This window comes from Vicia villosa, linkage group LG5 (assembly GCF_029867415.1).
Source record: "Vicia villosa cultivar HV-30 ecotype Madison, WI linkage group LG5, Vvil1.0, whole genome shotgun sequence".
NCBI classification, from domain to species: Eukaryota; Viridiplantae; Streptophyta; class Magnoliopsida; order Fabales; family Fabaceae; genus Vicia; species Vicia villosa.
Genome location: NC_081184.1, coordinates 115,327,843 through 115,399,931, shown reverse-complemented (window position 1 = coordinate 115,399,931; position 72,089 = coordinate 115,327,843). Strand labels below are relative to the sequence as shown.

At 33.2% G+C, this 72,089-nt stretch overlaps 5 protein-coding genes, 1 long non-coding RNA gene and 1 other non-coding gene across 7 annotated transcripts in view; 3 read left to right on the top strand and 4 right to left on the bottom strand.

Annotated features, from left to right (window-relative positions):
- Positions 1–12,549: 12,549 nt before the first annotated feature.
- LOC131602099 (protein DETOXIFICATION 46, chloroplastic-like) lies at positions 12,550–18,406 on the top strand. Its single transcript, XM_058874107.1, has 14 exons — positions 12,550–13,100; positions 13,228–13,322; positions 13,959–14,067; positions 14,200–14,255; positions 14,561–14,616; positions 15,035–15,173; positions 15,293–15,430; positions 15,516–15,584; positions 15,685–15,795; positions 16,042–16,170; positions 16,758–16,835; positions 17,470–17,541; positions 17,896–17,955; positions 18,074–18,406. Exons 1-14 carry the CDS (start codon positions 12,695–12,697, stop codon positions 18,173–18,175), a joined length of 1,620 nt encoding a protein of 539 aa, XP_058730090.1. The 5' UTR covers positions 12,550–12,694; the 3' UTR covers positions 18,176–18,406.
- A 6,588-nt stretch (positions 18,407–24,994) lies between these two features.
- On the bottom strand, positions 24,995–26,871 carry LOC131607090 (uncharacterized). The gene is made up of 3 exons (XM_058879130.1): positions 26,276–26,871; positions 25,480–25,689; positions 24,995–25,391 (listed from the first exon to the last, which is right to left on the bottom strand). The coding sequence occupies exons 1-3, from the start codon at positions 26,840–26,842 to the stop codon at positions 25,323–25,325; spliced, it is 846 nt and encodes a 281-aa protein (XP_058735113.1). The 5' UTR covers positions 26,843–26,871; the 3' UTR covers positions 24,995–25,322.
- A 105-nt stretch (positions 26,872–26,976) lies between these two features.
- TRNAP-CGG (transfer RNA proline (anticodon CGG)) lies at positions 26,977–27,048 on the top strand. The gene has a single exon. It is a non-coding gene; the product is annotated as a tRNA-Pro (tRNA).
- A 13,278-nt stretch (positions 27,049–40,326) lies between these two features.
- Positions 40,327–48,811, bottom strand: LOC131605208 (uncharacterized). The gene is made up of 13 exons (XM_058877593.1): positions 48,713–48,811; positions 48,450–48,607; positions 48,236–48,356; positions 47,899–48,126; positions 47,516–47,637; positions 45,393–45,496; positions 45,217–45,303; positions 44,657–45,098; positions 43,600–44,573; positions 42,267–43,487; positions 41,971–42,189; positions 41,014–41,871; positions 40,327–40,904 (listed from the first exon to the last, which is right to left on the bottom strand). Exons 1-13 carry the CDS (start codon positions 48,809–48,811, stop codon positions 40,327–40,329), a joined length of 5,211 nt encoding a protein of 1,736 aa, XP_058733576.1.
- A 147-nt stretch (positions 48,812–48,958) lies between these two features.
- LOC131607089 (uncharacterized) lies at positions 48,959–49,391 on the bottom strand. Its single transcript, XR_009285195.1, has 3 exons — positions 49,319–49,391; positions 49,111–49,238; positions 48,959–49,032 (listed from the first exon to the last, which is right to left on the bottom strand). It is a non-coding gene; the product is annotated as an uncharacterized LOC131607089 (long non-coding RNA).
- Positions 49,392–55,096: 5,705 nt separating this feature from the next.
- Positions 55,097–55,807, top strand: LOC131605207 (uncharacterized). The gene has a single exon (XM_058877592.1). It carries the CDS (start codon positions 55,196–55,198, stop codon positions 55,805–55,807), a length of 612 nt encoding a protein of 203 aa, XP_058733575.1. The 5' UTR covers positions 55,097–55,195.
- A 9,180-nt stretch (positions 55,808–64,987) lies between these two features.
- The window catches only part of LOC131602096 (D-ribulose kinase-like), a 7,636-nt gene continuing 534 nt past the window's right edge, over positions 64,988–72,089 (bottom strand). The window contains exons 3-9 of the mRNA XM_058874105.1: positions 71,846–71,985; positions 71,473–71,725; positions 71,225–71,357; positions 70,916–71,004; positions 69,598–69,875; positions 65,588–65,657; positions 64,988–65,358 (exon numbers count right to left, since the gene is read on the bottom strand). Coding sequence (XP_058730088.1) covers positions 65,155–65,358; positions 65,588–65,657; positions 69,598–69,875; positions 70,916–71,004; positions 71,225–71,357; positions 71,473–71,725; positions 71,846–71,985 — 1,167 coding nt within the window. The 3' untranslated portion in view covers positions 64,988–65,154. The remainder of the gene's footprint in view (positions 65,359–65,587; positions 65,658–69,597; positions 69,876–70,915; positions 71,005–71,224; positions 71,358–71,472; positions 71,726–71,845; positions 71,986–72,089) is intronic.

Here is a 72,089-nt window from a genome sequence, read left to right as displayed (position 1 = left end):
ATTCTTCTTGAATAAGAAATCCACCATATTCTTAACTAGCTAATTTAATGCAAGACTTTAGATGTCAAATTTATTGTTTGGAAAAGACAACAACGTTGATAGTAGCCATATGAATAGTGTAAAACAGACCAACCATAAAGAAAATACCTTTAGACTCGATTACATAAAATATTATGGAAACATAAATAAATTGGAATTCCTCAGTATTGAGATTGGCTTGAAAAGCTGAATTTCAGAACTGACAGCCTCTATTTCCTCTACCATTGAGGCAACAAATTGTATTGTGTGATTTGTCGAATAAATTGCGTGATTTTCTAAAGCAATATCGTGAGTTTCAACAACAAAAACAAAAGCTTTGCTGCTAAAGCTAGCATGAACTGCGTTTCTTTTCAAGTTTGATGCATTGACAATTGTGTTAGTAGTTGGCCTTGCAGAGGCTGACGTCACGACATCTTCCATGTTTGGATTTGTTGCCACAATTTCACCAGCATCTTGATTTTTCTTGAACAAGAAATCCACTCTCTTCACTATTAGTCGTTTGAGTGCAAGACTTTGGATGACAATTTATTCTATGACAAAAAAACTACAATTGTGGTGGACAATAACCATCTGAACAGGATAAAAAAACCAATCATAAAGTAAAGACCTTTAACATCAAGAAATCATCACTATTATTGAAGTAATTACTGCACTATTAGAGAATTTTATTGCAGTCCCATGAACAAAATGAAGGAAAGAATGATGAAAAGAAATTGTCAAAACCTTTAATATATCTCATGAAAATGCCAAAACCTTTTCTTGACTACTCGACATCAATCTTAGTATGTACTTAAATGATGCCTATTGTACCATTAAGGACAAATAGAAGATATGTTAAGTTTATTAATTTCGAAAATGATGTTTCCATTTCTTATTTGATTGAAAGCTAGAAAAGAAGGAGAGACGTGGAAGAATTCTAAAGCAATCGTTTGATTTGGATTATTTTAAATTAATTCTCTCTCTCTGTGTGTGTGTGTGTAGTAGCTTTGAGATATTGTAGAACAAGTTCTACAACTAGCAAGTTTATCTCCGTTACAACATGCATAAATTGACTCACCATACTAACTACATATGTCAAATCCGACATAGTATGTATTAAAAGTAAATCAACATTCTCATTAATATCTTAATATCAATCCTTGTCAACTTTAACGCTTTCTCCCTAAAGCAAGCTTATCCTAAAACTTTTCTCAACGGAAATATTTGCTTAGTTTACACTCAAGTTTCCATGTTTTTTTGCAAAAGACCAAACATATTTTTTAGAGAAAGAGATAAAAATGCCTTGTTTCTAATAGGCATATACCAAGGATATGGAACTCATACTCTAACTCTTGGTCATTTATGTTTCCCTTATATGCAAAAAACGGGTGAAGTATGACATATTGTCATGAAAGGTGATATTTTTAGTGGAAATATCCCAATTAGGAAGATGATAATATTTATACTTGACTCAACTTATAAAACAAACTCATAGGGTAATGGTTTTTTCAAATTATGAATGTCATATATTGATATTTTGATGTGGTACTCTTAACATTAAGATTTATGTGTATCTTAATTCTCATTCTTCTGTTGAAATATCAAGTGTTTGACAAAAAAATGTTGTTTAACAATGTGACTACTCCTTTATACACTAGTTGTGATGTCTTGTTTCTATTTTCAGATACACGTCTGCTGATATTATGCTTGGGGTAATATTCTCGTCTCTACTTCTCCTCACGAGGTAGTATAAGCTAGGTCCATCTCAGATTATGTAGATCTAAAATTTGAATTGAAGTGTGTTACCTAATCCAATTGATTCAGGTTTTGGTTGTATTATGTGCAACATTTGGTTCATTTTTGTGTGGGTTTAATAGTAGTGTCGGTCTTTCTAACCTTCTACATGATGAGATTATGATACAGATATAAATTTGTGTGTATTTCTCCAATCCCTTAAATTTTTTTTCAAAATTTTTTCGAAAATCCAAAAATATCTTTTAAATTCCAGAATTCAAAAAAAAGTGTTTGGATTGTAGAATCTAAATCAAATAAAAAAGAAAAATTTAAACATCTAAATTCTAACCAATTGGGGGAATTTAGATTTAGAATCCAAGTTAACGATGATACCTAACAACATCTCCAACTTTGATATCACCATGAACACAACTTCGTTCAACTATTTTAGGAAGGTATATACACTTTATTTGGAAAATGGCAGAAAACATCGGTTAAGGGGACTTTTGATGGAACAGATCCAGTAGGAGGAGTATATCCAAGTCGTTGGTGAATTGAAATATAAGCTTGCAATTGTCCAAGGAAGCGTCACCGAGCGCCGGGAGAAAGGGATGACCTAAATGGAAGAGAAAGAAGATTTAAAAAACCTACTCAAAACGGTGGCACTGGAGGTCGGGACTCACACTACAAAGGAAATAGCATGTTAAGGTTTTTATTAAGTCTGTATTTGAATAAATCAGTTTGTTAGGCTTTTACTAAGTCTTTAGTTGAATAATTCAGTCCTATATTATAGGAGAGCTGAGTAGTAGGTGGTTCCTAAAAGTTAGGATTTTTCAGTTGTACTTAGGCTATTTAAGATAAGCCAAACATCAATAAAATCACAACGTTTTTCTATTCCAATTTAACGTTACAAATCTATTCCAACAAATTGGTATCAGAGCCCCAATTGGGGCCTGATCAGTGAGAAAGAAAATAGAGAAAAGAGAAGATTCAGCAATGGCAGGAGAAAGGCACATCATGCTAACCATTCCCAAATTCGATGGGGACTATGAGCACTGGAGCATGCTGATGGAGAATTTGCTGAGATCGAAAGAATGGTGGAATCTGATTGAAACTGGCTATGTTGAGCCGGCTCGAGGAGAAGTTCTGAATGGAGTACAGAGACAAGCTTTGGCGGATCTCAAGCTTAAAGATCTTAAAGTAAAAAATTATCTATTCCAAGCTATAGATTAATCAATTCTGAAAACAATAATTCAGAAGGATACTTCCAAGCAATTGTAGGAGTCACTCAAAACCAAATATCAGGGAAATAAGCGCGTTCAAAGAGCACAACTTCAACTCCTCAGAAGGGAGTTCGAAATACTGGAGATGAAGAATGAGGAAACCATCACAGATTACTTCTCTAGGGTTTTGCTAGTGGCAACTGAGATGAGGAACCTTGGAGAGGACATGCAGGACAACCAAATTGTGGAGAAGATTTTGCGCACACTCTCAGAGAAGTTCACATACATAGTATGTTCAATTGAAGAGTCAAAAGATATTGACAGTCTCTCGGTGGATGCACTTCAGAGTTCGTTATTATGTCATGAGCAAAAGATCATGAGACATCACCCAAAGACAACAGCAAAGGAAGAACAAGTCTTGCAGATCACATCCTCGAGAGAAGGAAGCTTTGCCGGAGTACGTGGAAGGGGCAGAGGAGCATTCAGAGGCCGAGGACGTGGACGTGGAAGGTTAGGGCTTGACAAAACTCAAATAGAATTTTATAGATGTCATAAGTTTGGGCATTTTCAATTTGAATGCCCTAGTGGGGAAAAGCAAGTCAACTATGTTGAGTTCAATGAAGAGGAGGAACTCTTACTGATGGCACATGTGGAGATACAAGGCGCAAAGATGGAGGATTTGTGGTTTCTTGACAGCGCGTGCAGCAACCATATATCGGGAATCAAGAAATGGTTCTCAGATATGGATGAAACGTTTAAGCACTCGGTGAAGCTAGGAAACAATGCAAGGATGATGGTTCATGGGAAAGGGAGTATCAAGCTTAAGATAAATGGCCTGGTTCAAGTAATCAAGGATGTGTATTATGTTCCAGATCTTAGCAACAATCTTTTGAGCATCGGACAATTGCAAGAAAGAAAGCTGAAAATTGTAATCGAAGATAAAATGTGCAGAATTTATCACCCAATTAAGGGGGTCATCATGGACACAAAAATGAGTGCAAATAGAATGTTTGCAATCCTGGGCAGAACAGCTGATGCAGAATCATGTTTCCAATCCATCACCTCTAAGAATGCATATCGATGGCATTGCCGGTATGCACATTTAAGCTTTAAAGGTCTGAAAACTTTGTATTCAAAGAATATGGTTATTGGACTACCACATATAGGAGAGCCAACAAAGCTATGTGAAGACTGTCTCATGGGGAAGCAGAAAAGAGACCCATTCCCAAGGAAAAGCAATTGGAGGGCATCAAGAAATCTGGAACTTGTCCATGCCGATATATGTGGTCCAATTACTCCAATGTCAAACAGTCAAAAGAGGTATCTCCTAAATTTTGTTGATGATCATAATAGAAAAATGTGGACTTATCCCATTTCAGAAAAATCAGAAGCACTGACTATCTTTAAGAGTTTCAAAGCAATTGTTGAGAAAGAAGCAATGTCTCCAATATGCTGCCTCAGAATAGACCGAGGCGGAGAATTCACTTTGCAAGAATTTAATGAGTTCTGTAGGATTCAAGGCATCAAAAGGAAATTAACGACGGCGTATACTCCTCAACAAAACGGAGTAGTGGAGAGGAGGAACCAAACAATCATGAATATGGTGCGCAGCACTTTAGCAAACCAAAAGATGCCAAAAGAATTCTGGGCCGAGGGAGCGAAATGGATAACTTATGTATTGAATCGAAGTCCAACGTCAGCACTACAAGAACAAACGCCAGAAGAAGCATGGAGTGGCCTCAAACCAAATGTAAGCCATTTTAAAACATTTGGGTGCATTGGATATGTTCATATTCCAGCAGCAAGAAGAACCAAGCTTGATAACAAAAGCTGCAAGGCAATTTTTCTTGGTGTCAGTGAGGAGTCCAAGGCATACAGAATGTACAATCCCAACTCTAAAAAGATCACTATCAGCCGAGATGTTGTGTTTGAAGAAAATAGAGCTTGGGATTGGGGAAGGAACAATGATCATGTGACTACAACTTCTAATGTACTCACATGGGAGAATGATGGGGAGGATACTGAAGGTCATGAGGAGAATTCTTTCCCTGAAGCCGTAGACACCACACCTGAGCAAGGTCATGAAGAACAAGAGAGCTCCTCATTTGACAGCTCAGCTGCAGGAGGGCGTAGAGCGAAAAGAGAAGTCGGACAACCTGTATATCTCCAAGACTATGTCTCTGGAGATGGGCTTTCGGAGGAAGAAGAAGCAATGTTCATTGAGACCCAAGCCTTTCAAGTCCTTACCTCTAAAAGAGACCCATTAACCTATGAAGAAGCAGCAAAACATGCAGAATGGAGAAAGGCTATGCAATTAGAAATTGAAGCTATTGAATGCAATCATACATGGGAGTCGAGCTCACTGCCAAAAGGTATGAAATCTATTGGTGTTAAATGGGTTTTTAAAACTAAACTTAATGAGAATGGAGATGTAGATAAATGCAAAGCCAGGCTAGTAGCGAAGGGATATGCTCAAAGGTTCGGAGTAGACTATTCTGAATTTTTCGCACCAGTTGCAAGGTGGGGTACAATCAGACTCATTACAGCAACTGCGGCACAAAGGAACTGGTACATCTACCAACTTGACGTAAAGAGTGCATTCCTACATGGCGAGCTTAGTGAGCTGGTGTATGTCGAGCAGCCGCAAGGGTTTGTTAAGCAAGGAGAAGAAGGGAAGGTATATAGGCTGAAAAAGGCATTGTATGGGCTAAAGCAAGCTCCAAGAGCATGGTTCAGCAAGATTGAAAAGTACTTTGCTGAAGAGGGATTCGAAAAGTGCGACTTCGAACACACTTTGTTCATCAAAACTGAAAACAGAGGTAATATTTTGATTGTCAGTGTTTATGTAGATGACTTAATCTTCACTGGAAACTGTGAAAGAATGTTTCTTTCATTCAAAGAGTCAATGAAAAGAAACTTTGATATGACTGATCTTGGGAAGATGAGGTATTTTCTTGGAGTAGAAGTGCTGCAGAAAGAAGAGGGAATTTACATGTGTCAGCGAAAGTTCACACGAGATATTCTGAGCAGATTTGGTATGAAGAACAGCAATGGAGTAAACAATCCCATAGTACCGGGTGTGAAACTCTCAAAGAAAGGAGGAGGAGCCGAGGTAGACATCACGCTCTACAAGCAAATGATAGGCAGCCTAATGTACCTTACGGTTACACGACCCGACTTGATGTTTGCTGTATGTCTTGCTAGTCGATACATGTCTGCACCTACTGAAGAACATTTTCAGGTAGTGAAGAGGATACTCCGATACATTAAAGGTACAATGGAGTTTGGAATATTATACAGGCGAGGAGGAGATGAGAAAGTGCTATCATACACAGATAGCGACTATGCCGGTGATCTAGATGATCGCAAAAGTACACCAGGTTTTGTTTTTTTAATGTGCGGAGGAGCCATTGCCTGGAGTTTGAAAAAACCCATTGTTGCTCTGTCAACCACAGAGGCAAAATACATAGCAGCAGTATCATGTGCAACTCAAGGAATTTGGATGAAAAGAATACTTGACAAGATTGGAAATAATCATGATGATTGTATTGTGATTAGGTGTGATAACAGTTCTACAATTCAACTGTCAAAGAATCCGGTATTTCATGGACGAAGCAAGCACATTGAGGTACGATTTCATTATCTGAGGGATCAAACTAGAGAAGGAAGAGTGAAGCTTATACACTGTGGAACACAAGAGCAAATAGCCGATATTATGACCAAGCCACTTAAGCTCGAGACATTCACAAGATTAAGGAAGATGCTAGGAGTGCCGGAGGTTCCTAATTAAACTGCCCTACTTTCAGCATGCAGTTTAGGGAAGGATTTGTTAAGGTTTTTATTAAGTCTGTATTTGAATAAATCAGTTTGTTAGGCTTTTACTAAGTCTTTAGTTGAATAATTCAGTCCTATATTATAGGAGAGCTAAGTAGTAGGTGGTTCCTAAAAGTTAGGATTTTTCAGTTGTACTTAGGCTATTTAAGATAAGCCAAACATCAATAAAATCACAACGTTTTTCTATTCCAATTTAACGTTACAAATCTGTTCCAACATAGCCTTAGACGATCTCTTGAAGGATCCCTAAACTCTCTGAAGAAACTCAAGGAGGAGTTGTCCACACTCAAGGATGACCAAGTGGAAAATTTTGACCAATACTTCGAGTGGGCGAAGGAGCATATAGCGTTCCTCTATCCAGGGGTAAACTTGAGTCAAATATACTTATTTAAAATGGTCTATGGTGGCTATTTAGTAGATGACGAAGAGGTCGTGTTCGATGATATGGTCTCCTTTACTGATTACCAAGCGACATAATGTGTCGTTTTCCCGAGGAATAATTTAGAGGATCAATGAACTTAAGGTTTACTTATTCACGCCTTTAGCCGCCATTTGGTAATGGTGCCCAAAAGGATTTTGTAATCATTTTCCTTTCAAGTCCTTAGAGCATCCACATCCATGCCACTCAATTTAGTGGTGTAAATGGACCCCATCCAATATAATATATTTCATGTTTCCCAATTACTTAAACCACCCAACTATATTTTTCAAATATCCATACCACTCATTTAAATTTTAAAATGGGTTCCACTTTACCGTTGAAGAATAAAATTGTAATATTTAATGTTGCAACTATCACATTTATTGTTGTTATAGATTAATTTTTTATTATATATTTTGTTTCAATATTGCTGATGTGGTCATATTACCACGGTGCTCTGCAAGGCCACTTTCAAAAAATAAAACCACTCATAAACTGTCCAAAAGCAGAAGTTACTGACACAATTTTCTTGAATTTGGTGAAGTACCCACCGATGTGGGTGGTCTTAGAGGTTCTTTAGAACTCTTTTTTGCCCTCTTTGGGTTTTAACTAAATGACATGTTTGCATACCCTTGTCTTATTTACGTGGATTACTTATGACTTATTATTTCTAACATCCCCTTCTTCTTAAGAGTTTTCTTCTTGTTGTTTGGTGTGGTTGACTTTTGGGTAGGGTTTCTCTTGGGCTTTAATACTGATTTTTGTTTCTCGATTATTTTCTTGGATATTTTTACATATTTGGTTGTGGTTTCATTGTTATTAACCGTGGGAAAAAATCATCAATATTGCAAATACCCTTGTTATTGACATCATTATGGACTTCATCAACTTCATAATTTTCAGAGACATCTACCTCAACATCAGTATGGGTTGGAGGCCCAGTCTCCAACATGCCTTCTAGATTGTCTTTTATATCTGTAGGGACATCTTTAATATTAATCTCAACTTCTTGGTTAACCTTTGCATCATCATTGTCTTCCTACATTTCATCTTCACAAGGGTCTTCTTTGCTATCATCTGGTTCATTCATTTGGGCATCTCCTTCAATCTCTTTTATACCTTTTTCACCTTCTTCTAAACATGCATCATCATTGACTTCTTCGTCATCATCTTCTTCTGACTTATCCTCTATGTCTGAGGAATCTCATATATATTGCTGGTTACATCCTTATTGCCAACATCCATACTGGCCCCACGATCCTCTTCACTAGATTCATCATCTTCAGACACGTTATCGTTCAGGATGTTTTCAATATCAATACTAAGAATAGGAATATCTATAGGTTACATAACAACAGGTTTCTCTTGATCAGGTTTTTCATTCATAATCTTATCATTATTGTTCTCACTTGGAAGGTTATCACATGGATCCATGGTTTTTAGGATTTGATTGATGTTGTCTAAATCATTACCCCAAACATCTTTTGCATTAGTACTAGGTTTAGATGCTACACAATCAGCCTTATAAACCAACACAATTGCAGCAATACTAACTTTAGAATGATAAATATATTTGGATGACTTACTGTTTCCCGTTTCAGGAAACCCAACTTGAAGAGAAGCAACTTCCAGAACCTCATTTGATGGTTGAGATGATACATTCGCTCGAGGATTGACGAAATCCTTGGTGTCTTTCGGAGCTGTTGTAACATTTTCTCCTCCCTTTCATGTTAGTTCATACATGGTTAATGGATCACAGTCATTAATCTTCTTTAGTACCTCCTTTGGTTTTCCAATGGGGGACAAACCTCAAGCATGACCATCCGCCTTTCCCTCAAATAACAACACCTTTACTTTTCAAAAAAAAAACAACACCTTTCATTTTCATGCCATGCATATTGACTACCGATTTATCTTCCTGGGATGATTTCTTAACTTTCTTAATACACTTCTTTTCTTTGCCTGAGGTGTTGGTACCTTGGCGTGTTACTACCATTTTTTCGTAAAAAAGTCTAGGATGAAGATGAACAGTTGGTGTAAGGGTTGGAGAGAGAAGATACGAATTCAGAGACGGTGAGGAATGATAGATGTAAGTGGAATACAAAAACATAACGTAAGTGGTAAAAGAATTATTTTGAATATAAAGCAGTTTAGCATTCTCATTGGTCCATACAAGTTTTATCGCATGCTTCTTGGAAGTTGTGGACTAAAGGGACAAGATTTTGGTCCATTTACTCTTCAACCACCTCAGCATTAATTGCTACAAATATTCCATCATACATAATCCTAGGGAACTTCTTAATTTTTCATATTGTGTAATATCCTATGTGTAATACATCCTTAACTTCACGGCAAATATATTGCATAATCAGAGTAAAAAACATGCATATCAAATAGGGCTTCACATGTATTTCAAAATACAAGAAAAGAAAACAAAATAAATGCATCTGGTCGTGTTTATCACAAGCATTTGAAGATCATGTTCATCACAAGCATCACAGCGAAATAATAAAATGATACCATTAATAGAATCTCATAATAGTAAATCATGCATATAAGCATTAGGAACTAAGGGCAACCACGACATAATCTCAACATATCCAAAATATAAAGAGAGTATAAGAACAATCTCTCAAAACATTAACAATAAACATGAGTCAAATGATCCCCATGTTACACAACCAGAGCATGAACTCTCTACCTAGAAATGTGATGAATGAAGGAATAGCTCCTCGACTAAATCCTTGTAAGCGAGCACCTCTACTCCTTGGTACCTAGGTAATAAACATCATTCCAACATAAGGGTGATAATTCATATCATTGTGGAAAATATATCATCATAAGAAATGTATAACAAGATACAACAAAGAATTCCACACATTTCACATATACATGTATTCAACACTTTATAAATACATATAACATGTTTGCATATACAACATGGCTCAATAGATTCAAGATAATTAAGTAAACCATTCACAATTATAACCAAAGTACCAATCACACAATTATCACATAATCACACAAAAGCACAATTCACATCAACACATGTGACTCCAATGCAAATGCATGTGGTACTAATGTTATCCTTAGCGGATTCCCCGCGTCCATCTCCAAGACAGATAAGTCACCAAAAATAAGTTCGTCCTCTAGGATTCAAACTCATCTCCAAGATTTGAGATAAGTCACTAGTTTCCACGAAACTAACGAGCATCGCGTCTTTCCCACCTGATAAATGAATGCAAGTGCAAATACCGATAACTATATGCAATTAAGACCATCTCCAAATCTTAATCATACACACATATATCTCACCATTCATCACATATGAATTCATCTCACATTTGCACAAACATACACATATTCATGTTATCAATCACACATGAAAACATCTTCATAACACCCACTAAATCAACACACCACAAATAACATATAGCAAATAATGTCCAACAATGTTATTCTTAACCAATTGCAATTCATACCACACATAATCACTAAATTCAAGTATTATGTTTTCACAAAGAATTGCCTCAAAAGCCATCCAAACATTTTTCATAAAATTTCAGAAATTCACTACAATTCATTATAAATCACAAGCATACAAAATCCAGTTCAATTTTCAAAAATAATTTTTTTTGAAAAACAGACTGCACTAAGCCCGCGTGCGAAAAACCAGAAAAATTATGTTACTGACAGATTCTGTCCCACACGATTTTTCACCATAAAATCCATCCAAACAGCCAAAATTCATGAAATAGAAGTATTCTAACATGTATCACCATATAACAAGTATTACAACCAAAACATGCTTTAATCATCAATTTCATGGATTCTTAACAAAACCTAACAAGTCAAAACCTAGAATTAAAAATCTCAAATCCTAACATGTTACTACCCATTACTCATGCATGATATATCCCATAACAAGATGAAGACCCATTCTTACCTTAGTTGATTTCTTCCCCTAGGTTTCCCTCCTTCTTCTCTTCTCTTCTCTCCTTTTCCTCTTTCCTCTTTTCTTTCTAATTTTCTAATTCTCTCTTTTCTCTTGTTTTGTTAAACTCTTACTAACTTATTATCTCAATTGGGATTACTAATTCTTAAACCCCACTTTTCTCATTGTAACACACTGTTAGGCCCAATTAATTATTTTATCATTCTCACACCAAATCACACACGCACACGCACACACACACGCACGCGCACACACACACAAACACATCGCGGGAACCAACATTAATCGTCTGTCCTTTAGGTAAAACAACCAGATCATCACTAATCTCAATGGCCTTTTTGCTTACAACGCGGTATATCTGGGTCAACACTTCTGTGAAGGCACTTTCAACGTTCAAGGACTCAAGGGCAGATGTCTCCATAAAAAATGTATGCTCCCGTTTAGCAAAAGTTGTAGAATCTTCTGTCGAAACTGCTCTTAAATGACGCAGGTATGCTTTGTTGCCTACAAGCATCACGACAATGTTGGCATCAATGTGATCTCTCAGCTCTTTTAGCCATCTCTCCACATTTTCAAATGTTACGTGGCGGGTAACATCATAGACTAATAAAGCGCCAACAGCTCCACGATAATAAGCACTTGTAATTGCTCGGTACCTTTAGTAATGAAATGCAAAATGAGATAAATTATATCATGAAAAATTGATAAAAATACAGTATGAGCAATAGTAATGCGTGATCTAGAAACATTCTTATTAAATTGTATTCACATTATTCTTTTCTTTCCATAGGAATTGGTTCGGTTTGTATTGTTTACAGGTTTGAATTTGTGAAGGCTTTAATGGAATTTGTTAATGATTTTGCAATTTTAAATGGTGCATCTAAGGTGTCTGATGAAATGTTTGTGAGAACTTTGTTTCTAAAATTTTTTGGGTTTATTTAGAGGAAGTTTAAAACCCCCTCAATCTAATGCGTTTTAAAATTTTTGCCAAGCTGTCTTCCACGTGGCATGTCACGTCAGCTTCCGTTAATTAAAATTGACGGTAGGGACCAAAATTGAAGACGGAAAACTTTATGAGGATCATTCTTTGAACGAAAATGTTATAGGGACTAAAACAAGATTTTGGGTTATTTATAGGGACTAAAAACATATTTAACCAAAAATATTATTTATATATTGTCAACCGTTAGTAGGCATTCCTATGTTTGAGATTAAAAGTGACTTAGGCACCAATAAAGATTTGGCTCCTTGATACTTGATAGTTAGTTTTGAAATTCATGTTACGGTTCGTTTGATCCTATATCAACAATTTAGATGAGTCCGCACACATTTTTAACTAGTCAACAATAGTCAGCCATAAAAATCAAGAGTAAGAATGAACGTGAACTCGGTGGAAAATATTATCCCATGCGTTTCGGCATCGCATTTGTAAGCCATTTGTCAGGAGCTATTTTTTTGTTAGAACTTGAGTCGCTTTCTTTTCCCTCCACCAAACCATAGACCCAAAAAATGGCACTCAAAATCCCCTCAACACTTCTCCCTCGCTCTCTTCACCTTCCTCCCCGCCAAAACCCTAATCTCTCACATTTCTCAACCGTTTCTAACCGTCACCTTCCTCTTCATTTCTTCACACCTTCCATCCTCCCAATCTCCGCATTTCACGAAGCTCGCCTCCGAACAGCTCGCGCGATTCAAGGTCAAGAACTCACCGGCGATGATCTTGAAAAAGAACAAGAAGAAACCGTGGCTAAGAATACGGAAAAGAAATTAGCGGAACAAGGTATATGGATTCAGATGCAGGAAATTATCAAGTTTACAGGACCGGCAACTGGACTTTGGCTCTGTGGACCGTTAATGAGTTTAATCGATACCGCGGTTATTGGTCAGGGAAGCTCCATTGAGCTTGCCGCTTTAGGTATTCATGATATTTTTAGTACATTTATGTAAATTTTCGCCATGAATCTTGGAGATTTTGTATTGATGATGATAGCATTTAGTAATGAGTAATTACAGTTATTGTGCTTTTTATTTCCCCTGTGTAGGTCCTGCTACAGTTGTTTGTGATTACATGAGCTATGTGTTCATGTTTCTATCAGTTGCTACTTCAAATATGGTTGCAACTGCTCTTGCTAAACAGGTTTATTTCATTTGTTTACAAAAGTATTGACGAATATTCTTGTTTGATTTATTGATTCATGTGTATTTCCGAACTTTACATTAGGTTTGGTTAGTGTTGAGTACACGGCGTCTTACGAAAAAATCATGCACGAGACATGAACGACTGACATGTGGTTGATTGATATGGTCTGTGTCCTCAAGTATGAGTGAAGTAAATTTACTATGACTTAATGGAACCTGGATCCTTTCCAGCTGTAGCTCGATACTGTAGCTGTAGAGGATCCGATGCCAGTGAAATAATGCGCCACAAACTAGGCTGATGATAAATGGTTATTCAAATTTTAGTTACTAATCGATTAAGATGTTTGATCTCATGTGTAACTTGCTTGTGATTGTGAAAACACTGCAATATTATGACATGTGTTGGCTGTAATGAATTGGACATATCAATTGATTCCATTTGAACATTAATATGTTTTATTGCTTTTTGATGGATTTCAATATGCGGTAGTGTGATTATCACTGCTTTATCTATTAATATAATTATCTGGTTTGACTAAATCTATATGTTCGTGTTAACTTCAATCTTCATATTGATCACTTTGTGCACTTTTAGGATTTATACTGGTTCTCATTGGTATAAATGTTTGTATAGGATAGAGAAGAAGTGCAGCATCACATATCTGTCTTGCTTTTTATTGGGTTGGTTTGTGGCTTCATGATGCTTTTGTTCACATGGCTATTTGGTGCTACCACACTCACTGGTATTGAAAATAGAGCAGGAGTGGTTTAGTCTTTTATGCTTTCAACTCATTTTGGATAAGAAGAACTTGATTTTGCTCAAAGATAAGAGTCAATCCCATAACGGATGGTTTTGCTGTTTATGCCCTTTTCAGCTTTCACTGGGTCAAAGAGTGCACATGTAGTACCTGCAGCCAACACTTATGTACAGGTTTGTTTTTATGTTATTATGTACCCTTGATTTAAATTACGGCTTCAATTCATGTTTTATAAATTGAAGAAGTCACATTGAATTTTATGGAGGAAAGTAATACTAGCCTTCTTCATTTCCATTTTTTTGTAAATGTAGATGAAAGTATTATCAGAACTTTCATCACGGCAGGATAAGAGCTTGTAAAAAGATTCCTCTTTGTGTTTGTTAATTATTTTATTTTAAAAATGACCAAGTTAATGCTGTTCTTCTGTGTTTGATTTACTGCAGCATATTTCAATTACATTGAGTTTTTTTGTTGTTAGATTCGAGGCCTGGCATGGCCTGCTTTACTTGTTGGATGGGTTGCACAGAGTGCAAGGTGCAAATTTACTATGTATTACTAATATGTGATTCTCTGATGTGAGAGGTTGAAAGTTTTTATATCAAAATTGATACTGAGATACTGCTAGAGTTATGGCTTTCTATTTCATGTATCAGAGTTGATTTTATGTTGAAATACTGTTCAATATAATGGTAGAGTTTATCTTCTTAGTTACTTAAATCTCTTGGCAAACGATATATTGTCCGTTTTTTATTTTCTGAACAAGTATATGCCTTTTCTCTTTCTGGTTTTACTTAATATTTTAAAATCTGTATGAGCAACCTTTTTTAAATTCCTCTTACCATTAATCAAGCTTAATATAATACCTAGTCTCAAGTCTCAACACATGCTTTTTATGATTTGACTAATATGGTAACTATTAGCTTATTAATTTTCATCGTTTAATCTGATATAGTCTTGGTATGAAAGATTCCTGGGGACCCTTGAAAGCTTTGGCTGCTGCTAGTGTTATAAATGGCATTGGTGATATAGTTTTGTGCACCTTTTTAGGCTATGGAATTGCAGGGGCCGCATGGGCTACAATGGCATCACAAGTATGCTGAACTAGCTCTTCTGCATCATCAAATATTAAATTGTATTTATATATGGTTCCTCCTATTTTCAAACCACTCAAATGTTATATACTGTTTCTCTGTTCCGTTACTGCTCCTAGGTTGTTGCTGCATATATGATGATGCAATCTCTAAACATGAAGGGATACAATGCCTTTACCTTATCCATCCCTTCGGGGAGGGAACTTCTGACGATTCTTGGGCTTGCTGCTCCTGTGTTTTTGACAATGACGTCAAAGGTTGTGTTAAGTATTAGACCAAATTCTTTGCCTTAAATGAAATATGCTATAGCCTTTTATTATAACAAAAAGTTCCAATGTTTAGGTGGCTTTCTACTCCCTTCTAATATACTTTGCAACATCATTGGGGACACATACAATGGCTGCTCATCAAGTTAGTTTTACTTCACCCTGTTTCATGACTGATCCTTCCACTGCTTGCTATCTGCACATCTGGAAAACTAATTTCAAGGCCGGTACAACTCTTACTTCAGGTCATGCTCCAAACCTTTAGCATGTGCACAGTATGGGGCGAACCTCTCTCCCAAACTGCTCAATCGTTTATGCCCGAATTGTTATATGGAGCTAATAGGAATTTGTCAAAGGTTAGTGTTTCTCATTTGCATTGTTACCCAATGAACTCCTGCATATTCTCATATTTATAGCTTCTGATCTCTCTAGTGTCTAGTTGACCTTCATATTATATAATGGGATGGCTGTTTTCTTTAATTGGGATATGAAGTTTTATACAGTGATACTACATTATCTTTTCTTTATAATGTTGTTATATAAAATAACATTCAGTTCTCATTTGTCTATCCACCTTTGTTTAATTTTTGTACTATCAACAGGCCCGAATGCTTTTAAGGTCTCTCGTGGTAATTGGAGCTACACTTGGATTGTTATTAGGAGTTGTTGGAACGTCAGTACCTGTCTTATTTCCCTACATTTTTACGCATGATCAGATGGTCATTCGGGAGGTCAGTTCTTTTTTTGAAATTCAGATTAGATGAGTTTTGTCTTTATATAATCCTTTGTGATTATGTTCAAAACATGTGGCTGTATTATCAATCTAGTAATAGTAAATCAGCATGCTACTTTCCGCGAGAGCTTATGATTTTAAATCATAATCTGCATGTGATATAAGTTCCAAATAATCAACAGAGAAAACAAAGAGAAATGTGATAGGAAAAAAAATCCTTTCTAACAAAGTGAGACTGTATCATTGAAAAACATAAGAAATACAGAAATTGTTGGAGCTAATGCCCGTTCAAGGATGACACCTTTAGCCCCAAGCTACAAACCTAAATTTTTTTATGGGATTCACACAATTCCTTCTCCCTCCAAATAGATCTAACATATGTTTGCTCTCTCTCTTCTCTGACTAACTTTCCCTATAACTTGTTATGTACTGTACATGTTATTACTCCCCTAAAGTGGGCATTGGGTTCTTGTTGAGCCCCTTCCTGTTACTAATCAAGTCGATGAATCTACAAAATGCGTAATTTTTTATGAATTGTAACAGCTGTGGATTCTTACAATAGTTAACTACTTTGTAACCATGCAGATGCACAAGGTGCTGATTCCATACTTTATAGCACTGGCTGTGACACCCCCTACTCACAGTCTTGAGGGAACGTTGCTGGTATGATTATTTCATCTTCTCTATTAATAGGAAAGTAAGCATATAGTACTAATATTACTTCTCACCAACTATTTGAGGATGTTCAAATGATTTTTAACTGTAGCTCATAGCTTGCAACTTCTAATTTTTGTATTGTGTAATACTAACATAATCCTGCTATTTAAACATAAATGAAACTGAACCAGTACTACTACTATGATATTATTTGGTCAGAATGATGTCTACTGCAAGTAGATTTGATTTCACAACGAAAAATGTTATAATTGATTGTCTCTGTTGGACATGATTTTAGTACAATTTTAGCTATTATCATGCAAGCTTGATTTTGCCTCCCAACTTTGGGTTGGCTAGAAGTTATATAAAGTAGTTTTTGGTTTAACTTGAAAATTTACACCAAATTTTAGACAAACTTGCTTTTAGCGTAAAACCATCTAAACAAATCAGCTTACTTCAAGCTCATTTTTACCTAATCTACTTTTCAAAATCAAGTTCAATTAAAATTATGTATGATAATTACATTTTGTCTTCAACAGTCCTAATTGTTTTATGGTGCTCCTCACATTAAAGATAGGGCACGTGCATGTGTTAGTTGACAACTACAATTGTAATTTTGATATATCGGTCACATGTGCAGGCTGGAAGGGATCTAAGATTCATAAGTCTGTCAATGAGTGGATGCTTATGTGGGGGTGCACTAGTATTATTGGTAATGACCTTTCTTGATCTCTTGGGTTACGTATGATATTGCTTGACCAATTTTGCCCGGACTGTAAACACCTGCTAGCCACTGGCCAGTGCAAAATAGTGATGATAAAATGTGGAGAATATATTGTTATATGAATAAACAAACAGCAGGGTATTTGTGAGTTAGTTATGCTAGTTAGCAAGGAGTTTGGATACTAAAATGAGGGAAATTTGTCAATTTTGTGGAATAAAAGCACTACTGATTTACTATTGTTTATGTTTTTCCCCTCATTGTGTTCCCTTCCCTCATTGTGTTCCTTTCCCGCTCATCAATTATGCGCGAGAAAACCTAACTACCAATATTTCGTGATGCCAGGTCTTGTGTAGCAGATATGGTTTGCAAGGCTGTTGGTTTTCCCTCGCATTATTTCAATGGGTAAGAATAAGATCTCAGCTTGCATCCAATTAAAATATTATTACTAGTTCATTAAATATTAACATATCATTAGTAACTAGTTCTTGAAATAATATAACTTGCATCTTATTTTTTATAGGCTCGGTTTTCAATAGCCCTCCTGCGACTTCTTTCTCCCAAAGGCATTTTATACTCGGAAGATATAGACCATAACAGACTGCAAAAGCATAGAACTGCTTAGTCTAGGTACTGATTAATAGACAAATGTTGTATGTTAGTCTGAATTAGTGTTACAAATTAGCCATACACGATGATTCACATTGCATTTACACTGTCAAGCGATGCAGTGCTAGCAACAGGCTCAATCTTACTGATGTATTATAATTAGTAATAGACCTGCCCAATGCATAGGGCGACATTAAAATTTTATTGAGTTCTATTAAAGATAATAACAAAACAATGTTACATAATATAGTAGAGTTGTTTAGTCTTTTCTGGCTTTAGTACATATCTTTTGATTTGTATTGTTAAAACTTTTGTTATTCATTTTATTAGAACCTTAGTCTCTTTTTTCCTTTTCATTTCTCTTTTTTATGAATCTATATCTATATTGTTTACAAATGTATGATCAGATATAATTAATACAATGAAAATGAAAAGTACACAGCACTTATTTCCAATCCAATGGTTGATCATTGCACTAACAAAAAATGATAGTACTAAGGGGACAGAAAATAATAGATCTAATGGTTGAGAACGGAGCATGATAGAAACATGAGAGAAAATAATAGATCTAATGGTTGAGAACGGAGCATGATGGAAACATGAGAGAAATGGCATGAGAGAGGATCCAAATCCTTTTGAAATAGCATTGTCATCCCAATCAAATCAAATAAAATAAAGAGCAAAGATGTACTTGTAGGGTATAAATGTGATTAGAAAATGCATATGATATAGTATGGAGCTAAATCTGCCGGACAAGTTTTTTATTTGCAGGATAAAACAACGTACAAGAATGAAATCCAACAAGTGCTACTTACTACCCAAGAAATACAAAGGGAGTTGATAACCTCTCCTATATGTTGGGAAAACACCTTCTACAAAATTAAAAATATCTTTTAGATTTTGGAGATGCATCTCCGAATGCACTATATGTATTTACCAAATACAATCAAATTGAGTAACATCCCAATGTTCAAAATTTGTTAGGGAGATATATCTCAATAACAACTCAATTTACACCATATATATTCTCCAGTAAAAGCTTTATGTTGACAAGAATTGACCCGGAGATACATCTCCATGATCGTCCCAGACAAATTCCGGAGATACTTCTCCGTATCCACACCAGATAGCAATTTTTACATTTGATTTAGATATACTCAAGAATTTGACGATATGTGACTTTTTTTTTTATAATTTAAACCACACTTTTAGAATATATATATATATATATATATATATATATATATATATATATATATATATATATAAATATATATATATATATATATATATATATATATATATATATATATATATATATATATATATTATATATAAAGTTAATTAATCCAAAGTACACAATAAAGTTAAAATTCATGGTACAAATTAAAATACAACAAAAATATAAATTACTGCAAAGCCATTCAAAAATATAAATTAAAATACCCCTGTAATGTAGTGCTTCTGGTGCCTCCCCATCATGGCATCTATAACGTCCCTCACTGTAGAGTCATTCGGAAATAGTCTGTTGTTTATACACGTCTGTCCAATCTCCACGATACGGTGACATCTAGGCAACACTTCAACATCATGATCAACTATAGTTTTCCCATCCTCTAGTATCTCTAGATGAGCTAGCCTAGTAGGATCTCCTAGGACATTTGGTACAATATAAGGATGTGATACCCTAAAGTATCATTGGATGTAGCTGTGTACAAGACTCCAATCACTAGGAGTTGGGATACTTTGTGCCTCATATTGTACCATATGAAAAAGATAGTCATGAAACATAATATCCATATATTGACATCTTATAGTCGGAGGAATAAACTATGAAGGGTCTCTGGGAACAAGTTGCATGTAGCTGAACTGCCTCGTGGCGTGCTCAGGAAGAAAAGGATACATTAAACGTGAACCGCAAGCCAACCAGCCAGAGTAGAAGGAAATGTCGTCCATGGGACGCTTCTCATGGTGAAAGACATACACCTTGAATTGTATTTCCTCTGCTACCATGATGTCAAGATACACCATGTATGGATGTGTCGCCTAATTCCCACCGAGTGAGGCATATGCCATACCACGCGACATATGCTCAGTGTAGGTTGGCATATATGACCATCCATATATGTGTGGAAAGTGTTGGAGAATTCAAGCCTGGAAATGGTAAGTTTAAATAATTAGTAAAAGATACAAAAATGGATGTATATTTTAAGTATTAGGAAAATGTTACTAAATGATGCAGAAATATTACCGTCAAAAGTGTGATGCTGCCTGTAACATGTTTTGTCTTCTACATACAACCTTCGCCTAACTTGGAGTATAGGTATACCAAACAAGAGACTCCTCAATTGTACTATGGACCCGCTCCAAGTCATATAAGTATTGCAGGTATACCGCATCGACATATGTGGCACTCTTGTCCACGAAAATGGTTGTGTCATCCATATATAACATGTATGATCTAATACCGCATACTCTATGGTGCACAATCTGCTCAACATCATTAGCATTCTGCTATGCATTAAGTAACTATTGTATATACACATTCTCCTGGCATTGAACGTAGCAAGAGCCCGTCGGTTGGCTTCTAACTCCAGCATGGCTTTTCTGGGTCAGCTCCCAGATAGTCTACCAACATCACTAGTGCCTCCTCTTTGTTACTTTTGTTGTGATCTAAGAATTTCCCCCTAATCAGAATATGTAGCAGGCACGAGACATAGTCCAATGTGATAGACATCTCACCGTGTGGGAGAAGAAATGATGACGTCTCCAAGTGTCATCTCTTTACAAATGCATACATCATACCATGGTTAACCGTAACATAATTGATCCTGCTCAAATCTCTTAGTCTGAATTGCTGCAACATATCCATAAACCACCATTAATTAGGAATATGTAGACTCATAATCTTTCGGTCATGGTTGATGAAATTTAAAGAATCATTGTCCTGCAATAAAAATAAAGAATCGTGTGACATGTCTTTTCAAAGTAAGATGAAAGAGAGATATTTTTTATTTTATTTGCATAATTTACCTCCCCGTCCCATACATGTCTGCAGTATCATTCGGGTATATTGACAACAATGATAGGTTGAACAATCCTCCTCCAAAACCCTGTGGGGCCTTGGGTACTTCCTACGGGGCCTTGGGTGCCTTTTGTGGGGCCTCAATATGGTCATATGCATCAGTAGGTGACACCAGGCTCATTCGCGATGACCTAGCCGGAGATGCACGAGCCCTAGATGTCGACCCCCTAGAAGTTGATGCCTCTGCAACGGCCGAGCTAGAAGCAACGACTGAGATAGAAACAATAGGTGCTTAGGAGGCTTGGGATCTTTCCCTCTAAACCGATGCATGATGTGTAATTATGTCGTGCCTTAATCTATCTTGCATATCAGCCAAAATGCCTACAAGAAAAACACACAATTATTAGACAGATGAAACATATCAGATCAAGTAAAAAAATTGAAGATATACAATTTTGGAGATGCATCTCCGATTTCTGGGAAATATTTTGTAAGTTTACGGAGATTCATCCTCGTAAGGTTCTGCAACTTAGAGCTCGTCCATGACGGACATGTAGTTCGACCCAACAACCAAAATAATGCATTTTTCAATAAAACAACCTATCAAACACATTGTTAATGTAAATGACATATCTAAACTACCTATTACGTAACCTAATGCTCAATTTCTACATATGTTCATGAAAAAAAAACTTAAGAAAATTTGTTGATGTTGAATGAGCTCTTTGATCTTTTTGATGTTGATGGAAGAAGATTTGGAAGTGTCTTGGATGATTTTGAGTGAATGTGACTTGAGATATTTTGAGAGATGAGAATTAGAGAGCTGAAGAGTATTATGAGAAGTGAAGAAGGAGAAAGGGTTTTGGCACCCTTTTAATTAAATATCGTTAAAAGATGCGTCTTCGAAAGTAGGTAGTGTATAATCTTGACGTTGAAATTTTACGGAGATGCATCTCTGTAATTTTTTTAACGTTACTTTAATGGCCTGAATCTGAAATATTTGTGTTTTGGATACGTCTGGAGATGTATCTTTGAAATCTTGAAGCATTTTTTATTTTTCTATAAAGTGTGATAACAATTCATATGGTGTCTTTAGCAATTTCTAATACAAATAGAAAAAGAAATGATAACAAAATATTTGAAAGTAATTGGCTGGAAAATCAAAGAAAAGTTCCCCAAGGCCAATAAAATGATAGCAAGACATTTGAAAGTAATGTGTTGGAAGATGAACCAAGGATTCCTAATGGTTACATTATTTTCTCATTGTGATTTCACACCTTTGTGAAAAAACAAAATTACTCATGTAATATATAAATGTATTTTGGGACGTATTTCACTTCACACATAATTCATTCGTGAGTTAAACCCTAATTTTTTCAAAAATTAATACAAAAATGTATCTCATATCATTTACGAAAATGCACCTCTGGGCAGAATTTAATCAAAAAAGCGCGTGACTCTCCCTCTTCCTCATTTCTAACTCTCTTCTCAAACTCTCTCAACTCACTTACAAATTTCTGCTCTCAACATCCAATCAATCGAAGTGCTCAACATTTAAGTCATATTTAGTAAGTTTTTTATTCCAAATTTCTATTAAACAAAATGGTAAATAGCTCTCTTCTCAAACTCTCTCAACTCACTTATAAATTTCTACTCTCAACATCCAATCAATCGAAGTGCTCAACATTTAACTCATATTTAGTACGTTTTTTATTCTAAATTTCTATTTAACAAAATTGTAAATAGCTATCTTCTCAAACTCTCTCAACTCACTTAAGAGCATCTTTATTGCAGGTTTCTTATTGCAAAATTTGTTATTTATTGCAGGTTTCTTATTGCAAAATTTGTTATAGTTTACGTAAGCAATAGACAACTTGCATTGGAGTAATAATCACATGGCATATAATAAGTTAAAATTTAGTAATCGTTATCTACAGAACCAACGTTAACTATTGATTTTAAAACATATAATATTATATTATTATTATATTGCATAAAAGTGGTTATAATAAAAAAGTGGTCATGTTATTTACAACTTTAAGCCCACAAGTAAAAAAAATAAAAAATGTGGAATAAAGTTTTGGTTCTTTATAAAAAATCACCATTAAAATAAAAACTACTCAAATTAACTATAAATATTTTAGAGAATTTTTTTATGGACCCCCTAACTTTATTGAACACTCGCGGCGAAAATACTAAAATGCCCCTATATTTTAGAAATGCATCTTCGAAATCACATTTTTTTTAAAAAGTTAATTTCCGAAGTGCACTTCCGAAAACTATTTTCAGAGATGCATTTCTGAAATCACTTTTTTTTTAGGAGCGTGTGTCTTCGGAGATGCATATCCGAAATATTCCAATTTTTTGTCTTGGAATATTTTGGATATGCATATCCGAAAAAATTCAATAATTAATAAAAACTTAAAATTAAGGTGAATCAATACAATTAATAGTATAATTAATTATATTAATTAAAATATATTATTAAATATATATCATTATAATCAATACAATTAATAAAAACTTAAATATATTATATTAATTAATTATGTTAATTGATATAATAATAATATTATTCTAATAAATATTTAAATTAATACCTTATTTACTTCTTTTTTTATGATACATAAAAAAAATTATTTGAAAAATTAATGTAATTTAAAATTTATATTAAAATAAAAATAAAGTAGTAAATAATTTTATTCTTACTTTGTCTTTTATTTTAAATTTTTGTTTAATAAATATTAATATATTTATTTTTTATATAATTATAATTATATTGTATTAGCTATAATTTTAGTAATTATCAATATGAAATTTATTAAAAATAATTAAATTTTATGAGTTTTTTTAATTTATAATTGAAATTAGAAAAGAAATATCAACTGTATAATTATCATTATTACTATTCATAACTTATAAATTATATCAATTTTATGATATCTGAATTAATCAATATCCCAAAAATTTTAATTTTTTGGATTTTGATTAATTCGGATATGCATATCCGAAAAAACCTCTGACCATATTTTTGAGGTTTTTTCAGATATGCATATCCGAAAAAATACCTGACAGTTAAAATCCATCGTTTATTTTAAATTTTCAGTGCTTTCGGAGATGTATCTCCGAAAACACCACAAAATGAGTGTTTTCGGAGATGCATCTCCGAATTTTGGAAAAATCTAAAAAAAATGTTTCGGAGATGCATCTCCGAAGCAGAGATATTTTTGAGTTTTCACCAGGGGTTCTCCCCATAGGGGGTCAACAAAGAAATTTCCATTTATTAAATCCTACAAATCACTTTGGGCCCACATAAAATAGTTTAGTTTACCCATTTTAGTTGCTCCCACTAAAGATGCTCCTACAAATTTCTACTCTCAATATTCAATCAATCCAAGTACTTAACATTTAACTCATATGTAGTAAGTTTTTTATTCCAAGTTTCTATTAGACAAAATTGTAAATAACTCTCTTCTTAGACTCTCTCAACTCACTTACAAATTTCTACTCTCAACATCTAATCAATTGAAGTGCTCAACATTAAACTCATATTTAGTAAGTTTTTTATTCCAAATTTTTAATAAACTCAATATTAAATTGTAAATAACAAAATTATAATATTCGTTTAAAGCTCATTAAAAATAATAAATAGATTAATTTTTCCCTTTATTTATGTAAGATAATTTCGGCATTGCAAATATATATAAAATACCGATCTGCCAACACTTTTTACTTAGAAGAAAAAACATACACGTAAATTTTAAAAAAAAAAAAAACAGTACAAATAGTAATGTATAAAGCTAGTAAAAATATGCAAATTGCAAGAGAGCGGGCATCACTTCAAATGTATGGGTCACTGATTTTTTTTCTTTTGTGTGAGCTTAATTGTAGCATGCGAGTCAATAATTGTTTATCATTTTTGTGAGCAAATGCAGTTTACCAACCAAGATTTATCGACTGGAAGCAACATTCTCTTAAGCAACATTCAGTCACAAGTAGTTGGGGTGCGGGAAAATGTTTGGCGCCACATATCCAAACAAGCACTATGTAAAATCTACTAACAAACTGCAATCCATTCATGGCTATAAAATCTACTGATTTAATCTCAATCTCAAAGCTAGAAAAAATCATAACTTGTTTATGAGCTCCTGCTTCTCGCTTTCCATGATGAACCTCGCTTTGATGATCTGGGTGCTTGTGTCTTACTCTGCAGTTTCACAAGAAGATTAGTGAAGCGTAAGAAGGGATCAAAATAATTTGAGCTTTCAAACGATACAAATAAAACCACAACCTACCCTGTCTATTGTTACTCTTCGGTTACGTTGTTTTTTGAGAAAAAGTTTCTGAACTTCTTTCCTCTTTTCTTCTACCTTCAATTTGGAGAGACTAGGCCTGTATAAAATAAGGGTTCGACCAATCCGATCGACGATCACTGAGCCAGTTGCTTCTTCCAACTGCTTCATAACATCATCTAACTCACCTGGACAACTCCCATGTATTTTAATCTGTAAATGTCATCCAAATTGCAAGTACAACTTAATAAGATACAATATTTGAAAAAGGTCTCACTTGTGCATTTTGATGATAAAGACGCAAAAGGGAAACACAGGATAACAGCACAATAGCGGATGGGTTTAAAGGATAAACACTATTGGTGTAAACCAGTTTTACACTAACATCCAATTTGAGTCCATTGTTTTGTTAAAATTGATTGTTTGAATTAGCAAAGTAATGAGTTCATATTAATTGTCCTTTCAAATCATAGAAGATTAAAAAAGCTAGAAAAATTACTCTCTGATTCATGCTAGAGTCTCCCTCAGAGATTAGAGAACCCCGCATTTTGTTCAACAATTTCAAATGTCATATTAATTATCCACTTGAATGACAATACACATTACTACATCCAGCTATGCAAAACAACAGTCACAGATATATATACTAAACATGAGAAGAATAAAACAGTTACCAGAATAACGAAGCAATAACCTAAAGAACACATGAATTATCAAAACACATGAAATACAAACCAAACAGAAGATATAGACATTTTTGAGAACACAGATTCTCAAACAACATAGTAATAACCGTTACCTTGAGAAGTTCATTAGCTTCAAGGTTATCAGTGAAAGCAGTAACAAGATTGGGAGTAACACCAAATTTACCCACCAACTGTGTATTAAGCTTTTTCCCCAAACTATGTGCATAAGACGCAAGTTCTTTCCTTTCCTTCACACTCAAACTCGGCACTTTCAATTTCAATCTATCTTCCCTCTTTCCCACCAACGGCGACGAAGTCGAATCCACCACTTCTGTATCTTCAACATTGTCTCTTTCAGTTAAACCAGATTCTTCATCATATTCTTCTTCTTCTTCTTCCGATGCATCGTCTGTGGAGTTCGGAGATGAAGCTCCAATTACGGCGGAGAGGGGAGGGGTGTAGGAAAAAGAGCGGGAAGAAAAGGAGGGTGTGGATAAGAAATAGTGGGGAAGGGTTTTGGGAAGAGGTGCGTGAAATCGTCGAAGGGTAATATTGGAAGAAGGGGAAAAGAAAGGTTTGAGAAATGAAATGAAAGAGGAAGAAGAAGACGGTGACAGTAACGGCGGTTGTGAACGGAGAACGGGGAGGAGGTGACAGGATGCGGTTGCTACTGCCGTCATGTCTGTTTGGATTAACTTGTCTTGGGATTGTTGTGACACTGGAATTGAAAAATTATGATAAAAATAATAATACAATTTAAATGGAAACATGTTGATTAATTATATAATTAATTATTAATTCAAGTGGCATGCACGGGTGTTTGGTCTAGTGGTATGATTCTCGCTTCGGGTGCGAGAGGTCGTGAGTTCGATTCTCGCAACACCCCATTTTCTTTTTCAGTGTTTTTATAGTTTCATGTTTAACGATACTGGCACTTTATTGATAACTATTCAGATTAAATTACAATTTTTTTTTTTTTTTGAGTTTTAATTCTAAACTCAGTAAAATCATTAAAAAAAATATTGGAATAATAAAGTCTTAATTTCTATAATGTTATTCTATATGTATATATAAAAGTGTTTTGCTACATAATTAATGAATATTACGACTTATTTATATATTTTCAAACACAGTAGTGTCAATATATTATTGAATACGCGTGGAAAATAATTATACATTGACAATAATATTTAAAATTAAAAATAAATGAAAAATATTAATCATGACGGTAAACATTTAAATTTAACTTAGTCAAAGTTTTAGTCTCATAAATTGTAAATGCCACGAGTAGTATCACATGTGTGAGGCATCACATACTTTAAATAACAAGTAGTATCAGACATTATTTGCATGAATATTTGAACAAGACTGTATTTTATAGAACACGATGTTTTGGCCTTTAAGATTAGGATTTGGCTATAGATATCACACTTGAAAGTTTTTACACACACAATTAATACGTTAAGCTATTTGTGCATTTTATTTATTTATCTATCTGATTTACTTTACAATTATGCATTTCTTAATTTAATGGCTAATAAAACACACAACTTCGTACTTTTTACTCTTTGGAAGAGTTATGTAATCCATAGTTAAAGATAAAATTTCTTCTTTGACGTAATTGTTTAGAAATTAATGCAGTACATTAAGAGTTTTTATGAGAATTTATGCAATGCAATGTCGTGTATGTATGAAGGTTATGAAGGTACGAAAGGCGGGGACTGAAACGATCTTTACATGATTTAAAATTATGATGGGGAGGTTTTAAATGTCTTATAATTAGTGGAGTATATAAAGGATGGCTTTAGAGTTTCACCAAGGTACTTAGAGTCAGGGATCCTACTTTAAAATATCGCCATATAACAGGCTATCCATTAGATGACAATCCTCTTAAAATGATCTACTCTAGATGAGATTTTTTTGTCAACCAAGCGAAATGTACATCTCTAAGGCCAATAATACACAACTCTACAATTAATAACCACTATATGGTTCTAAATAATGCTTCTATAGACACATATCCATTTTAGAAATATTGTCATAAATCATAATAACAGGATAGTCATTAGTGGCAATACTCTTAAAAAGTTTTACTCTAGGTGATGACTTCATGTTAACCAAGCAAGATATACATCTCGAAGGCCAACACTACTTAACCTCTAACTAAACTTAAGTTTTTAAACTCGGGTATAGAGCCTCACTAAAGAGTGTGTGTAGACGAAGACGAATAGAAACCCAAATCCATAAGACATTCAATCATATAACAAATAAATACACAAATAAACATTTAATCAACAAAGAAAATGATAAAATAAGAAAGTAAAAACAAAATCACATTAGAAAAAAAGATAAACAAGATTAACACTCTTCGTAAAACTAACTATATTAGCCTTGACTCCTTAAATGGTCCCTAGTTAAGTCGTCAACTATCGCGACATAGAAAATATTCGAGCAAGAAAACGCTCGAATGCAATGAAGTCACCACCAAAGATTATTTTTAAAAGGGAAAACGTTGATAAAATCCTTAAAGATCAAAAATATTATCATTGCAACCAAATTTAGGTTCAGGAGCCGATAATGCGTTTGAGAGGTGTTAGCACCCTATGACATCCGTTCAAATAACGATTACCTCTAATTAATTTTGCAAAAATATAGTGTTAACCTTAATATATTTAACTTATCCTAACTTTAAACATAAGAATACAACATATTTACAAACAAATGGGAAAAACCTTTTTTTATTAGGGTGCTTGAGAAAAATGGACTCTTGCTCCTATGTATCTCCCGGTGCGATGGAGAATTAAAAGCTACATATTTATCGGGAAGAAAGGTATTGTTTGCTGGTTGATTTTAAAGAAATTTTTTTGATTGTGTTCAAGCGAAAATATGTTGCTTATTGGTCGCGCTAAAGCAGAATGAAAGTTTTGTTTGTAGATCACATTAGAGCGGATAAAACATTGTTTGTTGGTTGGTTGTAATTGTTTTTAGGAGGAAGATAAGTGTTCAAACAAGCAAGTTGTATAGCTTTTGTCGAAACAATTGAGAATAAAAGGGATGTATAGGAGTAATCTTGTCGTTGAAGGCTTGCATGTCTAAGTTCGTATAAGGCGGCAACCTCTCTCTTTTCAAGAGAATCTTCAAGAAATGTTTTGCGTACATGATGTCGCTCGAGCATCCCCCTTTAATAAGGATTATTGACACATCTAAGTTGGCCATAGTCTCCATTATCACTAGAGGAAAAATTCCTTTCTGAATACCATCTAGTTTCTCATTATCCTTAAATCCAAGAATAGGCCTTTCTGGTTTCTCCTCGGGGACCTTTCCTACCTCTTTACAATCTTCCATCACTCGGCAATCGCTCTTTTGATTGTCCCTTTAGATAAGTTCTTTAGTCGGGAGAGGCCTCTCATGATGAATGTTATATATTTATGTTTTCCCCTTTAGCCTTCTTCTCCTTCATCATTATTGTCCCTCCTTCCTTTGGCCTTATTCATATCTTCGATTGTCTTATTAAGGGATGCATTCTCTTAGCGAGGGGATCACTTATTTCTTGATGATTCATTTCGCCTCTTGTATTTTTTCTTTCTTCCAAAATAATTTTTCAACTGCCATATCTGGTAGCCTTCCCTTTTTAATTATCTCTTTAATCATGTCTTTCAAATACACACATTCATCCACGTCGTGTCCATGACTCTTTTGGAAAACGACAAAACCTTATCTTATCATTCCTAGTTGATTCCTTTACTGGGTAAAAGTTTCTTATCCCGTCTTCCATAAATTCGATGTTTGCACACTCCTGCAAAATCTTTCCCTTCGATGTGTTCAAGACGGTGTAAGATAAGAATATGGATCGTGTCCATGTGTCTCCTTCATCTCGATGTCAGCTATGGTCCTCTATAAATTGCTTATCTGTCGTGTTCCCTGACCCTCGACCATTTTTTACTTCTATCGCAAGGAGTTCCTTTTCATAGTTTATGTAGATTTGGACTCTGGTCAGGAGGTCGTTTAAACTCTCATCCTTTATAGTCCTAAATTTTTTGCGAAACATACAGTCTACCCTCACTCCTTTCTTAAATATCCAACATACCAACCCACTATTTATTCCTTCTACCTCTAAGATGACCTTGGTGAATCAGTTTATGAATTCTAGTAAAGTTCTTTTTTCTTTTCTTGAAGTTTGTTGAGAATGACTATTGTCGTGAGCTGTTGTTTCTGAGTTGTGAATTGGGAGGTAAAAGGGTCGTAGATCTCTTTCCATAATTTTGTGACCATCTAGAAAGGTTTTGAACCATGTTATGGTGACTTTCTGAGCATTATAATGAATAGTTAACACTTCACCATGCTTCGAGCACGATGATAAACAAGCATGGTAACCATGTGTTCGATGTGCTAGTCTAGATATCAAATCCCATTGTAGTTATTTAACTTTGGGGAATTTTTTGAGGGATTCGTGGATCCAATTGTCGAGGATACACATGGATAGAAAACTCCTTCTTTGGTCATGAATTTGTCTTCCCTCCGGGAATGGTGCGAAAGTGGTTGGTGAGGATGACATGCTCCTAAGGGAGTATATGGCTAATGCGTTTTCCTATGAAATCAAGTACAGGAGGTTGACATTCTTGATACCACAAACGATATGGAGATATACGGGCTACTCGAGGAGTGGTCTATAGGAGGAGTTGTATATAGGATCAATTGTATTATGACTCTCAAATGTCGTGTGATATCGCTTCGCTCAAGGAGTGGTCTATAGGAGGAGTGTATTATCGGTTATCTTCAACCTAGAGGAGCCTTTCAACCAGGATATACGAGCTCTCTTGGTGTACCAAGTTGTAGATGTTATTGAACAACTCATTCTTCCTTGTTTGACCTTGTAGAAATTGTTAAGAAGATTGAAAAGTCGAAAGGACCTAGAATGTGCTCTGACCAATAGCCGGAAGAACTGAATTCATAGTAGTTGGAACGTAAGTAAAAGTCACTATGACTGAATAAATATATCATGTTGGAAGAGGTGGAACTTCTCTTGCGGGACAAAAAGTATTAATCGTCGCACCAATGACAACGATGATACGTTGGGTTGCTAGTCGAGTGGCCTTAGATGTTGTCATGATTTACGTAAGATTGACCGAATGTTGGAGTAGAAAGAAAATTAGTTGAAGGAGATGAGTGATGAAAACCAGGTGGATTTCACGAGAATTTGAGGGAATCAGTAGTCGTTCCCATAAACGGCGTCACTGTTTTGGTTGAAACGAGAAATACATAATGTCGGGGGAATTAGCTCTTCTATTGTAGTGGCGAGAGCTCCAGGTACGATAAAATTGAGATGACTTGCAAGGTTAGCCCTCTAACACGCTGTTCAGTGAAATAAAATAAAAAAACGTAGTTTGAGAGTAAGAGTGAGATAATTCCAATAATGGAACATTATGAGACTTATATATAGCAAACAATTAAAACTATTTATGTCCAATCCAACGTGAGATGTAGAGAGTCGTTCGATCAAATCTAACGGTGGATGATGCACTACTTATTGATACAAGTGTTTGGTTTTTGGCGAGGTCTCACTTATTCCTTTTTCCGTTTAATAAATATTAAAAATGATTTGACTACTTTACATGACAAACTTTAAGAGCGTGTAAAACAAACTATACAAGATCAAAAACTTATCACAGTTAAACTTTTAATGCATAAATATTTGTGACAATTAAAACATAGTCTCAATTTTTTTTCAACAGTTAAATCATCTAATTTGATTTTCAAAAACTTACTATGACTTAATATAAAAGACATACCTAATATCACATTCAACTCACAACCAAAACAATCACAATCCTTTGATCACGTCAAAAAAATTATTTCATTTTTTATATATAGCTCAAAATGATTCATTATTTGGGTTTCTTCAAGTGATAACGAGTTTCTTAACGGAATATGGAGTGCAAATTGAGGTACCACTAAATCATTCAACTTATTTAACATGTACAGTAACATTTTTTAAGGTGGAAGAAGTTCTTCCTGAGCATCCTCCTCTAACTTTCGTATTCCTTCATATTCAAGACCAAAACAATAAACATCTACAAGAATCAGCTTATCCAACGTGATTAATTTGTTTTTTATTAATACTAGTAAAGGACCCGTGCGTTCGCACGGGTCACGCAAATTCGATATAGATAATAATAAAATATATAATAATATAAAATGCATATAAAAATTAGTTTCATTTAGTATGAAATTTATATAATTGGGTAGTCAGCTACCATTGTGTCCGCACGCGTTCATTATTGTTTAAAATATACCATAAGTATCCATTATCCCTGTGTTCGCATGGGTCACGTAATAATATATCTAACTAATAATAATATTATTTTGTAAATTGTTTTAAAATGTACCACATATAAATTCATTAATTATTATATTGTGTATGAAAATCCATTCCGATATTTAAATAATGATGTATAAAAAAAAATATATTTGTTTAGAAATCAATTTATTTTAGCATAATAAATTTTAGCTTGTCAAAAATATATAACAAAAAATATATCAAAAAATAGAATATATTATATTTTTTTGGCGAAAAATATAGAAGACAAAAAAAGCAATGTTTATAATTTAATCTTATAGATAATGTTAATTAATAATATAAATTAAAGCATATTATATAGTTTTCTTATGGCCAAATATGAATGAAGATAATTAATATTAAATTAAGTAGTAAAGGAATTGTAAAAAATAAATTCAGTTAATGTAATTAAAAATATATCGAATTGAATTTTGAAAAAATCAAGTGAAGAAACAATTTAAATAATTCAATGTATTAAATTTTATCAAAATTAACAGAATGATGTGTATATTGATAAAACGATATTAATTATTCATTTGAAGAGTTTAATATATTTATTATGTAGTCAACTAAAAAGCCAGTTTAACAGTTTCCCACATTTTTTGCACGTTTCCCTACTAAGTAATGATAATGTATGTGAAGTTGTACTTTGGAAAAAGAAGTCTAAGAGGTTGGAACGTTTCAGTATATAAGTGGATGAGAGGAACTTGAAATTAGGTTTTAGTCTCAAAAACGAAATCTACTCCATCGGTTGAACGAAAATGGGTACCTTCTCACAGGTTAAGAAAGCATGCAGGTGGTGGATTCTTTTCTTCTAAATCCAATATTTTTCTTTCATTTTTTTTAAGAGTTTGATTTTGATTTAACCTTGTTCTTTATCATGTAGAAATTTGAAATTTATTCTGGTTGAAGATCGTTTACAGCGATTCGCCATTAAAAGGAAGATTAAACAAAGATCTAAACTACTGCGCATGAGAGCGAAGATGAAGAAAGAACGGATTACGAAGATGTGCACTGATTTGGCTGTTTATGTACGGGACAATGTTGCATGCATGTGGGAGAGTGATAGCAAGGTGAAGAACATCGCACGGGTGTGGCAGAATGAGATGGTTGCAATCAATTGGATGCGGAGTCATGAAGGAATCAGAGCTGGATCGAGGTTTGCTGTTGTTGAAGATGTTCAGTTTGTAGCTGATGTTATGGGCAGTGTGGGATTGGATATGAAACCCAGAATGGTAGAGATATCCGATGGAGTGTGTGTTGGGTGGATACGCTTTGAAAATGAAAGGTATGACTTTATTGTTCAAAGATTTACGAAAAGTTTGAAATTATGTTAGATGATATTATTTGGGTTTCAGAATCATAAAATATTTGTATTATGGATGACAGTGAATGGAAGATCTGGACAGAGTTGGTGAAGAAACTGAAAACAATGGTTAGGATTGTATTTGTTGACATATAATGTTGTATAACATTGATATTGAATGCTTTGCATGTTAATCTGTATGTTTCTGGAATTTTTTTAACATTGTTATGTATGTAAAATGCAGGTTTAGGTGATGGTGATTTGTTGATGTTTTAATGGTTAGGCTGGATGCATTGATGACGACTATTTGAAGAACAATATTTTTTGGATTAATCATTTTGCTTGGTTTAGTAATTTTGCATTCTTAATTTGAATGTAATTTTAAAAACTTGTTTTATTTAATCTTCAGGATTTCTGTTTGCTTAGTAATTGCCTATGGATTGATAAGAACTTATGCAAATTTAATGTTATGATATTTTGTTATGCAATTGCTCTTATTTGCTGGTTTTGTAGCAGTCATTGTTTGACAGATACAATTTGTTATTGATTGGGTATGCTTTATATTTTACTTATTTATGGAAGATATGTGAACTTAATAGGGGAATATATATGGCTAATGTCCTGGGGATGTACAATATTTAAATTATTAAAGAAATTAGTTTATGTTGGGATTTGATTTTGTTAAGTCTATGTACTTTTTTTTCAAAATATTATTAGTTCAATATAATTGTTAAGAGTAGATTTGCAATAAAATATACATATGACAATCATTGTCTATATGAAAAACTTTAAACAGTTGAATTTTGATGCCCAACAAAAATGTTTTGACATTGTGTGGATTTCATATATTAAATTAAATATACATGATATGAAATGAGAATATATTTTACTGCATTGATTAAAAAATATATTGGACACATTTTGTCTGTTAAAATTATTTTAATGTGTATTTAATAGTGGTAAATAAGATGTAAATAATAATAACAAATTAATATATGGGTAATTTAGTTATATAAAAAAAACCATTAGTTTTAATATGATGAGTGGGTTATTTTAAAAAAGAATCTGTTAATTATTAATTGCGTTTGTTAAAGAAACATATTAGTCAATCGCTTCTACATTTCTTGGGCTATTGGAAATTTTCTTGGTCAGGGCAACCCAACAATTTTCTTGGCCCATTGGAAATTAATAGCTGTAAATTGCCCAACATTATGCGGAAGCAGAGAGACAGCTTATAAATTCATTTTTGATTGAAAACAAAAGCACCCTCGGCAAACCAAACGCGCGAGCTTTCTGAACAGTACGGTCAATCCAGATTTCCTGCATGCTAGAGAAGATGACCGGAGGAAGGAAAACTGTCCACGGATGTATATCAGACGAAGACGGGGTAGAAATCAGGTACTGCTTTTCATCGTTACTTTAAGAATATAAATCTGATTGTTATTATTTCAAGTTTCAGTGTTGAAGCATTATTGTTTCTAAATGGGTTGAGATGCATGTGTTTGGTAAAGGCGAAAATTTATCTGCAATTGAAAAATTTTCTGAAATCAACTTTTTAAAGATTAACTGTGATATATGCCCTCTTATGGCTATTATAGATGTATGGGTGATGAAACATTGTCGGTTGTGTCGTGTTTTTTCTGTGAAGGTTTTTTGAAGATTCTCTAAGTATGTAGGTGTATGTTAAAAAAATACGGACCAAGAGTCGTTAGGGTTTATGTGTATTTGAAACTGAATTGGCAAAAACAGAGTACATCAGGTTCGATTAGTGATTCTTGGGTTTTTACTACTGTTGGGTAATCTTTTGTTCGTATTAAGTCTGTGTTTCTATTAAGGATCGTTTTACATATTTGTTTGTTCATATTCTGAATATTTGTTGATTGTTCATATTCATTTCCTGTGAAGCATCAGTAATCTTGAATTTGTTTGTATCAAGATAATTTTTATTGAGTAATTCAAATGGCTTAATAATTTCGTTAAATTTATAAGACAAATATTTAACTATTGTTATGATTGTTTTTGGTTGTTAGCGACGAAGGAGCATGGAGGGTGATAGATGGATTGGTTGCTGAAACGGGGTACAATGCAGATAAGGCAAAAAAAGCTTCGAAGAAAGCGCAAAGAGTAAAAGAACATGGGAGAATACATCGGGTTGATCAAATGGCTACGACATCCGCCACTGCAGTTCCTCAACCTTCAAGTCATGAAAATGTTGTGATTCTGGATGTAAAGGAGGGGCCAATGGAAGAAACGATTGGGGATAAGACGATTGACAGTGTTAATGGGGATCCAGGGATGGTTTCAAAGAAAAATATGTGTAGTGAACGAAGTGTAGGAATTAAAGAAAAGAAAAAAAGACCGTTCGGGCAGTTTCATCACGGGGAAAAGTCAATCCGCATATATTGAGAAAGGGAAATCAATCAAAGAAAGGGAAAGGGAAGGCGTCTACTGATATTACAGAGGAGTTGTCGAATGGGGCAAAGAAATTCACTTGAAAAACTCGTATTACAAACGGCAAAAAAAGTGCAAAAAATGTGATGGTAAGATAACACAATCTAATGTGATTCGTATTCATTTAATATAGGAACAATATGAAATGTAAGCTAAAATATCTGTGTATTTATGCAGCATTTTCCAAAGGAAATAGCTAAGAAATGCCTCTGAGTATATCAGGATGAAATTAAAGTTGTAGACGCGGCGACTCGAAATGTGTTCAACTGCAGTCTTCATAAGGCGAGGAGGAAAGGAGTCCCAAGCACTTATGAAAGGTACATGGCTCAGGGCTGGTATGAATTAGCTAAGAGTATCAAACTTTGCAATGGCGATACTTTAGTCTGGAGCATGTTGCGGTTTTCGCCTTATGTGCATTTAATTGTGGAAAGGCGTTAGGATGGTGACTTTGTAAAGAGCTGTTTTTTATAATTGCGAATGATACAATCAAATGTTTTTATAATTGTAAAAACCTGTATAACATGAGTTTAATCTTTATGTAGTAATGTTGGATTTTATATCAACCATTCTACCATTACAAACAGAAACTTGATATGTGTTGTTTAACACTGTCAAATAGAAAAAAGATATAATCTATAATTTAATCATTTGGAGGCAGTTTTATTTGTCTAATAAATTGATAAAACATCCAATGAATTTAATAAAATATTTTAAAAACGGTGTACTAAATTTATGAAGCAAACTTCTTTCAATAATGTACATTGTTTTCGAGTATGGTTGTAGATAAATATCCTGATTATATTAAATTATGGGACTGATAAAAGGGAACTGTAAAAGAAAACGGTAATAATTTTCCTTTTAAAAAAGTTTAATAGTTGAAGAAATTAAAAAATTTGTAGGCCTTAATTGTTGAAAATCAAGACATAATAATTTCCTTCCATAAATATGTAAGTCATATTAAGTAATCTTAAACGTTAAAAAATGTATCAAAAGAAATTGAAATTTAAAAATTTTATGACGCGGCCCAATTAAAATTTCCAACATGTTAAGGGCCAACAATATGTGTTTTGATATAATATTATTGAGAAATATAAATTTCATATTTTCTTGATAGAATATTATTTTGAAATATAATTTTCATAATATAAGAATATAGTTTTTGTTTGTCTGCACATTATAAGTTTTTTTTGTATGTTATGGATAAATATAGTGACATCTAACTTTAATGTGGTTTTTTTAATGGAAATATGAAAACTATAATTTTGTTACAATGCTGTCCTTTATAAATAGTTAGTGCATCTATTATATATAGATTACAATATGTGTGGACATGTTCCACGGCCCAACATTTAAGTGTGTGCCTATTATCATATATAGGAAGTTGTTGAAAAATGGAAATCGCTTGGTCTATTATAACCAAAAAAACTGTTGAGTATCCAAAAATAAGCATTTAGATTTTATTGGAATTGTGCGCTCGGACCTCCTATATTAACCAATTGTATTACATTTCTATTCAACTAACCTTTCAGATACATTTGTTTCCTTTACTATAGTATTAAATTATCGTCGTTTGGTTCAAGAAGTATAGATAAAGAAGTTGGGATCCTAAGTGAAGAAACATTACTTCTCAAAAGAACGTTAGGGTTTCGTACTGGTGAGGAGCAGTTGGTCGACGTAGCAAAGAAACTTTCGCTGGGTAATGACGTACTCTCCGTCATATGACATTCCCGATCGGTGAGTTGCATGTATATTGAATGTATAGATCGTCTAATAAATATGTAGATGTTATTAAATCTGAAGAGATGTGAATAGCATTTAGCTTGAATGCTTAGATTGTCTATTAAATATGTAGATGTTGTTAAATCTGAAGAAATGTGAGTTGCATGTTCATTGTTGTTGTTTTTTTCCCCTATAATTTTTGTTGTTGCAATTTTTAGGACGATCGAGCAACTTGGAATGGAGAACAATTGGGAAAGACTGAGGAGGGAGGCTGAGATTCGCAGGGTGTTGGAACTGATTCATGTTGTAGTGGAATGGAGGAAAGTTTGGGAGAGGAATAACCGAAAAAAATGGAAGGGATGCCTTTGGAGACGCGAAAATGATTTTAAGGCAATAATGGCTGGTCTTGCAAAACGTCGCACTTCAATAGAATGGAAGGCAGCATGGCAATCAAGCAAATCTGGGGTGTACAGAAAGCGTTCTGCAAACACTGAAGCAAGAACTGAAGAACATGTAGTTGTTGGTGCCGGGAAAAGGAAAAGAATGTCGAGAAGAGAAGCCCAACGAAATGTGATTGTATTGTCTTCAGATTCTGAAAGGTAAAACGTATACACTATATATGTTACTTAGATATTAATTGCTTGGCCTGTCTATTGTTTTAAAAATTATGTCCGTTAATGTTTGGATGCGTTTCTGGATGAATGTTGGATGTCTCTAAGATAAAATGTGATAATAAGTAAGTAATAAAGAATGATAAAAGTAGTGTGATTATAGTTTAAATGTTTAGATACAATAGACTTGCTATTTCGTATTTAGATATTTATTATTTGCATGTTAGTAGTATCCTGATAGCAGGAAAAGATTTAATACATGTAATTTAAAGATGATAATAAACGCGTAATAAATAATGATAATAAGGCTGTGTTTGTAGTTAAAATGTTAGAAAGAATGGTTTATTGTGTTTCTTCTGGATGCAGTGAAGAGAGGTATGGCAAAGAATTTAATAAGCCGTCTAAGAGCAAAATCAACCAAGAAGGACCAAGTAACATTGCAAAAGAAAGGGATTCATACAGGAAGGGAAAAGAAGTTATGGAAGAGGTTGAAGATGACCACGTTTCAATATCATCAGATATGGAAGGGTAAGTATAATTAATTTATGTTATATGTTTAAAACTATATAGAAGTGTCGTATTTGTAAATGTATATTCCGTTTTAGTATTAGATTTGGTTAATTATATAATAGTTTTAAATGTTTATTTGAAATACAGGCATAATGATGATTCGGTTGTAATTCAAAATGAAAAAAGTTGGATTAAGGTGGTTACAAACCCACCATCAATGGGCACGCAAGTTCTTGTAAGTTCTTAATAAAACAATAAGTTATGTATGATTTAAATTTAAGTGACCGAAAGTATTCCATTTGCTAATGTCTGTAATTTATAATGAATTGTAGCAAATTTCTGTTGAGGTCATAACTGGGTGTGAATTGGAAGGCAAGAACACCATTGGGCTGTATGACACGGACAGACGCAGGGCCTACAATTGTGTGCTCAAGAAGAGAGAAGATAAGAATGAAATGTTTCTTTGCAGGGGGTGGTATGAGTTTGGGAAGAGCAGGACTTTCAAGAAAGGTGATGTTTTGCAATTCACCATTAGGTACCCACCTGTCGAAGAAATTCTGGTCTGTGTTGTCCGTGGGAATTACTGAAGAATGTGTTGCTGATATATTATGTGTTGTTTTATAATTCTGTGAACTATTTTGGCTTTTTAAGAAAGTTTAATTTCATTTTGTTGTAAACAATTTATGGATAACCATACAGGATAGTATCAGTACTTTTTTTTTAATTGGTAATTATAGTAGTATTTTTATATGAATGAGTGCTGGATATATATATATATATATATATATATATATATATATATATATATATATATATATATATATATATATATATATATATATATATATATATATATATATATATATATATATATATAATATAACTATAGTATTAATTTTAAAAGAATTAGAAAGTTGTTAACTTTAAGTTGTTCTGTCTGTTTTAGAATTTCAAATGGTGTGTGTGTGATATATGTAGGCTTCTGTTTTGGATTCTCAGATTATATTAATTCTTAACCCTTTTTTGAATATGGTAACTTTAAAATAGATGTGAAATTTTATTAAAATAAGAAAGAACCGCGTGTTGGGCTTTGGAATGTACCCAAAAAACTCAGATGATGCATTTATCAGGTTCAGTATTTGTAATTTAATACCAACACTACAACAATCATCCACATGACAATTTGAACAACACTGGATTACAAAATGATACTAATTAAATGGATTATAATTAGTCATTTTCAAAGACTTCTTTGAATACCACGTTGGTGGTAGTGTCTGCCGCTTCATTGTCTTTGTCGTGGATTAGTATCTTGAGACCGTTTTTGCTTTTCACTCTTGATATTGCAACGTACAACTGATCGTGGCTGAAGACATTCCTTGGCAGATACAACCCAACATAGTCTAACGACTGACCTTGCGACTTGTTAATCGTCATTGCGTAGGACACAATGATTGGAAATTGCCTTCTTGTTAATTTAAAAGGCCAGGGTGATTGTGTTGGAGATATATCCATTCTTGGAATATAAAATGAACTTCCGGTATTTTTACCGGAGATAATCCTTGCCTCTATAACATGGTCGGCCAATTTTGTAACAATGAGTCTTGTACCGTTGCACAACCCTTCAGATTGATCGATGTTTCTCAGGAGCATTATAGGGGTGCCAACTTTAAGTCTAATGCTGTGTTGTGGAAGACCGGATGCCGTCAGGGTGTTCAAAAATTCCGTTGTCAAAGCATCAAAAGAATCGCAAGCATCAGTGTCCATTTGATCAACTGAGTCGGAGCTCAAAAAAATCTTTTCATCTCCTACATAATTTCAATCAAGGCAAAAGATTGTATCAGAATGTAAAAATATAATTTATCAGTAAAAAGATTTAATTGATAAACATTTCCCAACAACGTATATTATAATTACCTGGAATCATATCTAGCGCATAACGATTTACGACATCAACTGTCTCTAAAGTTCCAGCCAATATTGCTCTACATTGAAGGTATTGGGGATCTTTGTAATTCTGCAGAAAGTTAGGATAGGTTGAATCTATAATTGCCTTTATCGGTTCATTAAAATTGGATATAAACATGTCCTTTGGTATGTCAATATCTGCATATCCATCATTCGGTTCAGCCAGTTTTCCATCTCCAACATCTAAAATCCAATTTGAAAACTCTTCTAATTCTGTTGAACTTGAAGGTGTGGTGGATTGCAACAAACGCATGTTTTTTGTTAGTCTGAGAACTTTGCAGTGATCCCATATGTATGAAGAGTTGATGCTCGCGTGAATGATGTCAGAACGGCTGCCCCTTGGAATAACAGGAAGGATCTGACGAAAATCCCCGCCAAAAACAACAACTTTACCACCAAAAATAGACTTGGAAGGCTTTGTGTCGGACATAAGGTCCTTAAGGGTTTTATCCAGTGCTTCAAAACAATACTTGTTAGCCATTGGAGCTTCGTCCCAGATAATTAATTTGGCTGACCGAAGCAACTCGGCTCGATCAGTATTCTTTGGGATGTCACATATGGATTCCTCCAATGTTGGGATTGGAATTTTGAACATTGAATGTGATGTTCTACCTCCTGGTAGCAAGAGAGAAGCTATACCAGATGAAGCAACAGTCAAGCAAATCTGTTTTCTCGAACGAATGCAAGACACCAATGTCCTCCAAATGTACGTCTTTCCCGTGCCGCCATAGCCGTACAGAAAAAAGACACCTCCTCTTTCGTTATTTACAGCGCCGATAATAGTGTTAAAAACAGTTCTTTGTTCATCTAATTATAATCGTAATAAATTATATGTTACGGTTTTCAACAAATAAGATACGTAAAATGGTAACAGATAAAACTCAAAAAAATGAAATGCACAAATACCTGTGAGATGTTGATATAATGTATTGTATTCTTGACTTTGTTCTATGATGTCGTAGTTACGTTCATCATAAATCAACCTGTTGCCTAATTGCTGAACAACATATCCATTTGGCTGTGGCATTCCCACAAAATCGGATAAACTCTTCCTGTTCTTTTGAAGTAATTTTTCAACTTCTACCAATGTCAAATTGACCAATTCTTCATTTGACAAAATCAACTCTGCAAAAAATAATTCAATAGCGTTATGGGTTGCATGCTCTATATATTCTTTTTATATAGTATTGATGAATACTAACCTCTATTGTTTGCGATTCTACGCTGTTCATATAATATGCCGTCCGATAATAATTGCCATGTTTTTTTCCAAACATGTGTTGGTCTATTCAAGCTGCTTGATAGTAGCATATGAACAAAAAGTAACCTCAAATAATGCCCAGATCCCCAATGACTTGCCTCTTCAATGGCAGTGATGTACTCCCTATCGTCGCCAATAAATCCCATAGTAAAGCAAGCATCACGGAAAGAATTACATCTCTTGTTGTTAACTATTTTTATGTCTTCGTAACTCTGTGGACCTTTTACATGCGTTAACATCATTCTGAGATAGTACAACTCACCCGAGCTTGGAGGAACCCATACCAATCTACCAATTGTATAACCCTTTTTCCGCGGTTTCCATTCCCTTGTTTTCTTTACATAAACAAACTTTCCAACAAACTTGTTGTATGTTAACTCCTTGGCTTCAGGATATTTTTTGTTTGCCTCAAACCAAGCAGTAAACATTGATTCTGTGACACTTGGCTTTTCCAACACGGTATCTAAGCGATCCATGTCTCTGTAAAACACAGAATTCTCTCCTTCACAGTGAAAAAATAACCTCTCAACCGCGGGTTTTCTTCCATGTATGGGAAAGGAGAATATTCTCCAACATGCTTCGCAAGGAGAAACATATCTGCAATCAAGATATTGTTTAATCTCGTCGATATTTTTTTGGGCATTTTGGCTCACCTCATCATTCCTAACAACGGCAGCAGTGATTCTGTCGTAACCTTTGTTGATGTATTTAAACAGATACTTTATCGAAGAACTTTGATTGCACCACTCCATATTTATGTGACCTCGAAACTTCTTTAATAATCCTGAATTATATGGTACAACGTGACGGTTATCAAACCGAATTCCATTCTTTAACACAGTGTGACCATTGTCTCTTCTTCGATAAACAGGGAAGCCATCTTGATCGACTATTGTTTGAGGACGGAATTCCTTTGGAAAATACTTGGAACATTTCCCATCCCTTGTACACGGTGCATTTAGGTTAAGTCTTCCGCATGGACCGTGTATCATATGTGACTTTACCAAGTTATAGAGCTCATGATCAGAATTCTCGTCAGGTATTTCGGCTGAAATTATTTTATCAATATCATCTGCATTTGGATACTTGCTGGTCGGATGAAGAAAAATTATTATGTGAGCATGTGGCAAACCCCTCTTTTGAAATTCAATGGTATACATATCTGTTAATGAAATGTCATATATTTCCAATTAAATTGCAGCATCTAAATATGTGAACCAATTTAAAACGAAAAATTTAAGTTTGGAAGAATGAAGGAAAGCAAATGTACTTACAGGCAAGGACCTTGCCCATGACAGATTTCTTGGTTAGATCGGACAATAACTCATCAAACTTCATTTTAAATACTCGACAAATAATGTCTGGACGATCGACCGATTTCAAGTTTGATTGTCTTACATAACGCTGTATCTCCGGCCAGTTTGGATTACATGTAAATGTAATAAATAGGTCAGGAAAACCAACATAGCTGCAAATTGCCATTCCGTCAAAATACAGTTGATCCATATATCTACGACTGCCAACATATGAAGACGGCAAAACTAATCTTTTTCCGGTGCTTGAGCCTTGTGTCACACTGTTTGAATTTAACTCATTCAAATTGTGATATTTTCCAACCCTTAATTTGGATTGATTTTTACGAAGCCATCTAAGTCTCTCTGATTCCAACATTGTATAACCATCAACTAAAAATTGTTGGAATAGCCTTCGAGCTCTTAACAGTGTCGGTGCCTCGTTCTGTCTTGATTGTATTCGGAATGCCATCCATTCTCTTATCGTTAGCCTGTTTCTCTTTGTAGCTTCTTCCCATGGAACATCGTTATATTCTAATTCATCACGACTGTTTGGTGTGGTGGAACGTACAACGTGACCGTGATCCCGATGTTTCACATTTGGCCTATATCCATCCTCACCATATGGAAAAAGCAATGGATATTGATATCCAAGATAAGAAGTATGATACTCATCAATTCTTTGAAGATCGCCCGACTGTTTGTGCATTATGATATCTCTTTTTTCAGTTGTATCGACATCACCAACTATCAAAGCGGCAACCTCGGAAACAGTTGGCTGATTATAAATACGTCCATCAGTATTTCTGTCTGAAATAAGTCTCAATTTCAAATCTGTTACACTTTGTTGAGACAAAATATCTCTTGCCATTTGGAAAGACTGAGCATGTACGTTGTGTTCGTACAACATTTGAGATAATTTTGTAACAATATCAATGTCAACGCCAGTTTTTGTTCTACATAATAAAATTAACAAAATTATGAAAAAGTCTCAACAAACAAATATGGACGTAACAAAAAATAATTGGCAAATAAATACCTCATCCCATTAATCCTGTGTTGTATTTCATGTTCAGTGTCGTAAATATAGAGCTGGGCAAATTTTGGAGTCTGTCCCGGCATGGGTAACATACTACCAATTCTATGACAGGCCTGCCCTTGAATACGGAAAGTAGGAGGACCACCTCCATTGTTAAAACGGTTATCCATCTTAATACCAGGAGATGTGAATGCAAACATCATGTTATACATTCGTATGTTTTGCTGGAAATTGCGAGACTGAACCGTATCACTGTCAAATAGGAGATGTTGCAAATATTTAGGTGGCATCTTGAGAAATGGAAGTTGAATCTTGCCATTTCGACAACACATTGAAAATTTTGGAATAGATCTATTCCGATTCTTTTCCTTTCTTTCAAGATACCACATTTGCGCACCGCACTGTTGACATACAGAATTAGCGTCTCCTACATCGTAGTATCCTATAAAAATAAAAAGTATTTGAGTATAATATTTTTATTGTAGTATTACATTCAACTACATAGTATAATCCTTGCATTATGTAATAATGAGTTTAACATGCACAGGGGAATGCATTACCATTTGAAGAAGTCGTTGCAGAATGCATGTCTGTAGAGATGTTATAACCTTCATCCAGGTATTCAATATCGGAGTCCGTTTCAAAACCTGAAGCATAAAAAAAAAATTGCATGTTATTTGGTAATTACAATCTGATAAGGGGTTATGAATGATAGAAGTACTTAATATTCATATACTTTCTGTACTATTGTCATCTGAATCCGAAAATAAATTGCTATTGTCCGTGGCCGGGACAGGAGATGCAGAAACCTCAGGATGATCATTTGAACCACTAACGGTGCTGTTAAATTTTTTTTGTCAAATTCAAACCCAATCCGTTCGTACGATATGTGATGGGTCTCCGAGATTTTAAAATCCCAACAGTTGATGGTTGAGTTCTTGAAGAAGATGGTTGACATGTGTTAGGTGAAGATGACTCAGAAACGTTGATGGTATTCATTGTTATGGTTGATAACGGTGTTCGGAAGGAGGAAGATTGTTTGACGGAAATTGGAGAGAAGAAAAAGTCATTATCTTTGTTTGTTAGATTCAGACCCAATCTGTTTGAAGGTTGGGGACTTGAAGAAGATGGTTGAAAGTGGTTAGGTGAATATGATGAGGAAATGTTGATGGTATTCATAGTTATTGTTGATAAAGGTGTTCGGAACGACGAAGATTGTTGGACGGAAGATGGAGAGAAGAAACACTCGTTCTCTTTGTTTGCTCTCTTCAACCGCTTTGCCTTCTTCTGCCTGAGGACATTCATTCTATTAAACCTTGCCTTAGCAGCTTTCATTTTGTTGATCTGACGTAAAAATATTAAATTCTCATCATCCATATTAAAATCCACTGATGGATTACCAAACTCTATTTAATATGTTTATGAGCATCTGCAGTATTCTAAGTGTAATATATAGATGACATGTTGTTAATCAAGATTCATTTTATGTTAACGAAATCATTAAGGGGAATAGCATGCTTTAACAAAATATGCACGCCATCAATGAATAGCTAGCATGGAAAAACGAAATGTCATTATTAATACGTAACACAATTATTTTAGCTTGCAATTATTAAAATTAACCCTATATGACATCACTGACAGCTATTTAATTTATTTTGCTACATTATAAAACAAAGGAATACCAATAGTTATGAAGTAGGTGAACACATTATTGTATTAAGATGTATAATACCTTATTCTCTTAAGTATATATATTATTTGACATTTTAGTTACATGGGTCTATCAAAAGTTGTGTATAGCACAAAACATATACTACATATTCGCGCTTTTAGGGCAAATTTACATATAAATTAATACTAAAAGTTACGTATAAAGGTAGCTCCTCAAAAAAATATTTGTTGCAAAAAAGTGTTTGATAGTGTGTTTTTATATATGCGACATGTTACTGTATATTTATAAAAGCGACTTGTTAGTGTATTTTTATATATGGTAATTTTTATTCTAAACCCAAAAACATTAATGCAAAAATTATTATTTGAGATTATAAAATAAATTCATGAGTATATTCTTGTAACATAATTAAAATATATTAAGAAGACACTCAAAATCTCCTATTATTTTTCTTACATGCATGTGTTAATAAAGCATATTGTCCAAGACACTCCAAAGTTGCGTATAGCACAAAACATAAACTACATATTAATAATTATCCTTTGATCGTGCTTTTAGGGCAAATTTACATATAAATTAATACGAAAAGTCACGTATAAAGGTAGCTCCTTATATTATATTTATTTGCTGCAAAAAAGTGTTTGATATTGTGTTTTTATATATGCGACATGTTACTGTATATTTATAAAAGGGACTTGATAGTGTATTTTTATATATGGGAATTTTTATTCTAAACCCAAAAACATTAATGCAAAAAATATTATTTGAGCTTATAAAATAAATTCATGACAATAATCTTGTAACAGAATTAAACTATATTAAGAAAACACTCAAAATCTCCTATTATTTTTCATACATGCATGTGTTAATAAAGCATATTGTCCAACGTGATTTGAATAATTTTTCAGGCGGTATATATAAGACAACATTTGAAAATAATCACGGTGTTGTAAATAATAGAAGCAATATAATAAAACCTTGATAAGCATATATTATCCAAAATGGGATGGTCTTAGGGAATACCAAGTTTGAAAGGAACATACTTTTACAACCAAATATGATTATCCAAATATTAAACAAAAATTTAAAACATAAAATTGAAAATGAACATTCTGCTTAAAGTAAGAACATATCAGTTGGTTCCTTCTATCTTCACTTTTTTTAGGGGTTTGATACCCGAGTACTGTGTAGCTCCGACAAACTCACATTCATTTTCACCGTCTGGTGCACTTGATGACTTCGCCTTTGTTGGGGTGACTATACTGTTAATTTCGGGTTCATTTTCTCCACATGCCGAAAGTGAATGCTACAGGATAATAAAAATGTATTATATTTAATTAACAACGTGTTTAATAATTAATGTATTAAACTCTAAAAATGCAATGTTTAGCTAAATGATTGAGGAGTTTGATATGTACTTACAGCTGAGAAATCAATGGTATCTTCCTTTCTTGGATCCTTACCAGAATTGTTGAAATTTTGGAAAAAAAATGGAGAAATTATGAATTAATTTCGATAATAGCCGAACAGTTGTGGAAAAACTTAGATAAAATATAGCAGTGACTACCAAGGTATCTGTTGGTGTTTTTGGTTCATTGACTACAATGTCTTTAGTTTGCTCATCTTGCTGTTTGATGTAGTTTTCTAAAATCTGATCAACAGAAGATGCATCTGTTAAAAGTTTCTGAACGGATCCTTGATTGAAGTTTGGCTGCACTTTAACTCTAAAAGCAATTCTCTTTTTCAAAAGTACTTCAAGTTCGTCTGGATAGACCATAGGATCATCTTCACCATTCTGTAAAGGAAGCATAGAAAATAGATTATGCCAGATTTAGATTCGAAATTAAAATATGAAAACATCTATTATAATCACATAAGGTAAATTTCTATTCATAATTAAAAACCTCTATCATGGATTTGCACATATCGTCGGCTGTTTTTCCAATGATATTAAAGCAATCAGTATCCCAAAATACAAAGCGGAACTTGGATTCTCCATCAATTACATGAATCTCAACCTTGTACCTAACATTTGATGTAAAAAAATATATTTAATAAGTAGTTAGGATATAAAAATGAAAATAAGGAAGAAAAACCTAAACATCGTCTTTAGAGCACCTTGGTACAGGTTTCACAACATTTTCACCACATCCACATTTAAACGGATTATCTGGATTGGGAGCCTTCAAAGTGCAGCCGGTGCATCCATAGTAGAACCATCCATATTTGGAAACAACAAATTTCAAAGTAGTAGCCACAGTTACACAGACAGATTCCTGCAAACAAAAATTTTATTCATTAAGACATATGTGGAATTTATGGATTCGGAAAAATAAAAATCCATGTACCAGTACGATGTAAAAAAGGTCTCAGACTTATACCTGTTTTAACTTTGCCACTTCAGCTAGCGACACACATTTGGCATTATAAACAAACTTATCAATAGTTGTGTATTGGGTTGACCCAGACCAAGAAGACATCGTCTGAGTGGATTGCAATGGTTTTTCATTCCTCTGAGATTCAGACAGCCTACAAAATAACACAATTACCATGAAGCAAACGTTGTAGAATTCTTATTTAACACCACAATTAATATAAAAAACACAAAATACAATATTTGTGATATACTTTGACATGAATTCATTGATAACAGCAATATCGTCATTGATAAACAGTTTTGAGCCACTCCAGCCATTAGAGACTGCAAAAAAGTAAAAGTTAATAAGTTTATTAAAAATCCATTCATGATTTCTGATTATAAAAAGATCACTCTATTTACCCTGAGAATCCTTAATGATTGCATGAGTTAGAACAATGACTATTGCTCCACATTTTGAATCGTCATTATAGTAATTTAAAAACCTGGTTCCGTAAGTGTCCCACAGCGTGCAAGTTACAATGTTCCCACTACAAATTATAAATAGCCATCAAAATGTGTAATTAACAGCAAAATAAGAATACTGTATGACAGTATTATCGAAATATACCTCAAATCTTTGAGTTTAAAAGAAATGACAATCTTTTTTCCTCCTGTCTTGGATTGGCAGTTTTCAATCTCATCAACCACGCCTATGATATCTGAATATGAAAAGAATGTAACAATAAATTATTACAGAGATTTAATATGTATTAAGCAACTCATAATATATATTCAAACATAATATCTTTGACATACCTTGAAGTCTGTCCATGTTACATCCTCCCGCGAGTATGTCGGAGAAATCTTTAAAGAAATATTTCTCAGATGGTATATTGTTAAGGTCAACTGGTTTAACAGTTGTACCGCTCAAGAAAACAAATTTTTTTGGATGATCGCACAGCTTCCACTGGAAATCATTTTCATAAACATTTCCATTATTAATGACGCAGGTCATATCCTCTTTCAGCAGCTGCTTCCACTTCGAAGTATGGTCACCACGGACCAAGGCTTGAATACGATCTCCCTAAATAAATAAACAACAAACAGAACAGTATTAGATAAGCTGATAGCGAAAAAAAATATACAGAAGATGAATAAGAAACCCTTGCTATACAAAGACCCATAAAATAAAGATTCAACCATTGAATCAATCAACACCATCTCAAGATGCTCGACACCTTTACTATTTACGACAGTCCAGAGATCGTTGATACGAACAGCAAGGCGCCATGTTTCTTTAGAATCATCAACATCACGTATGAAATCGGTTCTGCGAGACATTGAAGCTGAAAAGAAAGAAAATCGAATTTTTTAGGGTTTAAGTTGGAGAAAGAAATATGTTTGGGAGGGTCTATACGGATGACATTGATATAGAGGAAGTATAAGAAACCGAAGGGGCAATAGTTGGAAGGATTCATTGGAAGTTGTTAAAAATTGAATTCAGAAGTTGGAAAGGTTCAAAACTGGCGCATGGAAGGCATAGGATATTGGACCAAATGGTAGCAGCTTGTGTGATGATTATGTCTGCTGCATCAAATACGTAAAAACATCAAAAATAATTAATGAAAATACTTAATACATTAATGACAGAATCAATATATTTGTAATGACAGTTTTATCCTTAAAATGAAAGTAATCTATGGATTATTATGGGATTAGAATGTAATTAACAGAGACATTACTTTTCTTAGTATAGTATTGAAAGTATTGATTAATATTTCTTAATGAACCATATTATTAATTTTTTTTTAATTAATCTATAAATTATCTAAATGAAAGAGTAAAACAATACAACCCCGCCGATTAAAATGGTACTACGTCACATCATGTCGATTGAAAATAGGGTGCTTAGAGTAAGTAGATTCTACCAATCTATAACCTCATCATATATTATAATTAGCTCAGAGTAATAATTAAAAATTACAATTAAAAAAATTATTATTTTTTATACAATAAAAAATAATAATGACATTAGTTTTGAAATAATTTTTTTTTAAAAATGATATTCATTTTAAAATAAGTATCAAATAATATAAATTTAAATATAAATTTTAATTTACATTAAATAAAAATATTTTATTATTTTTTTAATCATTTAATTTAATCTAACAACCGAAATTTTTTAACCGCATGGATGAGTGATCCATGAATTATAGATTTTATTGCAAATAGCAAGTAATCAAGAATTGGAGAAGGAAACATTCGGTAAAGTATATGTCAGAGTTTTACTGTACTAGTAATTGTTTAAATCTTGAAAAAAATCCTTGCATTAAATACTATGTAATCATTATTCCATCACCAACCGTGTGTCTATTCATTTCATATCACGTTTGAAAATATAGATTTTATCTTATCTTTAACATTTTAACATTTGAGTGAAAAGTTTAAATTTTACCGTGTATTTATAAGATGAATAGTATTTTTTAAAATAAAAATATTTTTTATTTTTTATTTTTAAAATTAAGGACGATACTGTTTATGTAGGAACGTGCATTAACCAACTTCATTACTGCATTAATAAAATTTGATGACTGCTAAAAATTATTTTTAATACCTCGATGTTGCATTAACCAACTTCATTATTGCATTAACCAAATTTTTATTCTCCATTAACGATGACTACAGTAAAGTACTATTCGTTGGTGTAAGAATATCACTATTCAAATTTGGTTAATGCAGTGTAAAAACTTGGTTAATACAGTAATAAAATTGGTTAGTGCAACATCCAAGTATTAAAAATAATTTTTAGCAGTCACTAAATTTGGTTAATCCAGTAATGAAGTTGGTTAATGCAACATCCAAGCATTACAAATAATTTTTAACAATTACTAAACTCGATTAATTCAGTGTAAAAATTTGATTAATGCAGTAATAAAGTTGATTAATGTACGTCCGTACATGAACAGTATCGTCCGTAATTTTAAAAATAAAAAATATTTTTTATAAATATTATTATCTAATTTTAAAATGGGTGTGAGATACTAGTATAATATTGAGTAAATCATAAGAATTAATTTTCTTAATTATAATGTAAAATTTAACAACAATTGATATTCTTAAAGATTGTTTCTTTATAATATTATAAAATTGAGCCATGATAAATGGACATCTAAAATTGACACCACTGTATCCATACATTCATTACTTTATGTAAATTTTAATTTTTGTTTCATATGAAAAAAGTAAAGGAAAATTAAAATTAAAAAAAATTAAAAGTGCATATTTATACGGTGTAAGTGGGTCTTTAAGTATTTACATATATTTTCTCTATAAATATATATATATATATATATATATATATATATATATATATATATATATATATATATATACTTTTTTAAATTTTAAAAATAAATATTTATAAATTTTATAATAAATTAAGTATTTTTATAAGTTTATTAATAAATATTAAACCGATCAAATTTATTCAATTTACCGGCCAAACCGATTTAATTTAATCCATCAAAAACTAAAATTTTATAAACTGAAGTTGAACTTTTGAAATCTTGCGTCGAATTTAAGTTTTTAATTCAATATCGACTATCCCACTTTAATGATTTACTCTATATAATTTTTTAATACTCTCTCTGTTCTACAATGAATGACATAATAGACATACATTTATTATGTATTGGGAATGATGACAATTTTATTAATTAGAGAATAAAATTAAAATGAATCATTATTTAGGAAAGATAAATTCAGAAACATAGTTATTATTGTATGGGAAAGAGAGTGTTTAAGTTTACAATATTGTCTTTCATTAATTAATAAAAAATGAAAAATTTTAAAAATTTTAAAAATAACTAAATACTCAAAAGCAAAATATGATTCATCTAACAGGAACAAATTTTTTTAGAAAAAATGACATTAAAATAATATATTAGAAAAAATGACATGAAAATTAAATTAAAAATATAAAATAACTTAGTACTTTAGAATAATTTTTTTAATGAAAAATAACTTATAATTTTAAAAAATAAAATAAAATAATACTTTACACTACAACATATACCCAAAAGCAAAACGTGCTTCATCCAACAGGAACAAATTTTGCATCCAAAAATGAGATAGATAAGTTAAATCAGTTTTGGCTTTCGATCTTCCTTCCAGTCCCTTCTCTATATCTCTGTTCCAACAACCTTCCAGCTCTTCATCATTCTATAGACAGATTAAAGTTAAGTACTTGTAACCATAGGAAGAAAGATTTCCTTGAAAAGTCAAATATTTTGTACTTTACTCCTTCCGTTTCATTTTTAATGGTTACTTTTTTATATTTTATACTGAGAAAACTAATAATTATCGTTCTCTTTTATACTATAACTTTTCATTTATCTATAGTATTCCTATCTTTTAATCATTTTGATATTTTTTTTCTCTCTTATAATAAATAATAGGAATAATTTTGTCAAAAATCACTTTGAAATTCGAACTTTTCTTCAATCTAAAGTATACTTACACAATCTAATAAAAATTAAAAGAAATATGAACTTTTCTAACAAGAAGAGATATTAATTTTGCTAAAAAATAAAATAGAGTGACGAAAATTAAAAAAAACTAAAATAATAATTTTTAAAATAAAGAGATCAAAATAAAAAATAAAAAAAATAGAAAGACTTAAAATTGTAATTAAGTTATTTATTTATTTATATGAGTGTGCCCAAATATATTTATATTTAGATTTGCGATTTCTCATTATAAGGAAACCTTGGGATAAATTTGAGTATGACATTTACTTTTAAGGCATTGTTATTTGTACACCACTATTTACATCTAAATAATATAACGTGTATATCACAGTATTTATATGGTGACCAATGTTTTTAAATAAAATAATATTATTTTTCTAAAAAAATATTTATTTTAAAATTTATTTCACAACTATATTAACCATAAAAATGTAAGTTAACCAATTATTTTATTTATAATTTATTAGCCACTTTCACTACTTCATTAACCAATAAAATACATATATATTCCAAAACTAAATTATAAATATGTTAACTAACATTTACACTTCATTAACTAACTTTATTTTACTATTTAATATTCTTTTATGTTTGAGAACTCTTTAACCAAATTATTAACTATGTTAACTAATTTTATAAATATGATTAACCAAATTTTATATCGTGTATATTAATTTTTTATGTCAAAATATATATTAATCAAATTTTAAATTATATTAATTAAGTTTTAACATTTCATTAATTAAAACAGAATTAACAAAATAAATAAAAGTCAAAAATAAAAATGAAAACACTGTTTATTTATTTGTGAACAGTGTTTAAGATGCAGATGTAGAATTTAGTATAAGAATAACAATTTTTTTATTTTAACATTTAAATATGATCTGTTATATATACTATTTACAAGTTTATTTAATACGTATGAACCTATTATGATCTAATAAAAAATATAATTATTATTTTATAGAAAAGTAAAATGATATATTACTTTATAAAAATGTGTTTCAATAATTATATTGAAAAATAAAATTAAAATATATTAAAAAGAAAGAGTTATAAATAATAGATTATATATTGAAAAAAATTATAGTAATGCTATATTGAAATTATAAAGTGAATTATAATTTAAGACAATTTTTTTAAAAAAATGTCTTATAATTTGAGACAATTTGAGACGGAGATAGTATTTAAAAAAATAAAATTATATATAATTTAGTTTATAAAAGAGGTTAAATGAAATATTATAGTGGAAAATTGTTTTATTCGGTTAAAATAATTAATTATATTTAAATGATAGTATAAAGTGACTTTACACTGTCCTAAAATGATTTTTAATTAATTTATTTATAAAACTAAATATAATTTTGATCCTGTATTTTATCTAATTTATTAAATTAATTTTCTATATAAAATTTTAAATATTTTGATTTCTTTCCATACTTTTACATAAAAAATTAATAATGTCTTTAAATTCTTATAATGTTTACTCCTTTTGTCCTATATTTTTAATATACTTTTCATTAATGATTATTGTTTCTTCTAATTCTTTAATTTTTTTATTTATAATTTACGCAGACAATATTAATTATATTTTCTTAATTCTTGTATAATGTTTTATAGTTTAGGATAGATGAAGTAACTTCTAATTTTGTTATTATATTTTGACAAAATTTTCCATACGATTATTTGTTATATTTCACCAATATTATTTTAAAATGGACACATTATTAATTTTTAAGTGCAATAATATAAAATGAACTAAAACTATTTAAGTAGGAAAGTTAGACAATCCAGAATCCAGATCCCGTTTAAATAGAGTGTGGTTGTTTTTATATATAAGTCTCACTCACTCTCCTTCTTACAGTATCATTCTTCCTTTCTCTTTCATTTCCATCTCTCATTCACTGAAAAGTCTATAAATATAGTAGTCATCACTTTATCCATATCCTTCACTTTCTAACACAATTTCTTCTCCTATGGCTTCCTTAGCTTTAAACGCAGAAGCTCCCGAATTTCACCCCACCAACCAAGTTCAAAAACTTCAACCTCCATACCTCACTTTTTCTCCTCTCAGACATCAACCTTCTTACCCTTTTTTCTATTACTACTACCCTACTGCCACAAAGCATCACTTTCACTCATCCACCTACTTCTCCTTTCGCTTTCACACAAACCAACATATCACCACCGCAACTCCCTCTTTCCCGCCATCTAGCGGTATGATTAAGGAAATAGCGGTGGAGGCGGCATCTTCAGAGGGTAATGCTAATGGTTCCAAACAGGTTTTTAGTGATGGAGATATGGAAGACCGTCGTTCTCACAGATTCAGAATCCCGAGGCTTCAGTGGAGGAGGAAGGGAGTAGATGGTGCTGAAAAATATCCTAACCTTAAGAGTGAGAGTCAGAGAAAGAATCATCACAAAAAATATGTTAATATCTATGAACAACACTCTAGGGCTTCCACCGACAGGAAGAATAAAGGAAGTGTTTTTCCAGTTGTTCCAGTTCGTCCGGACGGAGATGAAACAACTGTTATGATAAGAAACATTCCTAGCAAATACAAGTACGCTTCTTTCTTTCTTCCTTGAACATTAGCTCATTTGATATTTTAACATTATTAAATAAATCTATTATTACTTGATAATTTATTGCTTTTTGGTTTTTGTTCACAGTCGAGACATGGTGGTGAAGTTCCTAGAGAACCATTGCATGGTTGAAAATGCTAAGGATCATGATAATGGTGAAGAAAACACTTTCGCCTTTGATTTTGTCTATTTGCCGATAGATTTCAGGTACGCTAACAAGTTCCTTCTCTAGATAGAACTTTCAGTGTTCATGCACTACTTGCTACTAGTAATAATGATGATTGATGATTGTGTGTGGTTTACTATTAATTTGCAGAACTGGTCTGAATAAAGGCTATGCTTTTGTTAATTTCACTAAGCCTAGTGCAGCTTGGAGATTTCTTGTGACAGCTTCAAATCAGAAATGGGAATTGTTCCTTTCCCATAAGATACGTGATGTGGTTGCCGCACGCCTCCAGGTATGGTTTCCCTATAATAGACCTAATCATTATAATCTAAATAGTAGCAAACAGTTTCTATATTCTTGCCCTAATTATTTTACTGTTATTTATTGAATGAACTTTATATTAATTTCAATTTGTTGATTATGTAGGGAAAAGAGAAACTGGAGAAGCATTTTGATAGTGTGAATTTTCCTTGCGAGTCCGAGGAGGTTCTGCCACTGTGTTTCAGTCCACCTCGGGATGGTGTAAAGAAAGGAAACCAAAGGACACTGGGGAGGCTTCTATATAAGCCTCAGTAGTATGTGTTGTATGTGTAGTTAGGTTTAAATATGGTATGAACTTGATGAGATAAGTATATTTTGTTGTGTGTAATTGTCCATTCCACGAAATAGTTGGGTGGAGCTTGGCCACTTTATCTCTTCAAAGGGAGGGTTGTGTGGTGGGGTCCACCCTTCTTGTGGATAACTAGCCAGCTACTAGGGTTTTGGTTCACTTCAATCTATTCTCTGCTGTTTGTGTTGGTGGTGAAATGAAGTAGGATATGATGTTTGATTGTACTTGGTAGGGTTTATGGCCTTTTTGCCCTACTAAAAAATGAATATGTACTAGTAATGCTTAACTTGAGGGAATATAAGTATATAATATTGTCTTGTGTCATCTTTGCTTGTTCTTTTTTTGGTTGTGTCGCTGTTGTTTGTCCCATCAAAACAAAATTTACACTAATTTGTGATACATAGTTTGGTCAGCGCCTGAATATATGGTATATATGTATTATATACCTGTCAAGGCAAACAAACCTGTGGTTGCTGCTGCTACTACTTGCTATGCTTTGTTTTGTTTGTTTCAAAGATTGTGAGTTTGTTTGGTCAAAAGATTTGTTTACCCTTTTGAAGTATTTCAGAATAATGGTTAGACAAATAGATGTGTTGTTCTATTGGCATAGGTCTGAAATGGTGTAATATTGTTTGGAGCGTTTGGGAAGTAGAGCTTGTTTATTTTGGTTGTATACTCCTTGAGTCATGGAAATGGACCTATGAAGACATTCACCTTTTTATCAAAAGTTTTTGGCTTTTCTTTTTCTTTAGCAAAAAAAGTAGTAGCAGAGTACTTGCAATTTGAGATAGTGATAGAATTGGGGCTCTCATCAAAATGTATCCAAAGGTCGGATTTGATAGTTTGGGAACCATAGTTTCCTTCCAAAACCTATAAAATTTAATGTTAAAAACCATTCATCCTTGCAACATGTTCGTTCTTATAGATTTATATTGCAAACTTTTTAACCTTTCAATTTGGTCTTTTCAGTCTTCTTTTGACCATTTTTTAATCAAACAATTATAAGCATTTTTTCCTATGATATTTTCAATTAAGTCTTTCATTGCATTTTTTTTATCTTAAAAAGAGAATTCTATAATTAGAGTATTTAAATGAGTATTTCATTTTTCAAATGTTTTGATTCTATTTCTATGTATACATCATCAAGTAATACTCCCTCAATCTTAAATTATAAGACGTATTGAAAGAAAAAATTCATCTTAAATTATAAATTATAAGTCTTTTTACAATTTTAATGCAACATTAATTCAATTTTTCCCAACATTAAATTATAAATTATAAGTCCCTCTATCATTTATTATTCTTTATTTTTCATATTATTTTAATTTCGTTTTTCAATATAAATATGGAGTATATAATTTATTGAAGGATATTTTTCTAAAGTTATACTCATTTTGTCTCATAATAAATGATATGCATTTTTTTTATGTCTCCAAATAAATGTCTCTTTAGAATACCAATACAATATTTATTACTTTATTAACTACTATACTCCTATATATTAACCTTCATGTTTTTTAACTACTCTACTTCCCATAATAAATAAGGGTATTTTAGTAAATGATATTAAATTTATCATCAAAATCAAAACATCTAATTATTTTTTTAAAAACCGTACAAAGTTCAAATAAGACATTTATTATTTTTTAAGAAATGTGATAATAGTTGTTTGAAAAAGAAAAATTATTAATTTTTTACACATATCAAAAAATATAATAACATTTGTTTGCAATAGAAAAATTATTGGTTTTTCACGTATTCGTGGTTCCCTTTTCTTTTTCGATAATTTCTCTATTGGCGCGGTCTGTTCTTTTCAAGAGATTACAACATCTGTTAATTCTTGGTCGTCATTTTGTGATCAGATCGACAATCCTTTTCTTCGTTGTCATTGGTGGTCTTTCGTCGTTAAAAAAAAGCCTGCGTTTCTGGATACGCTTGGAATTCCATCGTGGTTCTGGGTTGCGTTCTGCATATTATTTTGGATTCATTTCATTATGATTTCGATCTGGATGTATACTCAAATTTGGTTGTAATATGCTCGCTTAATCGTTCATCGATTCGCGCTATCTATGTTAGTTGTTCAAATTCCTAACTGAAAAGGATTGATAATTTATTCTTCATCTTTGGTTTTGATGTCTCAGCTTGTTTGACCAGAAATGATTGTGATTTATTGCTAAAGTTTGTAGTGAATTGCTAGTAAATCAACTCGTTACCATGTTGTCGGTTGAGTATTATTTGTTTTTAAAATCTGATTTCGATGTTCGCCAATTCGCGTTTCACATTCTTTTGTAATTTGATTTCGCGCCCCGCGTGAGTTTGCTGGATTGTGCACGTGATGCGTGAGTATTAGAGTTGTCAAAATGGGCTAGTCCATATAGGCCGGCCAGCCAAGCCCGGAAAATCATCGGGCTTGAGCCTTAAAATTAGAGTTCATATTTTTCAAGGCTTTTTTTAGCCCTACCCTGAAAAGTCCGCTACCCATTAGGGCTAGTCTATATGGGCCGTGAGTCCATTAGGCCCGAATAATTATAAATTTTAAGACTATATATATATATATATATATATATATATATATATATATATATATATATATATATATATATATATATATATATATATATATATATATATATATAATTTTACTAACCTATAGCTTATTTTCTTAGCGTTATTTCAAATAGCATTTCAGTTTATAGCTTATATTTTTTCTTCTATTTTTATCATTATTATTTTATCTAAAATCCATTACTACCTTTTATTTTTTATTTTATTTTCAAATAAAATAATTATATATTGAATGTCTTCTATGTTATTTTAATTTATCAATTAATTAAACCGCAATCAATTTATCAGTTATAGGTCGTTGGCTATCAGCCATCAACTTAGAACTATTAGTCATCAACTATTAGTTATAAACTATAAACTATCAACTAGCTTATCACCCAACATTTTTAACAAACAAAATCATAAAATAATGTGTTATTTCTTAAAAAATAAATAAATTATATGTTTAGTGTTTTCTCAATTCAACAATTTTCTCGACGTAACCCTTTCACTTAATTGACTAGTTCATATAAATTTAAGAAAAATAACTAATAGTGAGTTTTATGAAGAAAGTATTCCTTATTTACTTGGAATAAAATCTATTGGAATTAAAAAATGCTATATGTCAAAACAAAATGGTTTTTTTTATTTTTTATTATCAACTAGTTTAACAGGTATAATTCAACTTTAAAAATAAACAAGTGAGATCTTGCTGGTTCAAACTTACATCTCTTCATCTAATGTTCCTACGTAATTACCTACTGAACTTGTTTAACGGGACAACAAAATGATATATATTTAGACATTTTTTAAAAGAATATTACATTAATAAAAAATCATAATAAAAAAATTGTTCTTAAATACATCTGCATATAGAAAAAAAAAAAGGCAGAATCTCAACATTTATATATTGTTCACAAATTTATTAAACTGTTGAATTATATAAAATTTTAAAGAAAACAATTCCCCACATGACATGAAATTCAATACAGTAATTCAAGTAATACCAATTATATACAATTGTTAAAATTAATGTGTTGTAACCACCACTGGCTTTAGTAAGAATTATGAGAGAATTGCAACCATCAAATTCTAATTATTGTCTTTATTTAGAGTTATGTTAGAGTTGTAACATTAAGATTGAGAGAACCAAGAGTCATCATCTTAATTATCATCTTATTGTATTCTATGTCAGTTTTGATTCAAGCCTATATAAAGGCTTTGTAATGATAAGAAAGATATAGCAGTTGGTGGTGAATTCAATAAAATAGCAGTTTTAAAGAATATCTTCCACCAGTGGAAGTATAGTGAGAAAAGTGTCATGTGCAGTTTTAAAGCATATCTTCCACCAATGGAAGTATAGTGCAAAAAGTGACTAAATTCAGTTTTCCTCTGCAGAATCCTGCAACACCATAATTTATCACATACCACCTCTAGAATACCACCAACAGAGTGGTATCAGAGCAGCAGATCCTTGCAGCTGCAGCAAAAACAACAAAAGTTATGGCTTTTACAAACAACCCTTCCGAAACTTACAGCAATGTCAAAGTTCCTCTATTTGAAGGAGAGAACTATGATTTTTGGGCTGTTAAAATGGAGACTCTATTCACATCTTTGGATGTTCTAGAGTATGTCAAAACCGGATATGAAGAACCGGCACCAACATAGGCTGAAAAATCAAAAGAAAAAGCTGAAGAATCAAGCCAACAGCTTGAAGAGTTGAAGAAGAAGAAGAAGATCAGAGATGCTGGAGTTCTCGGAATGATTCAAAGAGGAGTCTCTCTATCCATCTTCCCAAGGGTTATGAAAGCTAAAACATCGAAACAAGCCTGGAGTATCCTACAACAAGAGTTCGAAGGAGACTCAAAGGTGCGAACGGTGAAGCTTCGATCTCTTATGAGAGATTATGAAAATGAAAGGGTGAAGGAGAACGAAAGCCTGAACGAATACTTCAATAGACTCTCCGAGTTGGTGAATTAGATGAAGTCGCATGGTGATACGATAGAAGATCGCATAATTGTTGACAAAATTCTGATTAGTTTGACAGCAAGATTTGACCCAATGGTGGATGTGATAGAAGAAACCAAGGATCTATCAACCTTGACTGTTCAAGGGTTGATGGGGTCTTTGAGATCCTACGAGCAAAGGATGTTACGACATTATGAAAAATCAATTGAGAGTTCCTTTCAATCTAAACTCAACATTCAGCCCAACAATGGTGAAAATAAGCCCCAAATACAAACTAGAGGTGAGTCTTCTAGAGGTGGCAGATTTGGAAGAGGCAGGGGCAGAGGTCGAAACCAACGTGGCAGATCTGGAAGAGGCACAAATGGCGGAAGATTGAATGAAGCATCAAACAAATGGCGCAAAATTTGTAACAGCGGCACTCATTATGAGAAGGACTATTGGAACAAAGGCAAACCGCAATGTCACAATTGCAAGGGATTCGGGCACCTTCAAAAGGATTGTCGTCTTGCAAATCAGCAACATGCTTTGTACGCAGAAGGAGAATCTGATGAAGGAAATTTGTTTTTTGCTTGTCAAAAAGCATTGCATGAAGAAGGTAAAAATGTTTGGTATTTGGACAGCAGTTGTAGCAACCATATGACCGGACAAAAGGAAGCATTTATAAAGATTGATTCTTCATTTGGCTCAAAAGTTAAATTGGGCAATGGAGAACATGTCGAAGTGAAAGGGAAAGGAAGCATTGGAGTCACCACGAAGCAAGGAAGCAAAGTCATACATGACACGCTTTATGTTCCAGAGTTAAACGAAAATTTGCTTAGCATTGGACAACTTCTAGAGCACGGCTATTCTCTAAACTTTGAGAATAAAGAGTGCAGAATTTTTGACTTAGAAAGAAGAAGTGTTGCCGTTGTGAAGATAACTAGCAACAGGAGTTTTCCACTATCTTTCAACTATGAGAAAAATGTAAGCATGATGGCCATAGAAGAGAATGACTCGTGTTTATGGCACAGGAGACTTGGGCATTTGAATTACGAAAGTCTCAAGTTACTCTATCAAAAGAAGATGGTGTATGGGCTGCCAAGAATCGAAGGAAAATCAGGTGTGTGTGAAGGATGTGTCCTTGGCAAACACCACAGGCAACCATTTCCAAAGGAAGGTGCATGGAGAGCCAAAAAAGTGTTGGAACTTGTACACACAGATGTGTGTGGTCCTATGAATACTTTGTCTCATGGCAAAAACAAGTACTTTATCTTGTTTATTGACGACTTTACCCGCATGACTTGGGTGTATTTCATGAGACAAAAATCTGAAGCGTTTGTAATCTTTAAGAAATTTAAAGCATTAGTTGAAAAACAAAGTGGCAGATTTATAAAGATGCTGAGAAGTGATCGAGGGAAGGAGTACACCTCAAATGAATTTCACAAATTTTGTGAAGATGAAGGTGTTGAAAGACAGCTCACTGTTGGTTATACACCTCAGCAAAATGGTGTATCCGAAAGAAAGAACCAAACTGTGATGGAGATGGCGAAATCTATGCTGCTTGAGAAAGGTTTACCTAAAACCTTTTGGCCCGAGGCCGTTAACACTGTTGTGTATTTGATGAACAGGTCTCCAACAAAGGCCGTGTGGAAAAATAGTCCATTTGAAGCCTGGAGTGGAAGAACACCGTTGGTGAACCATCTTAAAATTTTTGGATGTGTTTGCTATGCTCAAATTCCAAAACAAAAGAGGACAAAGCTAGAAGAAACAAGTGAAAGATGTGTCTTTATTGGCTATAGTTCCATGTCAAAGGGCTGTAGACTTTACAACTTGAAGACAAACAAGGTGATCATTAGTCGGGATGTTGTATTTGATGAGAATGCTTCTTGGAATTGGGAAGAAGACAAAATGAAAGAGAAAACAGTCCCTGCAATCATATTACAACCTCAAAATTCAGCAGTTGAGAATGAGCAACCAGCTCCATGTACACCAAGTTCCTCATCCTCTCCAAGTTCACCAAGTTCAAGTTCATCATCTCCCAGCTTAACTCCAATAAAATTGAAGGATTTGAGTGATATTTATGCAAGATGCAACTATTGTGTTGTGGAACCAGAAAATTTTGATGAAGCAATCAAAGAAGATGTTTGGAGGAATGCGATGCAAGAAGAGATAAATGCCATTGAGAAAAACAAAACATGACAGCTAGTTGAAAAGCCAAATGACAAAGAAGCTATTGGAGTAAAGTGGGTGTCCAAATTGAAGCATAATCCAGATGGGTCAATTCAAAGAGCCAAGGCTAGATTGGTAGTAAAAGGCTATGCACAACAGTCTGGAATTGACTATAATGAAACTTTTGCCCCAGTTGCAAGATTGGATACTGTAAGAACAATTATTGCATTAGCAGCTCAGAAAGGGTGGAACCTGTACCAAGTTGTTGTGAAGTCAGCTTTCCTGAATGGAGAATTAAAAGAAGAGGTATATGTGCAGCAACCTCAAGGCTTTGTGACTAAAGGCCAAGAAGAAAAAGTTTACAAGTTGAAGAAAGCTCTCTATGGGTTGAAATAAGCCCCTAGAGCATGGTATAGTGAAATTGACAGCTACTTCATTCAACAAGGATTTCAAAGAAGTCAGAGTGAGCACACCTTGTATGTGAAGCATCAAGGTAAAGATGATATCCTTCTTGTTGCCCTTTATGTTGATGATTTGGTGTATACGGGTAACAACAAGAAAATGGTTGAAAATTTTAAAATATAAATGATGAAAAAATATGAGATGAGTGATCTTGGCTTGCTGCATCATTTTCTTGGTATTGAGGTTTACCAAGATGAATATGGAGTTTTTATTTGTCAAAGGAGATATGCTGAAAATATTTTGAAAAAGTTTGGCATGAAAGACTGCAAACCTGTTGACATTCCTTTAGTGGTGAATGAAAAATTAAAGAAGGAAGATGGTGGAAGATTAGTAGATGCAAGCATGTATAGAAGTTTGGTTGGAAGCTTGTTTTATCTAACAGCTACACGACCCGACTTAATGTTCGCTGCTAGTTTACTCTCAAAGTTCATGAGTAAACCAAGTCATTTACATCTTGGAGCAGTAAAACGAGTTCTAAGGTATGTCATGGGAACCATGGAACATGGGATCAAGTTTGAAAAGAATTCTAAACTTAAAGCTAAAGGCTACTGTGACAGTGATTGGGCCGGAAGTGTTGATGACATGAAAAGCACTTCTGGTTATGTGTTCAGCCTGGGTTTAGGAGTAATTTCTTGGTGTTCGAAGAAACAAGACACTGTAGCGCATTCTTCAGCTGAAGCATAATATTTGGCAGCTGGTTTGGCTACACAACAATCGTTGTGGTTGAGAAGAATACTCGAAGATATCGGAGAAATGCAAGAAGAAAGTCTACTGCTTCACTGTGACAATAAATCAGCAATAGCCATGGCGAAGACTCCTGTTTTCCACAGTCGAACAAGACATATTAATATAAAGCACCACTTCATTCGAAGTGTGATCGAAGATGGCGATGTGCAGTTAGTATTCTGCAGTTCACAAGAGCAGCTTGCAGACATTTTTACGAAAGCACTGCCAAGAGGAAGATTTCAACTACTTAAAGAAGCAATGGAAGTTAAAGAGCAACACATTTAGGGGGAGTGTTAAAATTAATGTGTTGTAACCACCACTGGCTTTAGAGTTATGTTAGAGTTGTAACATTAAGATTGAGAGAACCAAGAGTCCTCATCTTAATTATCATCTTATTGTATTCTATGTCAGTTTTGATTCAAGCCTATATAAAGGCTTTGTAATGCTAAGAAAGATATAGCAGTTGGTGGTGAATTCAATAAAATAGCAGTTTTAAAGCATATCTTCCACCTGTGGAAGTATAGTGAGAAAAGTGTCCTGTGCAGTTTTAAAGCATATCTTTTACCAGTGGAAGTATAGTGCAAAAAGTGACTAAATCCAGTTTTTCTCTGTAAAATCCTGCAGTAGCATAGTTTATCACATACCACCTCTAGAATACCACCAACAACAATGCAAATACTTCCAAACAACAGAAATTAGCCATTTTCATCAAATAGCTAAGAGTTTTCACAAAATATTTTGTTGATCACCCTTTATTGCCAGCAATGCAGTTCCATAAGCTGCTTCTGTTTGATTTGCACGACTCACTGGTAAACCAAGCACCCTCTCTCTTATCTTTGTCCACTTCTCATTATTTGCTCCTCCACCGGCTGTGAAAACTTGATCTACCGCGGTTGCACCGAGCTCCTTTAGCAATCCATATCCCTTTGCCTAAAATACCAGTGCATTCTCTCAGAGTTAAAGCAAAAAATCATTAAATAGATGGTTTGTGTAGCACAAGTGGTTTTAACTAGAGGTTAGTAGAATTGAAGTTTAGGAATGGGATTCAAACTCTGATGAATAAGAAAATATTATCGTGACAAAATAACAACTATTATTCTTACATTTGTCTGTAAAAATAATTATGCAACCCAGTCTAAAATGAGTCTAAGTTTTTTACCTCAATTCGTGCAATGGATTCCAAAATCCCATGCAAGTATTCAGCATCATTTTCTGGACGTGGAAGTAGCCTGTCCAAAAAATTAAATTCCATTAGTTATTATGCAAAATAAAAAGAATCTTGGTTGGTGGTCACAGGTGAACATGAGTTTGTTTTGATCGGTATGGTTGCATAGATAGCATAACCAAATCTGGCTTTGTCACTGAACCTAAATGAACCAACATTAAATCTGATTCTATATATGGAACTTTAAACATCCTTTCTCCTACCAAAAATGGGTTCAATCATCATCCGTAATAAAGACAAGGAAGTGTCAAAGAATTTCCTTTGGGACACTTGTTAAGGATTGAAAAATAGAAAGTATTAAATGCAAAGTAATGTTTTTAAAGCTCCTAATAAATACTGTACTTTTTACTAGATATTTCAACTGTATTTCTAAATTTCTTAACAGTGGACAACCTTAAGTGAAATTAAATGCATTCTGACTACTTATGCAGTGCCCCATCAAGAACCAACTTGCATATATGGAACAATTGATTAATAAGCATTACACAATTCAACAATGTGAGGAATATTTCAACAATGTCAGAAATTACTGCTGGCCTATTTTATTCATTACAGAGATGCTTTGGAGGCCATCCTCATTAAATAGCTTTTGTTCCTTTGCAGGATGATTTTTAAATTTAATGACATGACAGAGAGAGAATACTATTTGAGATACAAAAAAATGTCAGTTCTGAGATAGAAAGTGGTATCTATTGTAATAAAAATTAGTAGAAACAACAATTTATTTATAACAATCTCTGGACTGCTATCTTAGAAAAGGGAATGAGTTGTTTTACAATACAACAAATCAGGAATTAACACATACATAAATAGATAGTGGAATATTACAAGGCAACTTCTATCCAAGAAATTCAATAGCTTGGTCTCTCCCAATCGATATCCAGTCACAAAAATAAATGCCTACATACTTTTTCTTCCATTTCCTTAAGTTGGATAGTTTAGAATAATCAACTTGTATTTTACAATTATTTTATACAAATTTATATGCAAGAAAAAAAATATATAGATAAATAAAAAAACAATTTTAATACTAATTGTTGGTGGTATTCTAGAGGTGGTATGTGATAAATTATGGTGTTGCAGGATTCTGCAGAGGAAAACTGATTTTAGTCACTTTCTGCACTATACTTCTACTGGTGGAAGATATGCTTTAAAACTGCTGATTTTATTGAATTCACCACCAACTCTGCAATATCTTTCTTAGCATTACAAAGCCTTTATATAGGCTTGAATCAAAACTGACATAGAATACAATAAGCTGATAATTAAGATGAGGACTCTTGGTTCTCTCAATCTTAATGTTACAACTCTAACATAACTCTAAATAAAGACAATAATTAGAATTTGATGGTTGCAATTCTCTCATAATTCTTACTAAAATCAGTGGTGGTTACAACACATTAATTTTAACACTAATAAATAGAGAATAATCAATACCCCTCAAGCTGAAGATGTATATCATATGCCCCCAGCATTTTATATATATAATCAATCTGAGGATTTAATGATACCAAAAAGGATAGTCTCTCTGATACCAACATGAAAATAAAGTAAGTGTAGCAGATATAAGGATGTTGCAATGGATATGTGACAAAACTAGATAGGATAAGATTAGAAATGAAAATATTAGAGAGTGTTGGGGTAGAGCCTATAATAGAGAAGATGGTGAAAAATAGACTTAAAAAGTCTGGACATGTGGAGAGAAGACCTGTAGCTTTTGTGGTAGGAATACCTCGAAAGATTATAAGAGAAGTTATTAAAAACGATCTCGAGATTAACGATTTAGATAGAAGTATAGTTCTGGATAGAACATTATGACCAAAATTGATCCATATAATCAACCTCACTTAATGGGATAAAGCTTGGTAGTTGTTAATTATCACAACTACGTCCGTAGGACCTAGTTCACAAAATTTTGACTCTTATACCAACTACTTCAACCATAAGAGTTCATAGGAAGTGTGAGCTATAACAAGATAATTTACCTCTATACTTGACTTGGTTGACTTGGTAATAACAGTTTGCTTTTTACTTTTTCATAACATTAAGTTACCTCCAATCAAAACACAATTCTCTTAAACACTCACTCTCTTATCGTGTGAAACACATGTGGGTCCTAATACTCTCTTAAATTTCTGCTTGAATTTTTTGTCCTGAAAGTGTTACTATATTTTTAGCAAAGTCTTGTTTCAATTGGTTTGTGTTCATTCTTTAACAAATAGTTAATACACTAATTGAAATAATTTTCAATTAGAGGATTGAGTATCTTGTTTCTCGTTTCTTATATTATTTGTGTTTTGCAATCAACTATTGGTTTTGGCATAAACATCAATTCAAAATCATAGTACTCCCAACAGTTTATAAAACCATGTTTTCGCACCGAAAAAGCGTCTAATCTATTCATCCTCCCTTTTTAGATTACAGAAAGCCTATCAAATAACAATTAGGGAATACTTTAATAGCAAAGACCCACTAACAACAAACTGTAGGTTTCTCAGGGGGGAAGTGTAACAAGCTTCCATGTACCACTGGACTTTAATGCAGTCGTATTATCAATCATTGTTTTCCGTAATCCTAGATGGGATAATGCTTCCTTGACAGACTTAGGAATCAAGATAGCAGATATAACACGAACAAATGCATAGTGGGATGGATGGAGAAAGATCATGAACAAAACAAGTCAAAAACTTGAAGGACAAAATATACGATTTCGAATTTTCCTGTATCAACTATATGAACAAAACTAGTGGAGCCAAATATTCTAGTTTTCCTATATTAACTAGATGAAGATCTTTCCACTCAGCGATATCATTTGAGTGGTGTGTGTGTGGTCAACTAGACTAATGTATGATACCATAAGAATCCAAGGGGCCGAACAGTGCGGAATAATATTCTTTGACATTGTCACTTCCCAAAATTCTAATTGTTTTTCCAACTTAAGTTTTTGTCTCTAGACAAAAATCATGAAATGCATCTACCAATTATGAATGATCCTTCAATAAGGTTATCCAAGTACATCGCAAGAAATCATCAGAGAAAGCGAATTAATACTGATATCCTAAAATAGAAGGCATGCGGCTAGGAGTCCAAATATAAGAATGCACAATATCAAAGGATGACCGGGATCTTTTATTGGCACTACTAGGAAAAGCCACCCAAACATGCTTGCCAAGCCAACACGACTCACAATCAAGGGTCTTTAAATGTGAAAGTTGAGAAACCAATGCCTTTAACTTATCCATACTTGGATGACCCAAACATCGAAGAATGATATTCATTGCTGCTGAAACACCACAGGTGGTGAATGGATGAGGATGAAGGTAATAGAGTTGGATGTGATTCACATCCTGTCCTAATTGTTTTTTCTGTTCTTCACTCTCGTATAAACGGAAAATAGTGAGAGCCGTGCGGTGGCAGATAAGCACAACAAATAATTAAGAGTGACCTTGGGATGCAATCTTAGTGACAAAAGACCAAAAACAGTGCAGCAATGTACCTCCTACACACGTTCACAATGGAAAAACAACAAACAAACCCCCAAAACACGTGTCAAATGTGGGACCCGGACACTGAAAGTTGAATAGTTTAGAAAAGTCAACTTGTATTTCACAACAAGATGCAAGTTTATATACAAGAAAGAATATCTCAAGGGAAAATAAGTCAATAAGGAAAGTATATTGAGGTTCATAAATAGATCAACATCCTATTTTTTCAATAATTGTCTAATAACATAACTACCACCTTAATACATAATTGTTGCCTAATAATATAATAACAATACTGATAAGAGGTCTAACATTCTGAAAGCCTACTATGGACAGGACTTCAGTTAGAAAATCCATATCAAAATAAATCTAGAATTAAGTTATATTATAAAGAAGACTCCATGCAAATTGAATTCCAAAAATTGTCTGTTCCAACAGAAAACAGAACGGATTCAGTACCTGGGAGCCAAATCTGGATCTGCAATTGGAAATCTTTCACCAGCTTTTGGAAGAGGATAGTAGTCCAGAAGAGATGATTGTGAGGGATTGATTTGTTCACTCAGTTTCTTTAATTGATCATCGGTGAATAGCTGTTTAAGAACAGCTCCGCCAGTATTTGAAGCACCACCAACAAGCCATTTATCTTCAAGGCGATGACTATACACCCCAAACCGAGAATCCTCAATTCTTGTGTTGCTTAATAGTTTAATAGCAAGTGTTGAACCCAATGAAGTGACCTATTCAAGGATTATGAGAAAAAAACTGAGTCAGAAAAGCTAATGTGGTCAGAGCATCCACAATGGTGGATCTAAAGGGGTGGTTAGTTTATAAGCTTTGGAGTTAATAAGAATCAACCATTGGAGGGAGTAGCTTATAGGAACAGAGAACCTATAGAAACTCCACAACTTATCTCATGATTGAACAAAAGTGAATTTGGAATAGTAATTTTTTAGACAAGGATGCATTTAAATATAGTACTTGGTTGATGAAATGTAAGGATGTGAGGTTATTAATGAGACACATAGTAATTTTTTTGGAGCTGCTGAGTTGGGGGATGCGGTGCTTAAGTTGAAAAAGGTTAAATGAGTGATGGTCCAGGTGTGACCTACTTAAGAATCTCAATGAGAGGTGTCGAGTTGTACGTGCTCTTAGTTGCATATAAGTAGCATGAATGCATGATCTTGTAACGATGAAAGAAATGGTTTAATAGTAAGACTTCTATGCAAAATTATAATTGAAGCACATTAAAAAATTCTTATTGATGAAGATATACATTCTTTATATCAAATTTATTTGATTAACAAACCAATATTCTAAGTGTTAGAATCAGAAAATGTTGATATTTATTAGCTGAACAAAGTCTCTGATTAGTGCTAATTAAGGATTAGAATTAGCAATCACATCCATCAGGCTTTTCATGTATTTATTGTGATCATATTATAAATACAGTGTAGTGTGATCCACTTAAGAGGTGTTAAGTAGTCGATGCTATTAGTTGCATATATAAAGTAAAATGGTCTTGTAATGATGATACAACAGGTGTAGCATAAAGACGTCTATGCAAAATTATAATGGAAGCATATACAATTTTCCATTTTTGAAGCAATACATACACTCCATTTGGATGATGAACTGAAAATGAAATCTGAATAAAAATTTATTCCATTAACAATCCAAGATTCTAAGTTATCTTTCGGAAAATCTTAATTTGACTATCACAAGACATAACAGGTCACGAATAAATAACTAAAGAAGAATAAGTTTACTAAGAAATTACAGCTTTTCCAGGTTGAGTAACACGAGCTGCAAGAAATGCAGCTATACTGTCTGTGGTTCCAGTGCATACAACACACTCCTTTTGAAAACCTGAAAGGATATGCACTGTGTATATGATTTTTCAATTTCAAAGCAACAAATATTATAACCAGTAAGTTAAGGAAAATCGGGTGTCATTACAACACAGCAACATGTAAGACCAGAAAGTTGGGTTGCTTGTGCATCACTTAGACAGAATAAATTTTCCTCTAAGTGTTGCTTTGTACAGATTCTCATACAACCACAATTCATACAGTTAAAGAAAACATACCAAATTTATTTCTAAGTTCCTCCTTTAAACAAGCAATTGGAGTTCCTGGTGCAACAACCGAAGGTAAAAGATGAGAGTAGGGTTGAGAGATTAGCCATGACGGATATGAGTCAGCTTCAGGATCATACCCAACCTGCAAAACATAAAAACAACAGATAAATTTTCCAACTCAGACATCACAACAGACATAATTAGTATTTATCCTAGCTATTAAAACAGATAATAAGTTAGAGCTTATTAAATGATGCCTTCAGCGCATTATTATAATCTGAAACTCCAAGCTTTCCATGAAGCAGCCACAAAAGCCAATCTGCTTGGTGCAACAACAGAGCAGACTTTTCATTCAAACCATCACGATTCCACCACGTGACAAGCTTACACAGAGTCGACGTAGCAGAGCATACTGTATGATTTAGAGGTGCAATAGATTTTACAGCAGGTAGTGCTTCAGGACAACTCTCATTGTAAAGAAAAGGTCTCCACAACGGCTCTCCCGTGTCACTGCAATATCAAATTAATATTCCCACTTCAGAATTCACACACCATATTAACTCAATTCACATCAGTGTAGTCAATACAGCAATTTGTTCAAATGCCGCTACACAAAAATTGACAATGTACCTATCAACAATGATAGTAGTTGCAGATGTACCATCAATAGAAATGGACACAATGTGTTTGCGAAGGTTAGGTGGGATGTCTTCAAGCAACAGAAAAAGTGTCTCCTTCCATGAACGTACCCAATCACGTGACTCTCCATTCTTTCTAGACAAGAGAAACAAAAATCTCAGCATAATTTATGAATAGGAACAATCAATTAATTTAGCCTCTAAAATTGAAGAACGTTATCCTTAAGGTTGAAATT

What these genes read in the sequence shown, in the direction of transcription:
- LOC131602099 (XM_058874107.1), top strand. Translation starts at nt 12,695, where the DNA reads ATGGCACTCAAAATCCCCTCAACACTTCTCCCTCGCTCTCTTCACCTT. An exon ending in GTCTTGAGGGAACGTTGCTG is followed by an intron (nt 16,836 to 17,469) that starts GTATGATTATTT and finishes TCACATGTGCAG; the next exon opens with GCTGGAAGGGATCTAAGATT. An exon ending in CCCTCGCATTATTTCAATGG is followed by an intron (nt 17,956 to 18,073) that starts GTAAGAATAAGA and finishes TATTTTTTATAG; the next exon opens with GCTCGGTTTTCAATAGCCCT.
- LOC131605207 (XM_058877592.1), top strand. Translation starts at nt 55,196, where the DNA reads ATGGCTTCCTTAGCTTTAAACGCAGAAGCTCCCGAATTTCACCCCACC.
- LOC131607090 (XM_058879130.1), bottom strand. Translation starts at nt 26,842, where the DNA reads ATGACGGCAGTAGCAACCGCATCCTGTCACCTCCTCCCCGTTCTCCGT. An exon ending in AAGCTAATGAACTTCTCAAG is followed by an intron (nt 25,690 to 26,275) that starts GTAACGGTTATT and finishes TGACATTTACAG; the next exon opens with ATTAAAATACATGGGAGTTG. An exon ending in GAAGAGTAACAATAGACAGG is followed by an intron (nt 25,392 to 25,479) that starts GTAGGTTGTGGT and finishes GTGAAACTGCAG; the next exon opens with AGTAAGACACAAGCACCCAG.
- LOC131605208 (XM_058877593.1), bottom strand. Translation starts at nt 48,811, where the DNA reads ATGTCTTCTTGGTCTGGGTCAACCCAATACACAACTATTGATAAGTTT. An exon ending in GTTGTGAAACCTGTACCAAG is followed by an intron (nt 48,357 to 48,449) that starts GTGCTCTAAAGA and finishes ATCAAATGTTAG; the next exon opens with GTACAAGGTTGAGATTCATG. An exon ending in GAGTTTGTCGGAGCTACACA is followed by an intron (nt 45,497 to 47,515) that starts GTACTCGGGTAT and finishes AAAATTTAACAG; the next exon opens with CACCGTTAGTGGTTCAAATG.